This window comes from Diceros bicornis, chromosome 22, assembly GCF_020826845.1.
Source record: "Diceros bicornis minor isolate mBicDic1 chromosome 22, mDicBic1.mat.cur, whole genome shotgun sequence".
In the NCBI taxonomy this organism is placed as follows: Eukaryota; Metazoa; Chordata; class Mammalia; order Perissodactyla; family Rhinocerotidae; genus Diceros; species Diceros bicornis.
In genome coordinates this window covers 33,550,794-33,622,882 of record NC_080761.1, presented here as the reverse complement: position 1 = coordinate 33,622,882, position 72,089 = coordinate 33,550,794, and positions in this window count along the sequence as shown.

Genomic DNA, 72,089 nt, shown 5'->3' with positions numbered 1-72,089 from the left:
ATTGTTTAGTTAGAAATAACAGTAAGAGAATATATATTCTCTTTGTTATTAAGACAATATTTTCTGATATTAAGAGATTTATGAAAGAGTAGTCATTGGATAAAAAGTACATTTTAATTTACCCCTGGGCTTTTCTTTTTCTCTCAGTTCCCAAAATGAGTGAAATATCTCCCACCCACAAATGAGCATAGCTTGTGAAAAACAGTCACATAAATCTTCAACCTGATGTTATTAATAATCTGAGTTCTAAATTTTCTTAAAATTTCTGGGACTCAAGGAATTGAGAGGCCAATTATTATTCAAATGGTTCAATCTACTTTGACATATTTCTCCAACATGGGTCCTCACTCAACTTGTCTTTGTCAACTAAATAAAGGAATCTCACGCTATGTTATTGCTTTTTCCTATTCCCAGTGATGAAAGGGAGCTGGTTCCTTATTAAATCAGCATTTCTTCAGAGCCTACTCAGTGACGGGAGGCTGGCCATGGCTAAGCCTCATGCCCTCTGCATTACTGGACAGTCTCCTTCCTCTGCCTCTAGATTCCTAAACCTCACTCTGTGCTCCATACTACACCCTGAGTGGTTTTTCTAAAGTGCTGATCTGAAAATCGCTTTGATTTTTCTCATCTGTTAGTAGCTTCTCGTTATACTCAGAACCAAACTCTTTAACATAATTGCCATTGCTCTTCAGTTTCTAGAATCCTCTTTATTTTCCCTGCCTCCATTGTGTGATCCTCCTCACAGCAAACGTTCCCTTCCTCTCTCTTCCATGTTCTCTTTTGCTCCTGGGCCTTTGTGCGTGTTCTGCTGTTCCCTAACTCAGAAGACTTCTGCTTCCATTCTCTCATTTTTTACCTAATGAACTCCTATTCATTTTGGAGTCCCAGTTTATATTTTACTTTTCTAGAAGGAATTTCTGGAAGTTGCCCTCTAGGGAGATACTCCTGCTGTATATTCCTATAATGCCCTATAATTGCCCCTTCTTAAATATTTTTTATAGCAGTTGCCTCTTTGCTTGCCTTTCTTCCGCACTGCTTTCTATGAGGGCAGGATTCATATTTGCTCTGTTGCTTGTTGTGGAAGATTGCAAAACGTGCTACAAATTTCTTCCATGCTCACCCTTTCTCAAAATGGCGGTATACCTCCTAGCTTGGAGAAGCGAAATCTATTTCTCCACCCCATTGAATCTGGGCTGGACTTATGACTTGATTTAACTTATAAAGTGCTGCAGAGATTGTAGCCATAAATCTCATGAGATATTACAGCATCCAATCGTGACTCTTTCTACCCTGAGACCCCTATGTAAAGAAACCTGGCATAACTTCCTTGAGGATGAAAAAGTTATGGAGAGAGAGAGTCAGCCAATGCAAACTCCATATATATGTGGATGAGAATATGAATGAGACCCTCTAAGACTATCCAGCCACATTCTAGCTGCCAGATAATAGCAGCAGCCTGAGGGACCCCAGGCAAGACCAGTTCAAACTGCTGAACCATAGATAAGTAAACACAATTATTGCTGTTTTAAGCCTCTAAGTTGTGGGTTGCTCGTTTTGCAGCAATAGATAACTGATACAATTGTTGCATTCAGAGTGCCTGTCATGATTTCCTGGCATATGGCAGTATAAAAATTAATCAACTTTCTGTCTACCTCTGATGAACTTTCTATTTTCATTCTCTGAATAATCATAGCCTGCAATGCCAATGGCGTTGTACCTATTGAGATATATTCTTTCCAAAATCAGCTGTATTATTCCCAAATTTGTGAATGACAGTTTTACTTGTGAAAATATATAATTTCTCTAAATAAATAAAATTTAAAAATGTGGGCATGAAAGAACTAGTTATTTCAAAGAAAACTAAGTTGAATGATTTGGCAAGTAGAAAAAAAAGATAAAATGTTTAAAAAATTCTATAAGTTAGTTGTGGGCATGACAACTACAAAGGATTGGGGGAAAACCCCCCAAATTATGAATCTACATTCAGATTACTTTACAAGTGATGTGTTACTCCTCTTTAAACAGGAACTCTGAGAAGACACATTATGGGTGGTGTCTATGTAAGAACAACTCAGAAGCCTTATTCAAATGAACTCTTGGACTTTCATCAAAAGATTCTGAAGTAAATGTAGATGTATAGACTTTAAAATTTTTAAAACAAAATGTTTAAATTATGCTAGTATTATGCTTTTATGAGTTCTACTTTAGTACAATTTTCCAATTAATCAATTGATTACAATTACAATCACGTCATCTAAGATATTTGATTTACTCAATACATATTCATAAAATGAATGAATATAAGTAAAGAGAATCCAGAAGAAAAAGGTTAAATAACTTTCCTTGTTGGGACAAACTGCATAAAGGAAGGAACTTGAGCAGAAAATGCCATGGGATTCCCAAATACTGGTTAATAACTTTGGGTAACAGGGATAGAGAAGATGAAGAGAAATGGAGTAGCGAAGTGTTGCCAGGAAGATGTATTGGAGCTGTACTGAAGGATCTCTCAATAACAAACTAAGGAGTTTGATATTGATTCCATAAAAAACGAAAACATTTGCTGATTTTTGGAAAAAAGACTAAAATGACCCAACCGCATTTCAGGAAGATAATTCTAGCCATATTGTAAAGTACAAATAGGAGAACCAAGAGAGATCACTTGGGAAACTTTTGCCCTAATACAAATGAGAAGTGATGATGTCCTGGGGTCATCTACAAATTACTGTTTCCACGAGTGCGGCAGAATGACCCATGAAAGTGGAGGTACATCTTTCTAAAGCAGAGGACCTCACTCTCACCCCCAAAGTGCAGGAGGGAAAGGAGCTTCAATATTGGAGAGAAGTGTAACAGCTGCCTTTATCTTTGGGAAATTGATGTTAGTGACCAAGCGGAATCAGAGACTCACTACAAGTCAACACCAGAAGGGATTTGAGGGATCAAGCCCAGGATTCTCGTTTTACTTTTTTGGTAAGAGGTCTTTGTGCAAATGCCTAATTGATATTTTAGAATCTCCCAATGGAATACAAAATTAGGATCCTAAAGATATCACGCAATGGTCAGAAAATTTAGTAATATTGGTTAAATCTGAATCCTTGATAAACTACATAGAAACCAAAAGCTGTGATATATTACTGGATCAAAAGAAGAGTGATAGAACTGACTCATCTCTTCAACGAGTGTATATATATGTGTGTATATACAGATCTTTGTCTCGATCTAGATCTATATAGTCTCTTATTCCATACATAGTGCTGTGTTGGATGCTATGAGAGAGAGCAAGATGTAGAAAATACACCATCTTCCACTGTGAAAGAAAGATAAAAAATCATGCAATCAAATTAATAACAATTTTTAAATGAGCAATTTTGGTTTATTCACAAGAAGAAAATTATACAAGTTGAATCAAACATATTAGAATTTTCCTTGTATTAGTGACTAAAAAAGCAGAATATCTTTTCTCTCCTGATATGAGATGGGGATTTTAGGACTGTTAGCACCCTCAGAGACATTAATAATGGAGATTCTTAAATATAGCAAGAAGTCGGTGGGTTTTCTAATTATGGAGTTATTTAAGATGGATGTCAACAGCTTAGATTTTTCTTGAGCAGTAGTCTTCCCCAGATATCAAAATAATCTGAAAAGTCAATTGCCTGTATCTTGTGACAATAGGCTGGGTACTGTCATACAGACAAATGATTTGCACATTTGAGGATACCATTTTGAGTAGTGTACTTAATGTTCCACACTTCAGTGATTCCCGATACTGCGTTTTTATAGCATTTAGTGATTTTATTTTTTCTACCAATGTTATTTATGAACCAAAAACCTATCTTGGCAAGGCTAAGTCATTTTAAAAACCTCACTGGAAACGGTTCAGTGTTAATTTCGTTTAGGCGAGGATTCGTAAAAGATGATAAATGCATTGTGATATAATAACCGCATCCTTTCATCTATCATAGTGTTAAATCAAATTGCAAGTGTTGCATTAATGTGATAAAATGCTTTCTGCTTACTTTTTCTTTTAGTCAGTTAAGAACTCAGATCAAATGAGAAAATTGAGCCTGAGTAAACAAGATTGCAAAATGGTTTAATCTATAGACCAATAAATTAAAAGCAAAGAATTGATCATATATCTTTGAAGTCCCCAATTATGCAGAGAATCCTAATTCTACCTTGCATATAGGTCAACAGTGGGAGAATAATTGACTCTCAGGCTGAATTTAGTTGTGTTGAATTTCTCTGATAGTCTGGATTGTGTTGAAAAGTTGGTTGAGGTTTGAGTTCCTCCCTCCCACACCCCTCTCACTAAGAGGGGCAATTCTTTACTTCCAGCACAACTGTCTCCTACCCTTGTACATGGTCTGGTGTACAAATGGAATGGTTATTACTACCATGAAAACCTAAGCCATTCACTTGGGGAAGTAATGTTCAAGTACTGGCAATTAAAAGGATCGAGTAGAAATTCATCTGGAAATTTTCAGCCTTTGTGCTGAAGCTGTTTTATTAAACACTTGCCTCCCCACAGGGAACAGACGTGGCAGGTTTTATTACCTACTATGGCATCATATTCAGATACAATGTTCTGGTGCTTCACAGGAAATTAGTTAGGTCATAACCCACATGTGCAGATTCCGTGAGCAGCAACAACAACAAAGAAAGAAAACTCTTGGTTCTACAGTGAATTCGTCTTAAAATATTAATTATAATCTGCAATGCAGATATAAAAAAATGATAACTGACATTTAAAAAGCACAAGTTCTAGAGTCAAATTAACCTGTGTTCTAACTGTTGTCTTGAAGATATTAGCCATATACCCTTAGGCAAGTTATCAAATCACCCTGAGGTGTTTGTAAAACTCGAATAACAACCATTCCATAAGGCTTATATGAGGATTAACTGAGATAATCAATATATATAAAATTCCTAACATACAGCTCACCACAAAGGAGGGAAGATGCAAATGCTAATTCTCTTTGCCTCTCCCTTTTCCTTCAGAAGGAGTCACAAGACTCCTCAAAGCGGAAAGTAAATTTCCCACTGTAACGGAAGATTATGTATTATTCCAAGCTGGTAAATATCATTAAAGTTATTGCTTCACAGGTTCAATCGTTTTTGTTTTCTTCTTTTGGTCTGAAGTATATCCTGACAATTGAAAATCATCTTGTGTACTCTTTCATTAAGTGTAGTAAATCAGAGTTCACACACAGCTAGGACCTCACATAGAAAACATCCTCAAATTCTGTAAAGATTAACAGTGAGATCATCTTTAATGCTGTTCTGGTAATAGTGTTACAAAAGAGCTAGTAGAGATAAAAAATGAAATCTTTTACCACTCTCAATCTGTTTGAATAGCACTTATCTCCTTATCTTAGGAAATATGGTCTCTGCTTTTATACACAGTCTTAAAGGTTATGAATGAGGCAACCCGTTTCACAATTACTACTGTGGTTATAGAACTTTATTATATGCACTTTAATTCTCACCGCCCTTCAGGTGTGATATATTGAAAGAACTGAAAAGAGCTATCTCAAATTACAAAGTATCTACTCATGTCAAATAGGATGCCAAGGGTCTCACGTGCATTCTTGTATTTGATTCTCAGAAAACCTCAGATTTATCACTTTGACAAACTAGAGAAATTCCTGGCCTTGCCCCCATACATCAGTTCTTTTATAAACCTGAAGAGAACAAAGAGAATGGGGAGAGAAACTGAGAGCATTCACTAGGGAAAGAGGTGGGCCTAATTCTACCACACAACCCAGTCCCTTTTATTTAAGTACTGAGTTACTATCAAAGTTTAGCAAACACTTACCAGCATACACTATATTCTCTGTGCACTGTGCTAGGGGCTGGGGATTCACACACAAATGCATCCTAATTCCTGTCTTAGAGTTCTAGTGTCTAGGTTAGTGGATCTAACTATGATTTCTTTTTCCTTGAAAGCAGTGAATCATCTCATTATTAAAAGGTTTTGGAATCATTCTTATCCTACCTTATGATTCTTTCCTTAAATAATAAAATAGTATCTTTAGTTCTAAGGAAGGTTTGAAAGTGATGTACGCTATGAATGTGACTAGATGTATTAAACTGCTTAAAGTGTGAATTTAAAATATTCGAAGGTACTCCGAATTATTACATGTGAGTGAAAAATGATTATATTTCCTTGTGAACACTCAGTGGGAGCACAATTATAATAACTTCCCCTTTGCTGTTTACAATTTATCTACTTTTTAATATGCATGTGCATTTCATTGTTTGCTTATGAGTTTATTTATAATAAAACAAGGCTTTGGTTTTCTTGGAGCTTTTTCTCTGACATTTTCTTTTTTCTTAAAAAATAACTTTACAATTGTTCCCTGTGCCCTCTCCTTGTCTCCTTCACTTTCTCTTTCATTTTTCATCTCTCCTCTCTACCTTTTGTCCTTTCATACCGGACCCGGATGCTGACTAGCTCTGAGTCCTTGAGGAAAGGCCTAGAAACAAATGAACAAACTAAAACAGCTGCGACAACATTTCCTTTGCTCATATTGACTCTCTCTCTTTTAAATAATTCCTAATCCTGATTTAGTGATTTTATCTTAAACACTAGGTAGAAGGATACATTCTTAAAACAGTAACAGTTTCTGAAGTTACTCACCACTTTGATCATTCAGAGATGGGCAATCCTCATCTTCTCTCTTCTTTTTTTTCACTTAAATACTTGAGTTGCACAAAGGATTATAGGTATGAATTGATCATAATCCTAGTTCCTGAGACATTGTCATCATCTGTCCATGCAAGACAATTCTTGTCATTCCTGTTGTTTGTTTGCTTTTCCTCTTCCCTTATCTTCACTTATTCTCAATCTCAGTCCTCATAGGTACAGTATCCACTCTAATGTATTTAGTATATCTCCTCTCTGTTCAGGGATGATGACATGTTTATTGTTTTTAAAATAAGATGGAAACCATGAATTGAGCACTTACAGTGTGCTAGGATCTGACCTAAGAATTCGTCATAGTTGAAATCCATAACAGCACTAACAGGCAAATATTGTTATTATTATTTTTATCATCACCATCATTATTTCCATTTACCATTTTTGATATAGACACCAAGAAATTAAAAAACTTGACCAAGCTCAAAAGCTAATATATGGAAAATAGAGCATGTGAAATAGTTTGGTTGAGAGTCTGTTTAACCAGTTATGCTGTATTATCTAAGTGTTCTCTTCATATTTCATTACATGATAGCCCAAGGAATGGAACTGCTGGTTGGTACATACGTACTGTCATGGAGGTATTGCCAGATTGTTTCTAGAATGGCTGCACAAGTTTACATTCCCATTTGCAGTGCATGAGTCCTCACTATATTTATACCCAGAACTTAATATTTTTATACTTTGTATTTTTTGCCAAACTGATGTGTATAAAGTAGAAATAAATAGTTTTAATTTGCATTTATCTATTTTCTAGTGTGTTTGAGTATCTCTTCAAAATACATATTTGTCACTTTGGCTTCCCTTTCTGTGCAATTTTCTGTTAGTATTATTAAATATGTAAATAGATATATATCACTGCCAGGCATTTGGTATCTGTTGTCATTATTGTTATTATTATTGCTATATTTATCATATTTTCTATTTGATTTCCTATATTTTCCACAGGATTTAGAAAAGTCGCCAATCTCCCATACTTTTTAGACATTCCAAATATATTCTCTCAATCTTTCACCCATCCATTTATTGTTTTCTATGATGCCCATTGATTAAGAAATCCATAATTTTGATGCAGTAAATACATTTTTTTATTTTTAGTATTTATGATAGAGTCATATTTAAGAAAGCCTTCATACTTCACAGTTCCAATAATATTGTCATATATTATTTTCTATTATCATTGTAAGTTTTTCTTTCACATTTTAATATTTCATCCATTTGAAGTTGGATATATGGCATGAGTGGGATTTTTTTCTTCATATAGTAAAACAATTTTTATATATGGCATGAGTAGGATTTTTTCCTTCATATAGTAAAACAATTTTTCTGACGTTGTTTATTAAATAGCTCATCATTTTTGCATATATAGATTGTATGTTTCCAGGCCATCAGTTACGTTCCTCTCTTTGACAGTAACTGCAGGAGTACAATGCCATGTTAGTTACTATGGCCTTTTAATATGCTTTAGTATCTGGGAAGATCATTTTTCTCTATTTTTGTTCTTCTGTTTCATAACCATTTACCTACCCATAATCTTTCTTTATTTTTAAAAAAATTGATGGTGTTTATGAGGTTTCCTAAAAATTCCTGAGGTTTAGATTGGAATTGCATTAAATTTATATGTAAATTTAGGGAGAACTGAGCGACAATGCTAAATCATTTCATATATGAACACAGAATTTCTCTATATTTGGTGAGTATCTTTATGTCACTTAGACTTTTACACTTCCATATATGCAATTCTTATTCTTCATTAGGTTAATATCTTTAAAAAGATTTGTTGTAATTTCTCTTGGTACTGTAAATGGTATCTTACACTTTCTGGTTGTTAATTCTCATACAAAGAATGATATTGAGGTAAACAACCTCCTCTATTTAGCTATAATGACTAGGTGGTTATCTTGAATTGTCTATAGAAATAATTATATAGATTAATAAATGTTACAATTTTATTTCTTAGTTCCAAACTATATGATGCTTTTTTAAAATTTTTTCTTGACTTACACCCTAGGACCTCCAGTTCTGTACTCAACAGTAGTGATGACAGAGGACAATCCTTAAGCAGTTGTTGATTATCAAAAGAATCTCTCTAAAGTTTGGCCATTGAGTATGACATTTACTTAGCTTTTTTAGTAGTAATCTTTATCAAGTTAGAGAAGTTTAATTCTAACCCAATTTTCTAATTTTCTATTGAAATCTTGAATATACTTTAATTTCATAAAATCAATTTTTTTCTGCACAAATGAGATGATCAAGTGATATGTATCCTTTGACTCATTAATGTGAATATGCACATCTATAGATAATCTAAGGTTGAGTCATCCTTGCATTTCTAGGATAAAATATATCATTATAATGTAATTTTAAAGATACATTATTATATTCAATTAGTCGATTTTTCATTTAGAATTTTTATATCTCAGTTCGTAAATGAAATTGGTCTTTGATTTATTTCTCTACTTTATCTAGTTTTGGTGTCAATTTTATACGATATTCATTAAAAAATAAGTGCTTTTCCTCTTTCAAACTTCTGGAACAACTTAAGGTATTATCTTGAAGAGTTTGTTGGTATTTGTCAGTAAAATCATCTGGACAGAAATGTATCCATTTTGTCTACAGTTTCACATTTATTTGAGCTGATGGGGCTCAACCAGACTGACTAAGGGAAAGAAGAATACAAAAAGAGGTCAGAGAGGAAACAGAGGGAATCTTGAAGATCATGTGCGCGTTTTAAAAAATTATTACTTTAAGAACTTTCACTTATTTCTTCTTAACCTATTGTTCTTTTACCGTCTTTGTGCCTTATGTCTTTTTTCGCTTTAATTTTTCCTTTACCTGAAATAAAATATCTATCATAAATTTCATTTGATTAAAATATTTCCTGGTAATTTTAAAAGTGTCTTTTATTTTCAAATGTTCTATATCTTTTTTTTTTTACTTAAATGTGTATATTATAGACAATGTATTGTTCAATCATGATTTGGTCTTCAAAAGTTAATTGGAAAGTCTCTATCTTCTAATTAGTGAATTTAGTCTCTTAATATTTAATTATTATCATATGTTATTTCTGATATTCTACTTTGTATTTTCTATATTTATTATACTTTTTTCTTTTTACCATTTTACTTTCAATTGGATATCCTAAACTATCAAATTTGCTTTTAGAGCTTGAACTAAAACTTATGCTTGTTTTTCCATTTATACCCTAAATAATTGATAATAACATCTTCTAGTCATCTGTATAATTCTTGAAGACTGTGGGCTCTGCAGCCATAGTGCATTTTGAAAAGTACCTCGTATGCAGTAATCCCACAATAAATGTAAGCTATTATTATTATATTCCAAGCAAAGTAAGAATCTTAATATGCTCTTACCTCCCTGTCTAACTTCTCTTCCTCAAAATACCCGTCCTCGTGCAATATGCTCATACCATGTTTGTATAATTTGAGATGTTGATCCTTGATCTTTAGGGATATATTTTATTGTTAGTCTTGCTCATTTAGACAATAGCAAACTTACTAACACCTTTATTCACCTTACTTCCCATATCTCATTGTTACCTTTTGGATTTATTCTTCTTGATGCTGGCAGTATCTTCCAAGAGTTATTTCAAAAAGATCTCTGTTGTGTTTGCCTTCTAAAACATTTTATACCAGAGTACATCTATGTTTTGGCCTCAAATTTAATTATTTTTCAGCTGAAAATAAACCTCCAACTCAGTTCTTTACCTTCAACACAGAAAATATTGTTTTCTAGTCTTCTTGTATCCACTGTTGTTGTTGATATGCATGATGCCTAACTTTTATTATTTTTTAGATGATCTGCGTTTACTTTTTGAAAGCTATTATAACAAAATTTGGTTTGATATTTAAAATTTTAACCATAATATACCTAGAAATGTATTTTCTAAAAATTTCATTTATTTGATAGCCTATGAATGATAGCCATAATTTTATACATTTCTCTCATTCTAGAAAATTTTTATTCCTTAATTCTGTATTTCCTCATCTCTATTTCTCATTTTGAGACTAATAAGAAACAGTTATTTACATTTGTACTTTTCTTATCCATATATCTTATCTCTACCGGGGCATTTTGTACCGTGGGGACATTTGGAAATGTCTGAAGATTTTTTGTTGTCACAACTTGAGGGGAACATCTGGCGTCTAGTGTGTAGGGACCAGGGATGTTGCTAAACATCCTGTAGTGCACAAGAAAGCACTCCACAACTACAACAAAGATTTTCCGGCCAAATGCAAACAGCTCTGAGGTTGAGAAACTCTGATATATCTTAAATTTTCACTTATTATTACCATCTTTTGATTTCATTCTGTGAGACATCTACAATTTGATCTTCTAACTTAGTTTGTTTTTAGACTAAGTGCATCCTACTGCCCTATCCATCTATTTAAATCTGTTATTTCATCAATTACATTTTTCATATCCAGTTTTCTCTTTTATCTCCCTGAAAGCATTTATTGTGCCTTTAACAATTTTATTCTGCCCTACTAATTTGGGCCCTTCTAGTGTACATTTTTTTTTTCTTTTTTATTTAACCAAAGTACTCACACGCCTCAGATGCTTCACATTTCTTTCCTGTCATTCTATCTTTTATTCCCTTAAGAATATCAGATGCCTGGCCTAGCAGCGGTCAGGAAAGGCAGGAGAGGGACAAAATCTGGGGCCCCAGCTTTCATTTCTTCAAATGAGTGTGGGTGCTTTGGGGTTCCTCTAGCCGTCTGTTGTTGACACAGTTCTTCCTTGTGCCCCACCCAGACTCCAAAGCAAGTGTCTCTTACACTTTGGAAGCTCACAATATCTCCATCCCAGGCACTCATCTGGTGGCCAGCCAGTCTTTACTATAATTGCTCACTCATGGAGTCAAGGGCAAAATAGGGAAAATACGAGAGGGAACACTTAGGGTCTGGACAGCCCCATGACAGCCAGAGGGGGAGAAATGATCCACTAAGAGAGGAAAGAAAAAGACCTCTAGAAACTAGAAACCAGAGAGCTCTTCTCCAGTTCAGCTTATACTAGCCACCTAGCTCTGCTTCTTTCCCATTTTTATTTGCAATATGACGTATCTGGTACCTTAGATATAAGAGAGATAATAATTTTATTAAGCATAAAAGGAACTGGGTACTAGATAACAACTACTTTCAAAATGTTCAAAAAGTAGATCTAGTGGCTACTTTTGAGGCAGTATTTAAGTTTGACCCTCAGTACAACAGGCAGAGCTAATGGAAGAAAGAATCATAGTCAGCAAGGTTACACCACAATCTAAAAAAAGTTGACAATCAGTTACTAGGTCCTGTTAATTCTTACCTTTAAAATATATCTCCAATCTATTTACATATTTCCATTCCATTGTCATTAGCCTAATTTAGGTCACTCTCGTATTTTACCTGAAGCATGGGATAGCTTCCTAACTCATCTTTTTTCCTCTGGTCTTCCTGTCGTCTCTACCTACCCATTTGTTTTCCACATAGCCACCGGTGAGATATTTCTAATTTGCAAGTCTCATCATGTCACTTTCTCTTGTAAAACCTTTTAATAGCTTTTCTTCGTCCTGAAGTACAAACTCACTATTCCAGCATACAATGCCACTTGTTATAGCTCCTCCGTTCTCTGCCTCTCCTACCTCTCTTTGCCCTCTTCACCTTTGCCAATCTGGATTAATTAGGCTTCCTCAATTTGTCATTCTCTCTCTTTCTTCCCTAGATTTTCATATTTATGTTCTTTTCCTTAAACACTTTGCTCCTTACTCAGCTTCCCTGGCAATTTCTTACTCATCCCTCAAGTCTTACTTTAAATGCAAAAGCGCTTTATGATGAAATCAAGTATATTGCCCCTTTATAATATTCAGCACAATATGAAGCACCTTTCTATTTCTATTTATTTTTCTCTGTCCCCTTTTATAGTACAAACAGTCCCTGACTTAACAATAGTTCAACTTATCAATTTTTTGACGTTATGATATTGCAAAAGGGATAGGTATTCAGTAAAAACTGTACTTTGAATTTTTTTTCTTTTTTTTGTGAGGAAGATTAGCTCTGAGTTAACATCTGTTGCCAACCCTCCTCTTTTTTTGCTGAGGAAGATTGGCTCTGAGCTAACATCTGTGCCCATCTTCCTCTATTTTATATGTGGGATGCCTGCCACAGCATGGCTTGATAAGCAGTGTGTAAGTCCGTGCACAGGACCTGAACCTGCGAACCCCGAGCCGCCAAAGCGGAGTGTGCAAACTTAACCACTACGCCACGGGGCAGGGCCCGTACATCGAATTTTGATCTTTTTCCAGGCTAGCGCTACAATCATGCACCATGTAACAATGTTTCTGTCAACGACTGACCATGTATACGTTGGTGGTCCCATAAGATTAGTACCGTATAGCCTGGATGTGTAATAGGCTGTACCATCTAGGTTTGTGTAAGTACACTCAATGATGTTCACACAACAAGGAAATCATCTAACGATGCATATCTCAGAACATATACCCTTCATTAAGTGAGGCATGACTGTAAGTGATATGATACTCTCTCGTGTCGCTGGGCGGAAGCGGCAAGCCACAGCTCCCAGTCAGCTACACGATCACGAGGGTAAACAAGTGATATACTTACAACCATTCTGTACCCATGCAACCATTTTTTTTCACTTTCAGTACAGTATTCAATAAATTACATGAGGTATTCAATATTTTATTGTAAAATAGGCTTTGTGTTAGACGATTTTGCCCCAATTGTAGGCTAATGTCAGTGTTCTGGGCACCTTTAAGGTAGGCTAGGCTGAGGTATGATGTTCAGTAGGTTAGGTGTACTAAATGCATTTTGAACACATAATATTTTCTACTTACTATGGGTTTATCAGCACGTAACTCCATCATAAGTCGAGAAAGATCTGTATAAGATTTGTGAAGGCAGGGACTCAATCTTATTATATTTCAAACACCTAGCACAGGGACCACAACATGGCTAGGTTATATGAATGAGTGAAGAAATGAAACAAACAACAGGAAAACTGCTTAAGAGTACTATTGTCCAATAAACATGCTGTACTTACCTCCTTATTTGTCTTTATAAGCATGTGCTTCAGTGAATACATGAGAAAAAACTAATCCCAAGCCATTTCTTGGTGAAAACTACACATTAAATATTTGTTTCATATCAATAATGCATTATATTAATTTTCCTATTCACAGTTTATTTCTTCTTTCGAATACAGCACGTGTATGGTTTACTCAGCTGGAGCTTGTCTTTTATAGAGATGATGGTATATGGCTCATAAATGGCTGAGGATCTCTGGAGGCTACTCCTAAAGTAGTTTACTTCCTAAGCCCCTGTCACCATGCAGAGATAATTACTTGTATGATTTATGTGCTTGCAAAGAAACTGTTCAACATAACCTTTTCCAGTCACTTTTATTATGTAACTGTCATAGTACCTTGAGATTTGGGATCTTTCTCTGCCTTCATGGATCCTCCTTTGGTTTATTTACAGGCCTAATAATTGATTTGATTTTTTGTATATAGGTCAAAGGGTTACCTTTTTTCTTCCCTTCGTTCTGAACAATTGTATGGGTAATCTGAGTGGTTTGGTTTGGGTTTTTGAAAGGTAAACTGCCTAGGCTTCTTTTAAAATGCCTAGGCTGTTACATTCTTAAAATAGAGTTTAGACTTCCACCAAATTGTCAGTAGAAAAAGAAGCATTAAAAATCTTTTAATCTGGTGCTGAAAAAGTTTTACATAAAAATAGCTATTTATATGAACAAATGGTGTTTAAATAAAATATTGTATTTACATGTAATATTCAAAGATTAATACAAACTATTTTGCTATCTCAAGTAAGAAGTATTTAAAGTTATATAACAATTCACGCTCCTCAAAGGAAAAATCTTTGCTTTTATAGCCATTTTCCACCTAATAAAAGAAAATGTCCCTAACAAATATTGTTTGTAATGACACTGCATTTCAAAGGAAAAGTTGGAACAATAACAAGCCATTTGCAGTTCAGTTTTATATGCATTGTTACCTACTTTGCAGCCAAAAGAATAAAAAGACATTCTAAAACGCTATTAAAAATAACATTCTCTTTATGTTTTACATTATCTATGCTGAGACTTTTTTTCTTTATTTTATATATAGTTCTTTTTTTTCCTTCTAATTCCAGATGAAATTGTGTTGATGTGTTGAGTATAACATTATTTATGACAATCACTTTATATCAAGGCCATACATCATCATACTTTGCCCCATACTTTAATTTAGTAGATTGCTTTTAAAGAAAATTTTGCAAAAATTTGAAATTAAATCAATAAAAATTATATTTAAATGAAATATGTAGGATTTGTGTCCAAGTGTGACATTGGTTTCTTAATGAACCTATAAACCGGATATAAGGGATTGCAAGATTTTACACTACATTCAAAGACAATGAACAAAAATATTAAGCCCTACTGTACAGCTTGGTGCCTATAGTCAATACTACTGTATCGTATACTTAAAAATTTACTGGGATTGTAGGTCTTTTGTTAAGTGTTATTATCACAAAACATAATAAGAATAATAATAAATAAAGAGGGTGAGAGAAAACTTTTGGAGGTGATGGACATCTTCATGGCATAGATTATGGTGCTGGTTTCTGGTGATAGATATGTGGTGAATGTATATTTATCTCCAAACTCCTCAAGTTGTATACATTAAATATGTACAGCTTTTTGTATGCAAATCATACCTCAGTAAAGTGTTTAAAAAAATGTTAGGTCATCTCTACGTATGTTTAGATACCTATTATAGAAAATGATTCGGTATTCTAAATTGTTATATCTTGAGATAACGGTATTTGATGATAGCTTATATATATTTCATTTTTCCTTAGGTTTTTGCATTTAGATAAATAATTGCTTTGTTCCCTGATGATGTATGGACTCATGTAATAAGAGCTCTCATTCCTTGAGAGCCATGGGTAGGCCAGATGCTTTTTTCAGCATGATTTCTACATCTTACATTTTCCTTCTGATAATAGTAGCATACTAGTTTTACAAAGAAAGATACTGAAATTTTGGAGAGATTAAGTGACCATATCAGATTAATATGGCTAATAAGTAGTAGTGGTGTGGCAGGGACAACATTTTGATAATTGTTAGAATGATCCATCTCCTTCCATTGAGTGATCATTAGGTCTCTTAACCTGAAGGACAAAAATCAAGGATTTACTGTCAAAAGAAGAAAAGTTGTCCCTTATCACTAACTTAACAAAGGAGTCTGATCTTCACTACTAACTGGTTGTTTTAAGAAATGTATTTAATAATATTAAAGATAAGTAATCTCAAAGTAGATATTTTCTCAAGTAATTTCAAACATTCTTTTATACCTATCTAAATAATTTTATTGATTATCACTAAGCATTTCTATAGTTTAGAAAAGCAATGACACTTTTTAATTCCTGAATCAAAAGAAAGAATAAAATAAGTTTAACATGAAAGTTTAGAGGTAAATATACTATTGAGATATTTTATTGCTGGCTCTTGATAACATGTCTCATTTATGATCTTTCTGTCAATATTTGTTAAAATTATCATGGGTACCCATATATATGTGCATTTATGATTAGTTGCTTACACTTCTTTTTGGAAAGAAGTACAATTAAAAATTGTTAAAGAATTTGCCTGATTCTTTAAGTTCTAAGCCTTTGGAAAGAAAGCTAGAAGAAAAAAATTATCTGTTGATGCATTATAGCCAAATGTTCAAAACTTTCTGCGTGAAATTTGTAACCCCACCTCTACTACATTAGGAAAATTATCGTAATTTAGTAAATGATGCCAAACAGAAGCAAATTACTGAGAAGGCGTATAGTTCTAAATAGAGTACTTAATTTTGTATGCATACACATATGGCTGGCAGTTATTTTTGCTACCGGTAGGACAGAATTTTCCCTGCAATTGAGTACAGTAAGTGCTATTAACACTATTATAATACCAAGTTGAACCTTGGCAATCTTAAATTTACGATTCACAGTTTAACCTAGTTAATGTGAGACCACAAGTCTCCGGGCATGTTGGTAATTATCCTGAGACTCAACTTTCTATCTAGTGCTATTTGAGCGGGTTAGGCAAGAGCCAGGCATTTACCTAAAGGATGAGATGAGACAGCTACGTGACATAAGCACAGGCATCTCTATGAGTATTTATTGTTTTCTACTTATCCTTAGATGTGAGATATTCTCCTGTGAAGTACTAAAATCTTCTCTTTTTGTGTGAAAAAATGCCATGGAAAAATTTTAAAGCCAATCATTATTTGAGAATATTAAGATAAAGGAGAACATTCCTACATAAATGTTAATGTTTGTAAACTTAAGAATGTGTGAAAATTTGGAGACATTATCCTTTTAGAATATGAAAGAGTTTAGTTTTGGGCCGGCCCGGTGGCTTAGCGGTTAAGTGCGCGCGCTCTGCTGTGGGCGGCCCAGGTTCGGATCCCGGTCGCGCACCTACGCACTGCTTCTCCGGCCATGCTGAGGCCGCATCCCACATACAGCAACTAGAAGGATGTGCAACTATGACATACAACTATCTACTGGGGCTTTGGTGAAGAAAGAAAAAAGGAGGGGGATTGGCAATAGATGTTAGCTCAGAACTGGTCTTCCTCAGCAAAAAGAGGAGGATTAGCACGGATGTTAGCTCAGGGCTGATCTCCCTCACAAAATTAAAAAAAAAAAAAAAAAAAGAGTTTAGTTTTGATAAGATCATAAAAGTATGTGATAACTTGTGTAGGATGTCTGACCCTACATCTTACTAGCTCTAAGTGACCCTAGGCAAGTCACTTCAACTTTCCTTAACTCAGATCGTTGTTCCTTATACTTTAGTAAAAAAAAAACAGTCCTTGCCAATTTTACGTGTTTTGCAACTTTTAGTTATTTGTAATATTTTAATTTTTTCTAATTTCTTTTCTAAGAATCTCAAAGGTCTTATTCCTAACAAGATAAAAAAAAATCAGAATATGCTAAAGAGCGAGATTCCGCTCTTTACATTGAATTCTCCCAACACAAATGTATCTAATCATACTAAAATGCTAGTATAAAAGTCTGCCATCTGGAATCAAACTCTAATGTTATATTCCATATAAAGATAGAAAAATGGCCATATTCCACTCTGTAATGTGAATTAGTTGCAAGGTAATAAATACTTACTAATCAATGGCTTCACACTCACAAGGGAAAAAGGGGACGCGTGATATTTATGTGACAGTAGAAACTTGACCCTCTCCCCATTTGTTTCATTTTAATTTAACATTTTTATTTATAAGTGTACACCAATATCTCCTCCCTAAGATACAGCAAGTCCTTGCCAGCCGATAAGGTTTGTCTTTGATCCTGTGTAAATTTTACTTTACTTCTCCTCACGTACACATTAGAACTCAACATTAAATGTTGATTGGCCCAGCTGTCACCAGCAGGCCTGTCACTGAAGTTCATGGGGAGGGAGTAGAATGCAGTTGCATCTCTATATTATACACTCTCTTAGAAAGGACCCCAACATCTACCATAGCCCCTTTCTGTTCCTGTCCCCTCAATTCAGTTCAGCGCTAAATGAGGCCAGAGGAGAATGTCAGCTACGAATAGGCTAACCAGCCCCATCAAAGGTGACCAGAACTAGACCAGCAAGTCTCCCCACGGCATAATTTGGTGACTGAGAAAATTACGGATGGTGTTAGAAATGATTCAAGTAACAAGGCCATTTTCAAGTAATCCAATAGGTAAGATTTCAACCACTTATTTGTATATTTTATAAATTTGTATGATTAATAACATAATAGTAATATTTTAATTTTAAGAGTCTTTAAGACAACTGAAATACTATCTTATTCTTAAAGCATCTCTGCGAAGTAGATAGTGATATAAATATATGAACATTTAGGCTGCAAGAGATTTTGACTCGTTCTTGAAGTTAGAATTTAAGCATCGACAGTCTACCAACAACAAGATGATAATTTATGCCACTACTTATAAACAAAAATCTGCCACTAGAAACAAACAATTTTTTCCAAATGTCAACTTTTAGATTTTGACTCCTTAAGAAGACCTCCATATAGGTATTTGGTGTCCAAGATAAAAATATTTTGACAACTCCATTGTTGAAATAATTTACCAACCAATATTCGGAACTTGAAATAAATTCTTATAAGGCCAGAGTGATATTATTTCTCCCCTTGAAATACTGTACAAGAAAAATATAGCACCATGTCTTGTCATACCTGAATGAAAGAATCTCCCTGCCATTTCACTGTCTAGTAGTCCTGGGTTGGAAAAATATCTTGAAGGATAAGAACACATGTTTAAGAAGCAGGGCAATATATTTCTTAGGTAGACATAAAATTCCCTAAGGACTTATTCACGTCTGTAATGAAATGCTTTATACATTGTTGCTGTTTGGGTCGCTTGACCCTGTATTTATTCAACAAATATTTATGAATTGCCTACTATGTGACAGGCACTGAGAAGTAATGGTAATAGTACTAGACTACACAAGTACTGACTGCATCTCAGTGAAATCAAGGAAGTGAACTTGATGGAAATTGTAGTAGGTGTGGGGAGGTGTTCTCGAATTAGTGTCCAATCCTAGTATTTTTAAAGTTAGTGTTATGAATATTTTCACATCCACAATTTCTATTAGCGTGATAATATACAATTGATAATGGAAAAGAAACATAGAAAGAAAAGTTAAAGCTAACGTGGTTAAAAATGGTAGTGTTTGTATTTGGAATAGTAAATGTGTGACTCTAGCTATGTTGTTGAAAAAACACGATTTAGAAACATGATTTTTGTTCTCTCATGAAATAATTTAGTTGTAGATGAGAGTCCTCCAAAGTATCAAAATAGTTTCACAGTAAAATATGGCCATTCGAAGGCATCTCATCACCTGCTTTCAGTGACCACTTTGCGAAGAAAGAGGTCTGTGCCAAAGGTCCAGATATCTATATTCTCAATGATGCTTCCAACAGCAGCTACGAATCAGATCTGGGAACCATCACTGCCGCTGCTGCCGGGAGCTGTGACCTCTACTGCCTGCTTAGGATAAATGAATTGGCACATTTGATGCTCCTAGTTTTCCCTATCATTCTTTAGAATTCTTGATACATCAAAGTCCCATCTGAGTTCTGTGTGGCATGCCAAATTTGAAGAATATCCTCCTTGTATTTTATGATAGAAGAATGTCATATTGGTAACATATTTTTCTCTAATCTTTTGACTTTTTTTTTTTTTACTTGTTTGAATGCATTTATTATAGCTTCTTTGAATTCTTTGACAGCTAAATCCAAACTCTGGATCCACTCGGAACCACTTTCTATTGCATATTCTGAGTATGGGTTATACTTTCTTACTTTGCACATCTACTAATTTTTAGTTGAAAACTGGGCATTATAAATAATACATTTTGGAGATTTCTTGCCTGAAATCTGATCTGTAGCACCTTTTAATGGCAAGGCTGTGGAGTTTTGTTCTGGTATTTACTGCAACTATAGTTATGAGTCTGGACAGGGCCTTTAGGCCAGAAAGCCACAATTGAGATTAAAATTTCCTCTGGATTCTCTCTCCTTAGGACATTTTACAGTATCTTTAAGTAGTTAGGTTGCTTTAAAATTTTTTATTCAGTTTATAATTGTTATTTGCGGAAGGCACAACCACCTCACTCCTCTGCCATTGCAATAAATGTTCCCGCACCTTCATTTGTATTCATAGGTTTTTCTCTATTAAGACTCAGACATGAATGCATCGATGGGAGTGGAAATATAGGGGTCGACTACTAGTAAGTGCTATTTTCAGAATCTTGCCTCCATTCTGGAGGTTATCTGTATATTTGAACCAAACCTGTTCCACACTATTTTTTGGATGAATTATTTCCCAGAAGTCACTATTGTTCTTCTGCAATAAACTCCTGACAGGTTGGTTGGCTTCTTCCAGTCTCTTAGAAATAGCAAATCTTAGAGGGAAATAAACCAAGGATTAAACTGTAGTTACTCTACTTTCCTATCTACCTTCCCTTAAGTCTAGGTAAGGTAAGCTTTTTTAGATTTAATTGCTTGGCCAGTGGGATATATATTTTTTTTCTTTTTTTCTGAAAGACAGCTAAAAATTCCAGTTTGTTTTACTTTTGTCTGATACTCATACAAAAAGTAAGTTTTAAACTTATGTAGTTAGTCATTGAATTAGCGAGTGACAGATCTATTCTCTTTTAATAAATACCCTTTTGGCTAAAAACTTTATATTGGAAAATGAAAGATTAAAACATTTTTCTTTCTTTCTTTTTTAAATACGGGAAGATACACTGCTGCTTTGGTATTTCCAGAGAAAGAGAAGCACAAAAGATGCTCTTCTTGTGATTTTTCTGTTAGATCTCTATAGAGATTTTTAAAGGCAAATGTTAGGAATAAGAGCCCATGCAGAGGCAAGGTATCATAAAGGACATGGCTGACTCCAGGCGTACGGCAGCTGTGAAAACATCATTCCTGTTGCAGATAATGGTGTAGATCATTACACAGACATTTTAAACAGCACTGCGTATTATAATGAACATTGAATTTTCAAAAACAACAAATTAGTAGTAAGAGATCTTTTAAATCTCTGGATCCAGTAAACTTCATGATTCAGTAAATACCTCCATGTGGATTAAATGATTGACTAAAAATATAATTGTAAAATACAGATTTCATTACATAGTTATGTAAGACTTTTAATTTATTTTAACAACTACGATGCTTATGTTCATATATTTTGTGACAATATTTTAGAAGATTATGATCTCATATAAATACAAACTTTTCTTAAAACCTCGGTGTTCTACAAATTTTTAAAAATGTAATTTCAAGGAAAAAAAGTGAATTTCCTCCTTTAGCACCCCACCCTCGCTTCCAGAGATAATGGCCGCTGAGGTACCGTGAACTCTGCTCATCAAGATCAGATTGATGCTCAAGTCACAAAGCATCTTCTGCAGGCTTCTCACAGGGTTGTAGCTTAATACATATTTTGATCTCCTCCATCATTTACACCGCTGCAACTCTTACAACTACATTAGGAGAAGGTGAATTTGGACTTTATCTTCCCCTGAAGCAAACATAATAGCTTCTGAGATTTTAGAGGTAGGCTGAGGGTGGGAACTGAATAAAAAACCTCATCAATCAATCTTTTTAAAAATCAGTGCGTCCACTTCTAACTATAAGATATCCCATACTCTATGCATAATACTTCCCTAAAAATTAAAATTCACAAAGGAGATTCCATTCCCTAATAGCTAAACAGATAGTAAAAATCTTTATTAGATCCCACCTTGTAGACAAAATCTCAATGTATTTCTAACATTTTTGTATATCCTTGAATATTCTTTTCCTTTGTAAATGAACACACAGTCAAATTGTGTATTCAGTTGTGATTAAAGATTTGCTGCTTTCAGCATGTCAGAAGATTTCATCCTTGTTTCAAATCCTTTCTTTTTATGATTCTTCTACTTTTGATCGCTAGTAACAATAATTTTAAATTAACATTTTGACCCAGTATGTAAAAAAATAAAAAGCAATTGCCGTGAAATACTCAAAATTTTCAGATACTACCCGTTAAACAAAGATAATGACTCTGCCAGTGCCTTACTGTTGACTGGTGGGAAGCACTGTAATGCAATAGCTCATTTATCCTTCGGTTACTTCCTTTGTAAATGAAATCCTTGTAGGTTTGGGATGCTTAACAATCGAGGATCACCTGTGATATGTAATAGACATATGGATTTTTATAGGCTAAATCCAAATATTCCAAGTCCTCAAGAAAAATCGATAAAAGGGAATGTGCACTTTACCATTTCAATATGTTCCCTTGTTTTTTAACCAACTGATAATTTATTTACACAAGTATGTGGGGGGGTGCCCAAAAATCTCCAGCTCCAGGTGTAACCTTATATTGCCATGCTGCTCAAAAATAGCTGAAGTTCAGTTTCATTATTAGCAGAGAAGAATTTCTAAAGGACTGTCTCTGAGATCCTCCCTCAGGTTCACATCAGCCTGCATCCTACTCCATAGGCCACTGCTAGCCATGTGTTCATTATGAAACAATGTCTAAGTTTATAAGACTAAGCACCTATAGAAACCAAGTAGGTAAATGCTGTACTTTAGATTTACAGGACCGTTGGATTTAAATGCTTAATAAAAATTCTGAAAGTGAATAATTTGTTTTAACCACTAATTCCATTTATATTTTGTTTTAACCACTAATTCCATTTATATATCAATTTTTAAAAGAAAGGGAGTAGAATAATAGTCGTATATTTTATGCATATTTTGGGGGTGCTGATTATTTTATACCTGCAAGGTATAAAAAAAAAATCAGCATTATATGATGCAAATAAAACTACTAAAAAACTATTTCAGAAGAGGGTAGTGTATGGATAAAACATCTGATATAGTGGAAATGCCTGATGACTCGCCATCTCGATTTTATTTCTGTTAAACATATTAGTATCCTGAGTTTCTTGAAAATGTGTTATTTTATCTTTTCCCAAGTGCTAGGGAAGAACAGCAATTTTGTTTATTCCCAGGTGGCTTAAATTTGATTTGAACTCACAGCAGAGTTTACGCTGATGAATAGCTTTTCATTGAACATGAATAAATTGAGAAATTCGGATCAGTCAGCCACTTTTTCTTCATAATTTAAATTCTGAAGAAGAAGCATTTAGCAAAAACAGAACACAAAGGGTAGTGCAGTTGAAGAATTGCACCTGATGACTAGCAGAATTAATAAAACTATTAATGAACTAGACGCCAAAGCTGCTTTTCATAGAAGATCTATGAAAATTATTGTTTTAAGTAAATAAAGAAAGAAAGAAAGAAGCATTGGAATCAAAAAAGAGCATGTGTTTTGTTCAGTTAATATGCAGACTGATATGATGTTAGAGACAGGTGCAAGCTTTCAAGCATATTTTTGCTCACAGTGTAAGTGTTCTTTTTGCTTTTTAACTGGCTTGACTACTATCTCTAATAATTAAAATAAACTCAGACATTCTCTCTCCCTCCCTCTCTCTGTATATAAATGTGTATGTTTAAATGTCCTCTACTTTTTACAGTCTTCATCCTCTTAAAAGTTTCAGATTTTTACAAATATATAAGCATGACATTATATTTAGATAAGCATTATTATTTATGTTTTCATTTTATTTTAGAGAAAATATTTCTATAAGTGTTCCAAATCTTACAGAAAATCTGTAACTAGCATTTGAATTTATCTTCTATTTTTCTAATACATTTATTAATTATTCTGAGCCTTTATTATTGTGACACTAAATTTGACCATGGCATATTATTGATTGGAAAGCACTGAATCTTTTAAGATATTAATCTTTTAGTGTTTGGCAACTAAATAAAACATTTTACTAACCATACTTTTATAATAAGAATAGGAGATTTGTTATAAAACAAAGGTCCTTATTTACTTTCCATACAGGGCAAAGTATTTTTCTATATTTGATAGTTCATTTGCTATATTCCCAGTATTTGATTCTATTTTAATATAGAAATAATGACAAAGTATTACATTTAATGATTTTTAGTTGTGGTTTCACAATTACTATCATCTATGACATCGGACCCTCACTGAGGACAAAAGTTGATTTGAAAGTCTTGAAAATCACTCTCGGCAAATAAAAATAGAATCTTAAATGTGAAAGGTTTAACTCAATATTACTTTCAAGCAAATAGAAGACATAATAGCTCAGTCATAGGGTGGTAATCTTTTGAGCTGTGTAAATAAAGCCTCTAGATCAGGACTGTGGGCTCTTCCATTGAAGTTCCTGAACTGAATTTCTATTTCTTCAGGTACCAGACTGAGATTTCCTTTAGCTCTGCGATATTTGCTACGCTTCTAGATGCTCCCGTGATTCAGACCTTCAAAGATGGGATTTTGTTCCTTCTTTTTTTATCTTTAGTCAGTTTTGGCTAGTTCAGGTTAAACTGTAGATCAGTAGTCCAAATTCGTAATTCAGATGTATGTTATTAAGTATTTATTCTGTCCCGTCCAACCTAATCCCATGGTCCTTTCCAAGCTCAGTGTACTTTACCAGGTTTTCTGTCATCCTTTGTATTCCTGAAACCTTATATGTAATACGTAATATTATAATATGTAATATAGTTATATATGAACATATTATAATAAATATTTATATATAAAAGTATATATAAAACATTGTTTTGTGTACTTCTATTTGAAAATCATCTTTCAAATAAATCTATGCTTCCTTTACCTGTGAACTGCCCAGCTAACTGTATAGTTACTTCTAGATTTGTAAGGACAATACAAATCATATGTAGCATTTTCCTTTGTATTTTATGCAAGCCAGATGAAAAACCTCAAAACTGTAATATGAAGTAAGATGTATATTATGGTCCTAGAACACACTCAAATAGATGTTCCATTATAGTCTCTTGTAAAATGAGGTTTTTCAGTTAGCATCAAACAATCTCAGTGGAGCGACACTGAATGTAATGCATTGATGGCAAACTCAGTACAATGAGAGACAGAACAACCAATCTGGAAAACTCATGGCTAGAAGCTATAAGTTCAGTTGAGGAACCATAAAAGTGTATTGTCAAACTGATTGATTGGTTCAATAAATTGGCAGTCATTTCCATTTTTAAAGTGTTCAATCTCATGGGCCTCTTGAAGCCATTTAACTTAACCTAAGTGCTAAAATAGATTTGTGTCCTTGTAGAAATGAAAATGAAAAGGTGTGATTATAACTGTCCTCTGTCATAACTGTTTTCTGTGTTATAACCCCTCAAGGTTCTTAAATAATGGTCCAGTCATTTTTATGCACTGAAATCCAGATATCAATTGATCATTGCTTTTAAACTGTATTCCTCACTTGAAAGGATGATGATAACATTGTTCCATCCTGTGCTTCAGACAAAGCCATCTTTTAGAATTCTGTGTCTATGTGTGTGTGTTAAAAATAGTTCATTGCCATATGAGTTAAATATACATATATTTACTTTAGGCTAATATTATGAAAAGAATCTGCCAAAAATATGAAATAAGAAAAGACTATTCCAATTACAAAAATGGTAATACACACAATACCCTTCAAAGAAGAATGTCAATAGATTTTCTCTGTCTTATGGTTGAGCATCCCGATGACTTGGATATTTTGGCATTAGCTCACATCAAAATATCAATCTCTAGACATACTTGATTTTAGATGTATTTTTGAAGAACATTACCTTGAAGAATATTCTTCAAGAATATACTGTGTTTTGAGATGTTGACCTTGGTCAGCTCAAGTAAAAATTGTAGTTCTAACTTGCCCCACCATTTGAAATATACTGAATTGATTTTCAATCTTGTCTTTTGCTTTGTATATGAAAAATATACTATATATCTTGAATTTGGCAATGGAATATGAAATGAAAAATATGTTTCGATGTATAAAAATAAGAGCAACTTTAATGGAATTGTGACTGATTAAACCATATTTATTCTAGTCAGCTTAGAAACTCACTTTACAAAAGTGAATATATTCACATAAGAATACATTTAAATGCAAATATTTTTAAATTCTGTCATAGTTAAAGGATGTCTCTGGTTTATATGTATCTCAAAGGATCGCATAATATTTTCTAAGTAATATGTAATACATGTTGGAAGGTTGTATTTAAAATCAAGTTGAAATGAAGGGCAGATTTAGGGTCAAGAAAGAGGATAGCAACAGTAAAAATTGGGTGAGAAATTTATATATTTGATAGGTAAATTAGAGAGAAATGAAGTTTAAATTATTTTTTAATTAGAAAAGTCAGAATTTAAAAAAATTTCATTCAACTGAAAGCGGATTATTTTTTAAAAACATAATAAAAATAATCAAAATTAAATTTTTGTTCCTTTATTCATTTATATTCTCTCTCTCTCCTTTTGTCTAGATAGATAAATATTGATATATATTTGCCTTGTATATGCACTTTGGAGTTAACCTAGTTTTTGGCATTGAGTGATACATCTTGCTTCTATTTTTTCCTGAAATAATGGCTAATTAAGAAAAAAGAATACAAAAAACCCCCAAATCAAACAACTTCAATTTTTTCAATATGTATATAGCATATCTTAATAAAGTAAAAATATGTAGTATTGAGGGAGGATTAAAGGCTCCAGATTCCAGAGCCAGACTATTTAGGTTTGAATAACAACATTCTCACTCACTGAATATGTGACCTTGAGCAAATCATTTTGTCCATCTATGAAGCTTCAATAGAGAGATAATTATATGATTATTGTTATAGTACTTTCTTCAGGTGTTATTTTTAGAATTCAGTGAAATAATGTATATATTTGGCCTGATACGTAGGAAGGGTTCAATAAGCGGTAGCTATTAGCGAGACCTGGTTTTAAATCATGAACATGTATTAGGTAATCTTGGGAAAACAATTTTATCTTCTAAACCTCAATATCTTTATTTTGAGCTGATACAAATACCTATTTCAGGAGTGTTGTAAAAATTAAAAATGATAGGTAAGTAGCTGTTGTATATTACATATTCACATAATTTGACTTATTTTTTTCTTCTCCTCCTCCTCCTCCTTCGTCTTCTTTTTCTTTTCATTTTTCTTTTGGTTCTCCTCACAATTATTATAAATAAAAGAGAGTAGAAACTACCCACAGAACATTGCTGGGAGTGGTTCAGTAGGGAAAGAGCTATTTCTGGAAGTTAAAAATAAAGGAGTAAGACTGAATAGGAGGTGAAAAGGGCAGGTGAGTAGAATGATATCTTCTTAAAAATAGATGGGGAAAAGTTCAAAGGACAGTGCAGTTAAGAGTGACAGATATGGACGGAAAAAAATCCAAAATAGAGTTTCCAGCAAGCAAAGAAAATGGAATCAAGAGAGCTAACATATTGGAATTTGAAGCGGTAATGCTAGTTTTTAGAATATAAGCAGGAAATGATCTAATAACTTCGCAGTAGAATGGTCCCTTTAGTCATATCAATCAGCATAAAGGTTGAAGATTTATGAGGCTCACATGAGGACTGCTAAAGCATTCACAAATTTTTGAGCAGCAGGAAGGCAAATTAATAAGCAGTGAAATAGAATATTTTTTCTCCAATGACTTACGCCTTGATTGGCTAACCAGGAGAAATTAGTTATTTGCTTCATGCTTATTTGCATAAATAGACAGATAACAGTGAAAGCTTATTATACAATTTATGCAATTTTTAAAAAATCAAGGTCCTTATAAATATGGATTTTATAATATTAAGTCTTTATTTAGGTTGTGTTTTGGATTACCTTAAAGTTTTGATTAATAAGTTATTTAGTAAGATCAAAATCATTTCACTGCCCAGGTTTGTGACTTGCATAAAAATATGTTGAACTGGGATTTCAAATAAATAATTTTTAGAGTAGAACACATATTACTCTGTATTTATTGTTACAGTTAACAATTTCATAAATGCAGAGAGAATGGACCATATAAAATTGACTGCTCTTTTGGATTTTATTTGTGGGCAAAGGGGCCCCATGAATTTAGCATTACTTTTACTAAATATGTAAAGACTCCATGTTTCTAATAGAAAATGGACAATGTACAGCCATTAAGGCAGTAGCAATTCCAAGAGTCAATAGACTGTCTTCCCCATCTTGTTAGGAAAAGCTTTGCAATTTATGCTGATAACTCTTGTCTACTTCCTCCTTTCCCTCTTTATCTTTAGAGGTGTTTAGTAAGAGATTTCATCTAAAATCCATTCTGCTCAAATCTAAATTCTTGTTTAAACTGAACATTGGACAAAATAGATAGCACTTTGTGAATAACTCAATCATATGTACACTTGTCTTTCTCCCTCATTGGATTTTTTATTCCTAGCCCATGTCTTATGGCTTTCTTGTGCTGTATCAAGAGTATCTTTCAAAATGTTTGATGTATAGGAGATACTGAATAAATGCTTTTTGAATGGCTTAATAGATGGATAGAAGTGTGAATGGATGAATAAAAAGCAGAAAAAAGGAGACTATCAATAAAATGCGTAATTTTTAGCCAGAATGATCAGGAAAAACATAGCAGATATAAATTACCAATATCAGGAATGAAGGACATCACTACAGATCCTACAAACATGAAACGGATATTAAGTGGTATTATGAGTAACTTTAAGCCAATAAATTCCACAATTTATCTGAATCATGCCAATTCCTTGAAAGGTAAAAGCTACCCAAAGCTTACTCAAGAAGCAATTGATAACCTGAATAGTCCCAGAACTATTAAAGAAAATTCCAGGCCCAAATGGCTTCACTGATTATTTCAACCAAATATTTAAGATAAGATATGATACCAATTTGTTTTTACTAACTCTTCAAACTCATGCTATGATGTGAACTTTGTCCTGATAACAAAATGAGAGAAAGAAATTTCAAGAAAACTATTACCCAATATTCCTAATGAACATAAATGCAACAAGTCTTAACAGAATTTTAGCAAACCAAACCAATAGTGTATGGAAAGAATAATACTTTATGACCAATTGGGATTTATCTCAAGAATGCACAGCTGGTTAAATATTTAAAATCAATCATTGTAATTTGTCATATCAACAAACAAATAAAATCTATATAATCATCTCAGTAGATGCAGAAAAAATTTTTGACAAAATTCAGTATCTAGTTCTAATAAAAACTCTCAGCACATTAGGAAGAGAAGAGAACTTCCTGAAACTGATAAAAGTCATGTACAAAAACCTATAGCTATCATCATATTTAGAGGTGAAAGACTGTATACTTTCAGCCTAAGACTGGAATCAAAGCAAAGATGTCTTTTCTTATGACTCTTATTCATCATTGTAATTGAAGTCCTAGCCAGTGCAATAAGGCAAGAAAATAAATAAATAAACAAACAGAAAACAAATTGGAAAAGGAGAAATAAGACTATTTCTATTCACAGATGACATGATTTTCTATTTAGAAAATCCCAAAAAATATATCAAAAAGAGGTACCAGATCTAATAAGTGGGTTTAGCAATGTCACAGGATACAAAGTCAGTATACAAAAATTAATTTTATCTCTATATACTAGCAATTAACCATTGGAAATTAAAATTTTAAAATAGTACCATTTATGTTAGTGATTGAAACACACCAAAAATATATGAAATCTTTGGGTATAAATCCAATAAAATATACCCAAGATCAAGATTCTAAAATTTTTTCTTGAAATCAAAATACACTTAAATAAATGGAGGAACATACTATGTTCATGGCTTGAAATAACCAGTATAGTTGAGATGTCACTTCTCTCTAAATTTATCTATAATTCAATGTAATTCCAATGATAATTTTAGTAGTTTATTTTTTTAATCAACAAATGAATTCTAAAATTTATTATGGAAATACAAATATATTAAAATATACTTAACAATTTTGGGGAAAAAAGAGCAAAGTTAGAGGAATTATGCTACTTGTTTTCAAGACTTACTATAAAGCAACACAAACCATAGCAGTGTGGTATTAGTAAGAGGATAGATATACAGGACAATTGAATACATTAGGCTATCTAGAAATAGACACACAGATATATTGATTTATTTTGACAAGGGTGGAAAGTTATTTTTCCCTTAACAAATGTTGCCAAACAGTTGAATATCTATATGTCAAAAAAGAAAAACACACACACACAATTCATACCTAATAACAGATACAAAAATCAATTCAGAATTGGTCATAAACCTAAATGTAAAGCCTAAAATTATAAAACTTTTGGAAGAAAACATTGGAGAAAACCTTAGTGTCCCTAGGTTAAGCAAATATTTCTTAGATACAACACCAAAAGCCTGACACATCAAAGAAAAAAAGTGATAAATTGGACTTCATCAAAATAAAGAACTTTTTTTTTTTTTTGGTGAGGAAGTTTGGCCCTGAGCTAACATCTGTTGTTACCAGTCTTCTTCTTTTTGCTGAAGAAGATTGGCTCTGAGCTAACAGCTGTGCCCATCTTCCTCTGTTTTGTATGTGGGACAACACCACACTGTGGCTTGATAAGTGGTGTGTTGGTCTGCGCCTGGAATTTGAATCTGTGAACACTGGGGCCACTGAAGAGGAGCGCGAACTTAACTGTTATACCACTGGGCTGGCCCCAAAATAAAGAATTTTTGCTATTAAACACTGTTAAGAAAATGAAAAGACAAAACTAGGAGAACATATTTGGAAATCACATATCTGATAAGTGATTTGTAACCAAAATATATGAAGAACTCTCAAAACTTAAAACAAACGATCAATTAAAAATGGGCAAAATGTTGGAACAGACATTAAAGTTATACAGATGACACATAAGCATATAAAAAAAAGCTCAAAATCATTTGGCATTAGGCAAATGCAAATTAAAACTACAAAGAGATAGCTACACATAATTATTAGAATGGCTAAATTTTTTTAAATACTAGTACTAATCACTAAATGCTGCCAATAGGAATTCTCATACTTTGCTGGTGGAAATACAAAACTTTAATAGCCATGTTGGGAAACAGTTTGGCAGTTTATTACAAAGTTGAACATAAATTTACCATACTATCCAGGAATCCCAGTCTGAGGTATTTTCTCAAGTGAAGTAAAAACATGTTCACAAAAATCTGTATGCAAATGTTTATAACAGCATTAGTCATAATTGCCCCAAATTGGAAACAACCCAAACATCCTTCATCTGGTGACTGGATAAATAAACTGTGGTATATTTATAGAATGGAATACTACCAAGTGATACAACAGCAGAGAGGGATTTCAAACACATTATGCTAAGTGAAAGAAGGCTATATATTCTAAGATTCTCAAAGAGGTAAAACCATAGTGAAAGAAAACAGGTCAGTGGTTGCTTGGACCTATGAAAGGGATTGACTACAAGGGCTTCAAAGGCAAAATTTGGGGGTGTTGGTACTGTTTATATCTTGATTGTGGTGGTCATTACACAGCTGTATGAATTTATCAAAACTTGCAGTACTTTACACTAAAAATGATGAACTTTATGTAATTAAACTTTAATTTAAAAAAAAAATAAAGTTAACCAGTCTAGAAATTATATACATATGCACAAATATTACATTTATTTTACACCCACCATCCACCTTAGATAATGTAGTATTGATGAATGAGTGACATTAAGATTAAGCTTTTACACTGATCACTTTCTATGTTCAAAAGCAAATTTAAAACTTGTAATAGAATTTAGGGATATAATAAAATATTTATTGGACTTTGTGAATGTGTCGACTGACTTTTCTTTTAAACAAATTATCCCACCACCCACAGTCAATGTTCTGAGCAAACTCAAATTGTGTTTTCTAGTGAATACCTTGTATTCCATTATATTGATTTATTGAGATTTATTTAACCATTTTCCTATTGGTAAACATTTATGTTATTTTTCAGTTCCTCAGTATTTTAAATATCTTTGAACATAAATATTCTGAATTTCTCTATTTCTAAATGCTATATTTCTAAAATTCATTGTACAGGTTCAGAGTTTATAAGGTGGATTCCTTTTCCCAGATAAATTTTAATTTTAAGAACAATGGATATGATCTTGTGCTAGACTATTTACAATAAGATCTCATTTAAATTGTCCATGATTGTGCAAATAGTATATAGTGAGCTAGAATTATAATCCATTCAGTCTAGTTCCAGAGCCTGAGTCTATATCAATATATGCCATAGTCTTGAACTCAAACAACCATGAAGACCAGAAAGGCCATATGACTAAGTGGTGCACACTAGGTAGAGGACAGAGGTGAACTGGGGGGAATCGCCTTGCCTAAACATGCCATCTGTTATTCATCTAAAGCCAATTATTGTCATAGAAGAACACAGACCTGTCTAGAAAAAGCTGGAAACCAGAGTTTGTTAATGTTTTAAAGGTTGACAACCTTTAAAAAGTTGACAACTTTTTAAAACTTTGTATACACCAAACAAGAAATATCTGTCTTTGGGTATTTCTGTTGGTAAATCTGGTCCAGAGTCCACCAATTTATGCCCTCAGTGACAAAGTTTGCTATCTTGAATTGTTGATGTTATATTTTTAATAAAAATATTGGAGGAAAAAGTGGCAAGTGAAACTTGTGTTGCAATGTGACTGCCCTAGAATGTATAGCTTCCTGGCAATATATTAATATCTAATTTCATTTTGGTGTTCCTGAATAATAATATGAATATTGCTCCTTACTTGTACTTGCTCCGTGGTCATAACATGGGGATAGCTGAGTCATTTGAATGTGAATCACATATTCTCATTCCCTTCTACTATGAATGAAATGTTTTTCTGAGCCAACTGCAGGAAGCACACTGAAATGCCATTAATTTATTGTGAAACCATATTTCATCCTCACATACCACAGTCTCTGTTACTGTTCAGCTTTAGTGGTATACAGAAGGGTTAAACATAGTCCTGATTTTCGCAAGTCTATATTCAATAAAGAATATGCATATTTTAACATATGTCTAATGTAGCGTGCTCAACCTTGGCTGCACATTGGAAATACCTGGGGAGATTTAAAATGTACTAAGACCTGATTCCAACCCCAGAGGTTGTGATTGAATTGGCCTGCGTGTGGCCTGGGCATCAGAGTTGTTAAAAGCTCCCCAGGCAATTCTGGTGTGCAGCCATGGTTGAGACGACTGGTCTAATGTATGTTTCACAGTACAGTATTTGATATGTAATAACAATTCAATAACTGGTGCCTATTTATTATAATTTGTAATTATTATTAACAATAGTATTTTGATCTCTCCATTTAATCTATATCCTGTGTTATTCTTTTTCCTCCAACTTTCTCAAGAAGTGGTACGTAGAATAATATGATGCCATTTTTCATAAAATCAAGAGCTGCCTAGTTAGATTGAAGAGGTGAAGTTCTATTTCCATCATCTCACTCATTTTCTAGACAATAATTTCCTTGAAGAAAGGAACTGTGTCTCTGTGTCACCAACACTTAGCATCATGCCAGACACACATTATGTGCTTTAAAAACTATTCGTTGAACAAATGAGTGGATCCATTCATTTTTCATAAATGAGAAACGTAAACTAGATTAAGAATAGACAGAAGCAACCCGAGAATGTGGCATTCTTTCCCCTCAAGCTACTGAGAACTAGAGGAACAGGAGCAGGAGTATAAGCAACACCACCATCTGTTTCCTTGACTTCTTTTCCACATTGTACGATTGTCTCATATTCATGCACATCCCTTTCTCTTCATAGTTGAAAATAAAGAAAGGTGGTGGGAGTGGGGTAAAATAACTTAGGTTCTAGGAACTCCTGTCTCTCTCTTGACTTTCAGGTATCTCTGAAGAAACAAAATTTGGGTCAAAGCCTTTGACCACACACTTTAATATTTATAATGGGCTCAGGACTTACTCACACTATACTCAAATATACAAAGTAAATGTAGCTTTTACATCTCTATTCATCTTCCTCCCGAACCTTCCTTATGGCTGAGAAAAATTAATGTCAAGCTAATGGAGTCAAACTCTGTCTTATTTTATAAACTGAAGTATTTCATTATGTAACTCAGTCTCTTAGGACTAAATGTTTATTTGTTAGATTTTCTCCTCCACGCATGTTCCTCTTTGAGGTGGCTTTTGAATGTGTAGGCAGAGTGCTTTCCACTGGCTGGACAACATGGCGGAGGGAGAGAAAAGGGTTCACCTCTACTTGGAATGCTCTGGATTCTTCCTAGTGTATGCTGTTAGTAGGTCTAGTTTGCACCTGTATTTGTGACTGTGACGATATTTATGGTCCCATTTTGGCACTCGGTAGAATATTTTCTCGGCTGTGGTTCCAGTAGTTTGTTTTCAGACTCAAAGTTACCACCCACATCTTCGAACCCCAGGTCTCTCCTCATCAACTAGCTCTGTCAGCAGCACCTTCATACTAGCAAATGCTCTTGGGCTTCCCCAAATGTGCTGGATACTTGTCAAGATTTCCTGGCCCTTTCAAGGCATTGCCCCAAGATGGGGATGGTGTGGGCTGGTAGCTAGGACTTTAGAATCTCAAATTGTCACTCTTCCTGATTTTCTCCTCTTCTTCCCACAATACAACAAAGCACTTGCCTTCTCCTTCTCTGAGGTCATAATGCCAACCTCTTCCATGAATGGCCACCTTCAGAGTAAATATCATTATCTTAAATGATTTTATATATTTCTTTATTTATTTGTTAGTTGTCTCTTTCCCCCAAAAACTGTAAGTTAAATGATGACAGAGATTTTATTAGTTTTATTAACTATTATATCCTCATTGCATAGGATGGTGATTTTTTGCAAGAAACAGTATCATTAAACTATTCATTGAGTGTATGTATGTATATATGTACAGATGGATGAGTGGATGATGGTATGTCTGCATGTGTGTATAGATGGATGTGTAGGTGTATATATGGATACATTCATTAATTAACTTTTCAACTTTGGACTGAGAGGACACTAAGAAAACATGATATAAGGAGAAAATGAAATGGTATAGATTTCATACACCAAAAATATCATCTCCGCATGCTATTATTTGCTAATATATTCAAATAAAACAGTAGAAGATTTGATATTTAAAGTTTGGAATATCAATTGCATATATATTTGTACTATGTATTTATAAACATGTGTGTATATATAATTATATAATTGGGGAAATATAACCACAACATTATAATATTTGTATCTGGTGGGATTTTGAATAATTTTTATTTTGCCATTATGTTTAAATCTATTTTACAGATTTTTCTACCATGATCATATTTTAAGTATAACAAAAAAGCAAAGCATATTATTTCTTAAATATAGATATGCACATTTACTGTAATTTATCTGAAATGTTATGAGATTTCATCAAGAAATTGAAGTGGTCCTAAATGAATTCCTCTGGAAGCTAACACGTTAATCACTGACAATATCTTAATATAACAGTTTTCGAAATATGACCTAAATCCTTTAGAATTTCTTCTCATAGTCTAAACTCTGTAGGTGTATTTTTTTTGAAGATGATATATGTATAGGAAAGAAAATAAATATTGTTAAAATGAGTATATTTATTTTTACATTTTCTCTTGATAAAGGAGGATATTTCTATTTTTCTGTTTTCTATATCTGGACTAGCTAGTCTTATTATGTATTTTTCTTGTTTGTTTAGTTATAGCACAGTGCTATAGTTTAAGACATGGAATTTCTTTTTTTTTTTTTTTGCTAATGAAAGGAAAAATATCATGATTATCCCATAATGTATCAACCACATGCCAAATTTCATTCTGAGGTGAATTTTTGTGAGCACTTTACAATCTATTAGAGAAAGAGATTTATAATGGGAATGCTGACAGACTGTTCCTATGCCATACAGAGGCCTCCTTAGCCGATTCATTAGTATCCAACCAAGTCAGGCCCATGTCTTTTTACAAATCAAATTCTTCCTCTCCAGTGGAGACAGGTCAAAATATTGAAGAAGCCCTGTGCTTGCCCGTAAAAACAAAATAGATGGTGCTGACATCTCCATTGGTTTAATGAGAGTGTGGCAGCAGAGTGCTGCTGGATAGAGTGCTTTGTCAAAGTGGACTCAGGTCTATTTTTAGACAATGTGGGTTGCCTTTTATATTCATCCTACCTAACAGCAGGGGGAATGCAGCAAGTTCCAGAGTACTGAAATAGAAAAAGAAGGAATGACAGCAGCTTAAATTTGATCAGCACCTAAGTCCACCTGAATGTCACCAATTCTTTGCCTTCGCTTAGAAATTTCTTTTTTTCTTTTTCTTTACAGTTCGGTGACTGTCATTATCCTTTGTTTAATATAACAGCAACCTCAGAGTTGTACCCCATTAAAATGACCTGTTTTGCAACTTTATTGCTTTTTTCCCCTACAATTCGAGTAGCTTGTAGAGAATGTACATTGGTCTGACATTTTTCATATACCTATTCTGATTGAATTGGATATGTTGTCTTGAGGAGGTTTTTAAATTGTTAAAAATTATGCTGCAATTTACTCATACACTAATTTGTATTTAAAGGTAAGAACAATCTAGAATGTGTACAATCGATATCGCTAGATTAGTCTGGCCTTTAATGAAGCATATGTTAATTTTTGAATCTGTGGATATATGTGGCGTTTTTATGAGCGTTCATTGCAGATCTTTCCTTGTGTGTTAAGGGGGAAAACTAGATTCCAGGTTAGGACATCACTATGCTTAAAAATATACACATTAGAGTGCACAGGTCCAAACCCAGTTTACCACTTACTAAATGTGTGATCCTTTCCAAGTGATTTGACTTGTCTTTGCCTGGTTTTCCTAATTGGTAAAATGGCACCAATAATAAATTGATACACAAAAGGCACAAAGTAGTGCTTTTCTCATCATAAACACTCAATAAATGCTAACTTTTTAATTCAAAAATGAATTTCGTTACACCTCTAAGTATATAAATTAACTTGCAGTATGAATTTAATGAAATACTTCGCAAATAAAATTTACTTTCCTATTTTCAATAAACTAGCAGTAGTTTATTGTTTTTACTATTTTAATAAACAGAAGAATGTAGCACACAAATAGGACACAATTTTGTAATTATAATGATTTTATTCAAAGTATAGATGTAAACATTTTGAGCAAGAATCCAATGTTGTATTCCAGGTACAGATAATCCTTTGTGAGATTTCAACTAAGTAACTGGATTTACAATGTACTTTCTTAATCTGGAATTAAGTTTTAACACTTATGTGTAATGATCGGCAATGAAAGCTCATAAAAATGGCACATCTATCCACAGATTCAAATATTAACATACGCACCATTAAAAACAAGACTAATGTAGCAATATTGATTGTGTGCATTTTAAATTGTAGTTTTTGTCCTATGTAAAAGGTGATCTATCTTCTCTAATGCCTCTTTACTGAGTAAGAAATATAAAACCATGATGTGATTGTATTAGGTAATAACTGCTACGTCAAAAAAGCCCCAAAATGTAGTAGCTTAAAACAACAATAAATATTACCCTCACAGTTTCTGTGGGTCAAGATTTGGGCGTGGTTCTGTGGGTGGTTCTGACTCAAAGCCAGATGTCATCAGCAGGCTTGTCAGAGGGTGTAGGGTTCTATTCCAAGGAGTCTTGTTGACAAGACTGGGACATTTGTGCTTGTTGTTGAGGGGAGGCCTCTCTTCCTCCCCATGTGTCTCTCCTCCTACTTTTTTGTGTGCTCATGACATGGCTGCTGGCTTCCCCTAGAGTAAGTGATCCAGAAGAGATCCAGTGTGTGTGTACGTGTGTGTGTGTGTGTGAATGAATATATATGTTCATTCTTATTTTCAAGTCTTATAGTAACACTCCTGCTGCATTCTATTCATTTGAATTAAAAGACTAAATTCAGCCCACATTTCATGGGCGGTACATGGAGGATTAGTCTTCACCTTTTGAAGGGAGGAGTATCAAAGAAAGTGTGGACATAGTTTAAAATGACCACATTGACCTAATTGGGTTAAATATTGCAAAGAGATTCTTAAATAAAGTTTGTTAAGGGGCCGGCCCGGTGGCGCAAGCGGTTAAGTGCGCGCGTTCCGCTGCGGCGGCCTGGGGTTCGCTGGTTCGGATCCCAGGCGCGCACCAACCTACTGCTTGGCAAACCATGCTGTGGCGGCGTCCCATATAAAGTGGAGGAAGATGGGCACAGATGTTAGCCCAGGGCCGTCTTCCTCAGCAAAAAAAAGAGGAGGATTGGCGGATGTTAGCACAGGGCTGATCTCCTCACAAAAAAAAAATAAATAAAAATGAAAAAAAAAAATAAAGTTTGTTAAAAAGAAAATTTGTGAAAATATTTGGAACACTTTGTAAACAAGATACATTAGCTATACAGAGAGAGTGTAGAAGAAACAATGTCTCAATGTTTTAAATAGCCTTAGAATTCAACAACATAACACTTTTAGGTATTACCACACTATATACAAGTTTTGACAAAACAGTACCTAAAAGAAAAATATATATATGATACAGCAACATTCCTCTTTTATACTTTCCTGGGATAAATAGGAAAATTTGAAATATTTTAACAACAAAAATGATCACATTACAAGAATTGAGTGTAGTGATTATGCAAATGCTAATCTTTCTATGTAACTCATTTTCAACTAAAGATTAGTTTAGCATTTATCAGACTCATTTCTGAAATTTAAGTATTCTCTGTGTAAATATTTAAAAATAGGTATATATTAGTTAACTTTATTGTTACTATTTATTATGGTGAATGTATTTTTCTACTTTACATATCATTTATATTTATTATAGTAGGTTTATGATAGTTATTTTTCATACAATATGCTCATGTTAGTATTGTATGCTCATATATGTGTTGTACTTTATATATTAGTTCATGTTATTTTAAGTGATCTATCTTATTTATACACTTACATATTTATATACTTATATATAGCATACATGTATACATTTTTATATATTTCATTCTTGTGTTGTAGTAATTTGTCTGCCTTGATGTTTCTTAAACCAGATGTGAGTTAGGGACACCCTGACCCTCAGAGTTAAACACTGGCCACAACTCTAATTTTTCAGGTATGGGAGTCCAGATACTCCATGTTCACTGCACTTTCTGTAATTCCCAACAACTTTCTTTCTTCATGCTTCCTTAGTTTCTCTTACAGCTACCAATGCTGTTTCAGTTCTCCTCTGTGTCAAGTGGACATTCACCTCAACCCCGTTGGTGACCCACCCCTCTCCCACCCAAATCTTCCTGTACCATCCATGTTCCAGTTTATCGACTTTACCAACCCTGGTAGACAGCTTCAATGAAGACCTTCACTGTCCGTGTACTAGAGACTTCAAATTCTTTGCCATGTGGACTTCTCCTTGGGCTGCCTAAGTGTCTCCAGGTCATGGCAGCTGACTACATCTAGAGCAATTAATAAGACAGAGAGAATGCCAAAGACAGAAACCACAGGCTTTTATTGCCTAATCTTGTAAGTGACATATTATCATTTCTGCTGCACTCTATTGGTCACATGGACCAATGTGGGAGGGGCTTTCACAAGGGCATGAACAAAAGGAGGAGGGGATCATTGGGGGCCATCTTAGAGGTTGCCTACACAGTCTGACCTCTGGCCCCCAGGGAAATTGCTCACATGTACAGAATATACTCAGTATATTCTCCTCTCTAGGTTACAAGAGGTGGAAGCACGACCTATGACAAATCTCTTGCCACGGTGTGGGTTTCCATTTACCCTATTTCTTACTCATTTGCCACCCCGCCCCCCACAACATACACACACTTTCTCTCTAAATCAACCAACAAATTGCTTTACTTATTTTAAGCATAGCAGAGCCATCCATGCTATGGAGCAGCTAAGATCTTAATGTCTACTACAAGTAGACTTACCAAAATTTTTCTCAACACAGTTAACTATCTTCTTAAGAGGGATTCCACATCTAGCTATAAAAAGAATTTGTTCCCATCTCAATACATTTGACTCCTCTCATTCCCATGTTTAACTTAATGCTCATCATATGACAAGTAAGAGTTCGCTATATTAAAATAAATATTTCCAAAAGAGTAGTATATACTTAAGTATATATACTTTTTAAAGATTTTTTATTACATCCTGTCCAAGAATCAATTAGGGCAAATTGAGTCAGCATAAAAAATGATGCGAAGCTAGGAAAACTATTAACCATAATATTGCTTAATGATACATTGGGATGGAGTGCGGTGTAAACAACGTTTTGTAGCAGAAATCCCATAATTTCTGAAAAGTCTCATGGAATTTCCATCCTCTGTGTACAGAATTTTTCTTTACTTCAATAATCTATAAAAAAAGACAACAAATTACAAATGCCTTAAGAATAAGCATTACTAGTTTTAACTGTTGACCACTAATATAAATGTTCTCAGTGATGATTGTTACCTCAATATTTGTTCTTTATTTCCTTCAGTTTTTTGTCACTGTAGTTATTTTAAATGGATAACAGAGTAGTGTGTAGTTGATGAGATGCCAGCCCAACATACAGAAGAATCTTTCTTCACTATCTCTTACTTTTAAATATGGTCTAGATTGTTTCAATGTATTTTTTATTTTCAGGTTATAATTACCTGTATTTTCATTTTATAAGAACTATGCAATGTCCTCCACAAGGTGTGAATGAGAAGATTGATGATCAGATATACTTTACTGCATTCTAAAGTCAATTTAGCAAAATTGTGAAGTAGTGTATCTTCCATGCCTTCCAACCATTGTTGTGTTCTTCTCTGCCATTCTGCACTTGAACTCCTCCCAGCATAAATATTTATAAGTTATATATCAGATATTTAATGATGAAAGATATTGAAGTATGAATAAAATGCCTAATAAATTACATCCTTCTCCATATAGAGTTATAAAAGAATGAGAGGTGTCTATTATATAATGGTAACCTAAGTATTTGGGAGTCAGTCCTGAATGTGGGGGCAGGAAAGCCTTCCAAGGGTCTCTGAAACATAGTATGTTTTAAAGACTGAAAATAATACCTAATATTTATTGAGCATTTAACAATACAGGCTTTGAGCTAAATGTTTAAATATTCTATCTTATTTTATCTCTCAAACAAGCTTTTAAGTAAATACTGCCACTGTTCCTATTCTGTAAGAAAGGAACCTGATGCACAAGCAAGTTATGCTAGGCCATCTAGCTCCGAAGGGACAGAACTTGGAGATGAGCCCAGTTATCTTTTCTTTCAGAGCTTTGACTCATTAAATACTATTAACTACTAGCACCAGATGACCAAAATGAAAACACAGCAATTGTTTTTCCTAGAGATTTGCTTTATTCCCACTCTCTCTTTTCCTCCCAAACAGCACAGCAAGTCTTCCATGACCTCCTCTGCAGCCCAGCCTCCAACAAATGCAATTCTTATTCTTGTTTTGTGCTGCTTGACATTACTATCACCTCTTATTTCCTTTTTCTTTTGCATTTGATGCTAGCCTATAGAGCTTTAAGGGATCTATTCTTTCCTTTCATTTCTGTATGTTCTGTCTTCTCAGTTTCCACTTTTGTAAGAAGTACTGACCTACTTTGTACAATTCTTTATAAAGGAAGGTCTGGGAGGCCTGTTTCCCAGACCTCTTGAATTTCCATTTCCAGCTCTTCTGTCTCTCTTAAAGTATGATTTGGCTCCAAAGAGATGATATGTCTACTCTCAGTAGTTTCAGTTTATTTTTATCTTATTTTTTTGTTTGTCTTTGGTATAATACCTTTTCTTGTTCAGATGTATTATTACTTGTACTATTTCTGTCAATTCAGAAAAGATTTACTACATGGGTTTTTATTTATAACCATTCAATGTTTTCTCCTATTTTGCGTTTAGCAAATGTGTACACACAGAAGACAGATCTTTTCAGCCAAATGTAGTACAGTTCTGCAAGCATTTGAGTGATGCTTATGTGTTGTGCATTGTTTGGTGAGGTCAGGTAGATATTGGTACTTGACCTCAAGAAACCCACAGTTAAGTGAGAAAAATACATTTCCAATGAACTATAGACAAAGCATGATGTTATCATTACTATAAAGAGAGGGTAAATCTGACCTATGCTAATAGAGACAGATTGAAGAAGAAATGGGCTTTGTGCTAAGGACCAGCAAGGTTTTTGATGGTAGAAACAAAAAGGAAGGATTTTATTTCATGTAGAAGAAACATCTTTGAAACTAATTGTAGACACAGTGTTAGGACACTCAAATGTTTGAATGGATGTTGCATAGGTTGGCTCAACTGAAACGTAAGTTGTATGGCCCAGTAGAGGAGGAAGAGCTGAAAAGGTAGACTTGGGTCAGTTTGTATAAGACTATAAGTGATAGGCTAAGAAGATTAAAATTTATACAAGAGGAATGGGGAACCATTGAAAGTGTTTGAAGTCTACAAATATCCTTATCAAAACCCAGAACCAAATCAAAATTTTGGTACACCAATTTTAAATTAATTTTAAGTGCACTGATTTTAAATTAATTTTCAGCAATATTGTCTATAAGTAAATATAGCAGAAAAGTCATAAAGAGAAAGGAGAGGAGAAGTTTTTCTAAAACTTTTTGGTTACTTCAACAAAAAATAGCCGAAATCATGACTTGTAATAACAAATAATATTTTGGTTTAGCTATTTTCCTGTGATGGTGGCCTTTTAGCCTAGTGAGAATAATTATTGATAATTATTTATTAACAGTACCAAAATCCAGTCAATTTAGCTGATTCAAAGTAGAATACTGGGGTGGGGGTGCACAAGTGACATTATACATGGAAAATAACTTAGTTTGCTGCTGAAAAGATAGTAATTGTGATGTACCAACTTGTGTACAGACCAAGAAACTGTTGGAAATGTGTTTCTGGGGCAAATTTGGAACCAGAGGTACAGACTTAGGTGTCATCAGCATTTATTTGGTAGCTGAATCCTTGCGAATGGGTAAGATGGTAGATAATGGAGGAGGAATCCACAAAAGACAAGTTAAAGGAAGAATTAGATAAGTAAGAGGAAAATCATGAAAGAAAAGGTGAAACAAAAGTCAAGGACACAGTAATTTGAGGTGTAGAGAGTGGTCAACCACGTTGATTGTTTTACAGATATCAGTAGGAACAGTCATGAAAGTAGAATATTAAATTTGGAAATTAAGAGGTCCCTGGAGACCTTAAGAAGGGCACTAAACACATTTTTATGATTAAAGAAAGGATTCTTGAAGTGCCCTTGAATAATCTGTACATGCTATTAGTAAGCATAGACTTTGTGAAGTCTGTTAAATATAATTAGGTCCTTTTGCACGACTACAACAAAAATAAGGCATAAACAAAGATGAATATCACCAAAATAGTAGGCTTTTAAATTCATGCACAAACAAGAAAGAGAAAGGTCCAATCACTCCCTGTCTCAATTCATATCAAGAGAGTTGAAATAGATTGTCTTCCACACGTGAGTGAAATCCTATAGTATTTGGCTTTCTCCATCTGACTTATTTCACTTAGCATAATGCCTTCAAGGTCCACCCATGTTATCACAAATGGCAAGATTTCATCTTTTTTATGGCTGAGTACTATTACAGTGTATAATGATATACACCTGAAACTTATATAATGTTATAAACCAGTGTTACTGCAATAAAAAAAATAAAAAGAAATAGATTGTTTACTATATTAGAAAGTGTTTTCTCTATCTTTGTTGATACTAGCTATTATTTTATCTTCATGTAGCTCTTAACTTTGTGGGTCCCTAAAGCCAATGCATACACTCTAAACTACTACAGATATCCTATGTTGATATCCTATGTTGGCCACAGTGCACTCCATTTTAGCTTTATATTTAAATATATAACATTAAATGGAGAGTCCGGCTTTAATTTTCAAGTAATCAATAGAGTAGCATGATATTTTCCAAGTAAATTAGTAAGTACTATTAGGTGTTTCAAAAAATTAAAGTTTGCCAAGAGCTAAGGCAGCTGTAAAACAGTTGGAGAAGATTGTAAAGCTTGGGCTAGTTCTTAAAGGGGGAGGGAATCTCTAATGAAGGCATTGCAGGGAGAACAAAGGCATGGAGGTGAACATGTGCTCAGTACGTTTAAAGACCGTGTTGGTTTGCTAGGACTGCCATAACAAAGTGCCACAAACTGGGTGGCTTAAGCAACAGAAATTTATTGTCTTACAGTTCTGGAGGCTAGAAGTCCAAGATCAAGATGTTAGCAACATTTATTCCTTCCAAGGGCTGTGAGGGAGAAATCTGTACCACACCTCTTTCCTAGCTTCTGAAGGTTTGCTGGAATCTTTGGCGTTCCTTGGCTTTCTGCTGTGCCATTCCTGATCTCTGCCTTCATCTTCATGTGGTGTTCTCTCTGTGTATATATCTGTGTCCAAATTTCTCCTTTTTATAAGGATTCCAATTATATTGGATTAGGGACCCATCCAACTCCAATAGGATCTAATCTTAACTAGTTACTTCTGCAATCACCCCATTTCCAAAAATGTTACTTTCTGAAGTATTGGGGGTTAAGACTTCAACATATGAATTTTGAGGAGACACAATTCCACCCACAACAGGGCTCAATGAATAAATCATTTTGACTAAGGCAAAGGACTCATGTAGAGGAAAAGTGGTTTAGCACATTAGAGTGAAAGTTGGAAGCAGAAAGGGGAGAATCTGGAGTTTTAAGAGATCAGATTTGATCCTGAAGACAGCTAACACCAGTGCTTTTACAAACGTATTGTAGCCACCACAGCCTTTCTCCAAACGTGATGTCAAACAGAAGCACAATATATAAAATGGATAAAAAGCAGCGCCTCTCTGGTTGTAGTCGGATGTGAGATCTCTCACTCTCCACCCTCCACTCCCATCCCTGTGAGAATTACAGGGATTCTTAGGGCTTCCTGGAGCAGAGTTTGAAAACTTCAACTTCAAAAGATTAATCTAGAAAAAACAGGTTAGAAAAGAGGAATAGGAGACCAAAATTGATTATTGCACTAGTGTAGAAATAAGAAAATGAGGCCAGATTGGGGAGGCCCCAACGAGAAAGAGGAAGTTAATGACTCTACCAATGCAAGTTGTACAGTTTCTACAATATTTAAATGATAGTAGGATGGTAGAAAGAAGAGAGAATGAGGATAACATGATTAATATCGTTAATTAATAAATAATTACAATGTATTAAGTTTCCACTCCATGTCAAGCTGTGCCCTACTTGCCCAAGTTCATTAAACGAATATAATGGGATTTGAAAATAAAGCTGGGATGGAAATCTTGATTTCAAAACCTTGTTCTTTATTAGAGATCTCCCCTGCTCTCAAAGATCACTCTAATATTTTGAATGTAGGTGGCTAGACTAAAGAATATTAATACCATTTGTAGAATTGTAAACTGTTTGTATTTAAAGTAAAGGTAAATTTTCTTTTACCACATTAATTTGAGATAATGGTAAGACAACTAAGAAGAAATATCTTGGGGGCCATTACAGACGTGAGAATTGAATTCAAGACGGAAGTCTTATGTGCTAGCACTTCTGACACCACTCATGTCAGAGGTCCCACTACCACCCGAGGTTCAGTGCTTTGCAGAAGGGATTCACAGGGCTCAGCATATAGTTGTACTCATGGCTGATAATTATTGCATAACACAGCAAGGATACACAGCTGAATGAGTGAGTGAGAAAGCTGTATCAGATGGCTCCTGGAGGAATCCATGTGCACTCTTCCTGTATTCTCTCTGAAGGTGTCACGTCAACTGTGCTTTCCCCCAAACATGAAACACAGTAACGCGTGCACAGTCTTTCTTCCCGAGAAAGTCCACTTGGAACTTAGAGTTTAAGGGATTTGGGGGGGTAGTTACATGGGCAATCTCTGCCTAGCCACAATTATCAAAATTTTAGAATCCCAGAAAGAAAGCAGATGTTCATCATAAGTCACATTGTTTGTATAGCCTAGTTAGGCTGGTATGATGAAACAACCTTATCAGTTAGTGGTAGAGGGAATAACTTAAAAGCCAAGTTCCCTGATGCCAGCCAATACCCATCTCACCTAGACTGCCATGTTAACTCTTTCCTGCACGTCTTGTAAAAAAGGGTCTGATGTTACTCATGAAAGCTAAGTGACATACAAGATATAAAATGATAGAAATAGAAGAGTAAGAATTAATTCTTGGGTTATGACTAAGCTTATGAGCTCAACTATCTATACTAATTGTTGATAAATTGATTCTAAAGTTTGAAGTGATAAGGAGAGTTTAGATATAGAAAGTAGTATTATTTCAGAAATCAAATTTGTCAATGATCAAGCCTCTGAAAATGAGGGAAAGACTGTAAGTTATAAAAAATTAAAAAATGAGTCTGAATTTGTTATGGGATATCAAATAATGGCAAATTGAAACAGGTACAATATGTGAATGCTACATCTTTGTAAAACAAGTAGAGAAAGAGGTCAGGAAAATTGAATTCAATTTTACTCAACTTTCCATAACAGTTTGATATACACCCACCTTTTGCTTCCTACTCTCTCTCTCTCTTTTGTTTTGTGTGTGAGGAAGATTAGCCCTGAGCTAACATCCAGTGCCAATCCTCCTCTTTTTGCTGAGGAAGATTAGCCCTGGGCTAACATCCATGCCCATCTTCCTCTACTTTATACAGGCCACTGCCACAGCATGGCTTGACAAGTGGTGCATCAGTCCACACCTGGGATTGGAACCTGCGAACCCCAGGCCCCCAAAGCAGAGTATGTGAACTTAAGTGCTGCTCAACCAGGCCTGCGCTTCTACTCTAATTCTTGAGTTGTTAGATTGACATATGGACCCCTAATTTTGAATGCATGTCAAAGGCTAAAGAAAATATGACTTCTCTATATTGCTTTAAAAACTAAATTTGAAAATTCAATTTATAGTCTCTTCACAAATTGTGTTTCATAGGTTCAAAAATGATAATGTATTTTACTCTTGTAGTAACATTGTATATGTGTTTTTATTGTTTTTAGTCACAGAGTATTTTATCCTAAGTTTCAAGAATTTTGCATGCTAAGATCTATTTCTATGTCTATATCCAATTAATATCTTTATCGATACCAACATCAGATTTTCCTGTTGCTAATTGATAGTTTTGCTAGAGATAAAAACAATGATTAACTAATTTCCCTTTGATCCACCACATTCCTCCTCACAACCACTTTAATAATACAACATGCATGTATAAGGTGGTATGAGGCAATGATGTGCATTGAGAGAATAGCTAGGGAATATGGCGATAGTATACTAGTGTCCTAACAAAGGTAATTGATTATATTACCTTTGACAGATTACCAGCTATAGAATTACACGAACCCTAGTTTCCTTCAAATCAATTCCACCTTGGAAAATCTTTAGCATATGTATGAAATGGGACCCTAAATACAGTCCTGAAGCTAAACTAACACACACCACCCTCATTCTCAGTGATGACTACTTGGTTACTACTTTTATTTGTCTTTCCTTTTCTGCCATGAGCTACGTGGCTTCACAGCCTCTTGCTAGGGTCCTTTATCGTTTTTGAAGATGATCTTTTCCAGACCAGTGCGCTCTGTGGACACCATTGCCTTCAGATTGTTCCACCTCTGTTTAATACTCCCACAAATATATTTGTTTCTGCTATGACACCAAACATAAATTCCAGAAAACTCTGTACTCTGAAAAATTGTGTTCTAAATAATAAAGTTTATTGGAAAAACATGCTTGACAGCAGAGCACTCAAAGCCCATGCAACTGTCTCATCACAGCCTTAACAAAAGCAACAATTCTAACAAAAATAGTACCATACTTTAAAAGGCATGCAAACTTCCTAATCAATAAAAATTATGGTATATAGAAAATAATTTTCCTAAAAAGGAGAGAAAAGATGTATATGGCTTGATAAGAAAGAGTTCTAAGAAAAGGCTAAGACCTCTAAACTATGGATTAAAGGAATATATGTCCAAAATTTTGGAAAACTGCACAAACAAGCACTTCCAATTCAGAGCATGTGGCCCATCTGCACCAAAAGCAAAAAAAAATCAGGTGAATGAGCATGGTGTGCTATACTGCATTCTTCCACAGCTTGCTGCATTTAGCTGTGTAGTGTACTTTGCTTTCAGAAGCAATATTTGGTGGCACAAAATATTAATGTGTTTGGAAAATTGTATAATAAAATAATTCTATTGACTAAAAATATATAAACTAATTCTTCTTATAGAATTATGCCTTAAAACAATAACTTCTCCTAACTTGTGTTACACGTTATATTAAAAATTCTGTTTACAGTATATCAAATGATATAACAAATCATGGCTGAATTCTGTGCTCTGTTTTACTTGGATTCAAGTTTTTAGGGTCCTCTTGTCTTAAGACTAAAGCACGAGTTACAAAGTCTGAGCAAGAAGCCTATTTAAGGGTTGTCTTCAAAGTAACCTCTTCCTTGGCAACCAATTCTTGTTCTGTGACCAAGTTTTACTCTTCAATGCTCTCTTCCATCAAAAATAGGCTCCTTGTTTCCTCAAATGAGTAAAGAGATTTCAAGTAAGTCTAATCAGCCCTCCAAATGCCTGGGTGCGTCTGAATTTATGGTAGTTACATAACACAGACCTTCATTCAAGGGTTTCAACCTCCCCCTTCAAATTTAGATAGCTCTAGCCTCACGTTGTTTGGCAAGTTGTTAGCAAGAACACATGTTTTCTAGTAACATGGATATTGTTCAAGTCCACAAACATTCACCAGGTACCTGCTATGGCCTTGGTACTATAGACACAACATTGTATACACAGTAGGTAATTTTCCAGCCAGCCCACCTGTTTAAAGCATAGTGTAACTAAAGCACAGCACTGGCAGTAATACAGAACCTAACACCATGAATATCAGTTTTTGAGGGAAGACACATTCACTATTCCAACTTAGAGCAACATGGACTCATTTTTCTCCGTTCCTATTCTCCAAAATAATGGTGACCTTTTCTTGATCTGCCCACAATTTTCTCTAATCTTCTTAACTTCCAGATGAGTAGTTTTTGGATTCTTTTTCACAAGTCACTTTTGACAGTGGTCATATAACAAGATGGTGCATGAGTGACAAGAACAGAGATGACAGAGAACAATTGAGAGAGAAGTTTTGGAGACTCGATGTAGGGTCAACTTCCAAAACAACCCTTCACTGGTTTTCCTGTACCAAAAGGAAAGACAAATAAAATCAAATGCTGTTTTTTGTAATTTGAGACTTCATGGAGATGACTTCAGGCCAATATACAAAAGAACTAACATGACAGTCTAGAAAATTTGAAATGTTTCTTCACCTCAAAAACTCACACACACTAGCACACCATTCAATAATGACCTAGGTAATTTTTATAATTAAAGTCTAAAGGTGGCCACAGCCCAGAGGCAAATTTAAAGTACAGGAAGGAGTGCATGTGTAGCTTCAATTCACTGTGTACCCTGTCTCAATATCCCTTTGCTCCAGGGAACTTCTACTCTCAGCATTAATGTCATGGCACATGCCTCTGCTATTGCCTTAAATGTCCACCTTTTACTATGCTTTGCCTAGACCAGGTGTTTGAATTTAGTTCTACTACTGGGACTCAGGCCATATGCAGACAAACCACATCAGCAAATGTCTAACTTAAGCAGACATATTTGTTAACAAGAGAGCTGCTTCAAGGCAGCCCTGCCAGCTTGATAGCTGCTGCAGTTCTTTGTAAACTGCTGTTTTCAGGCTGCGTCTGGCAAACTCCTCTCCACTAGTAGGTTCCACTTTACAACTGCTCTACAGTTCCTGTGGCCAGCCAACTGCCAGGTGATGGGTAGGTGGGTGATGGAGGAGTGTCAGAGTGATTTAGATCTTGACTGTGGCTAGTGAGGCTTAAGGCTATTTCTGTCTCCTTTTTATAGGGAAAATACCTGGCTACAGTCCAATCCTACTCTAGTTGCAGTCTATATCTATGGTTTGTATGCATACCATACAAATTTAAGGATAATCTAGAGAACTGAAGTTCCTCACCAATATTTAATTGAACCCAAAGGGTTCGCTATGTTAACCAAGTTTTAATTGATACTCTGATGTTCATCATGCAAACATAATTTCCATCTGAGCATGATATCCACCAAAATGATATTTTTTGGCTGTTCTTCATAACCTTCCAGTCTTTTTCAAGCATCCCATTGTCCTCAGCCAAAATTAAATAAATCCATACTTTCCTTTTTGGTCACCCTTTGATATCTGGAAATTTCTAGATCTACTTGAAATAAAATCATTTTGATCGGAAACATTATTTTGATTGACTCACAATGTAGTATTGAAAATAGTATAACTGAGTAATCGTAAAATAAGCCTAAGCACAGAACAGCCTGGGGCTACTGTAAACACCTGATGTTACTGAAGCTTAAGGACTAATGCAGGAAGACCACGATGAGCAGGTCTAGCATCAAAGCAAAATAGAGGATTGGAAAAGTTAGTACCCTTTTCTTGGGAACAGAAATATCTCTTTGCCAGAGACAGATCCAGGTTTTCTGGGCCCTGAAACTTCTTATACAGGTCTTGTAGCTCTGTAAGAAACAGCATACAAAATGATGAATGCAAATTTGACCCCAGTGTGTAGGAGGAGTCCTTCTTTTTTTGGAGGGGAAGAGCTTGATAGCAAGCCCTTATGTTTGTTTCGTTAACGTCTCTCTGCTCTCTACTCATCCTTGCCCATATCTCTCAATTCCAGATTTCCCTATCCTCCTTTAGAACCATCTTGGAAGGGATCACTCTAAGATTTCCTTTTCTCTAGTGTGCAAAATTATTTAACACCCTTGTTTCAAATTCTCCCATTGAAACTAGTCCTTCTCTTTCATAAGACAAAGAGTTTTCAAAAAACAAAGCCCCATTTACTTTTACAATAATTTTCCATTCCCATCCCCATAGTTAAATCATAAAATATAGATGCACTCATTTTTTATTAAATGACATTTAAAAAATTAATGTGGACTTATTAGCACAGTGCCTAGCATATAGTACAAAAATGATAAACAATAAAATGATGGTGGTGATCATGTTGTTAGCAGTTATAGCAGTAGCAGTAGTAGTTATTATTTAATATCAATAGTAATAATTATCATTACATTTACAGAACAGAATTGAATTTAATTTTTTCTCCTACACCTCTATTCCAGACCATAGGTATATCTACTCTCTTGAAGTTTTCATTGTTGACAATAGTGGGGAAACAGGCAATAATACGAACTTTTGTAACTCTATACCTTTTTCACTATTTCAACCCTGATTACCTTAAGGTACACAAACCACGAAGTAACAAACATAGAGACTTCAGGAATACACCCAGTCTGAGATTTATCTTGAGATTTTGTTATGTGAGTTGGTGGCAGGAAGGTCATGGCATGAGGGTCAAAGTCAGCATGAGGCCTGTTTGGGGAGTTGGTAGTAGAGAATGCCATACTTCACCCTCAATCTTTGTGGCTGGAGAGAAAAAAGTAAATCTTGGAGTTCCCTCTGCAGTCAGTGAACACCTAGGTTGAGTCTACTTTAATACTGAAGGAGACTCATTACTCAAGTTATAGAGTTATTGCTAAATGAAGGATGTGAGGCTTGAAGTATACTTTGCACTATTGTAGACATACGGATAAGTGAAAATAGATTATTACAGGCAGAAAAAACAGCAGCAGGGCAGGAATTAAAGATCCATTAGAGGGCTGACCCAGTGGCTTAGCGGTTAAGTGGGCACGCTCTGCTGCTGGCGGCCCGGGTTCGGATCCCGGGCGCGCACCGACGCACTGCTTCTCCAGCCATGCTGGGGCCGCGTCCCACATACAGCAACTAGAAGGATGTGCAGCTGTGACATACAACTATCTACTGGGGCTTTGGGGGAAAAAATAAATAAATAAAATGTTTAAAAAAAAAAAAAGATCCATTAGAGCTAACTCTAACTGATGGAATAAATTGGATATTTTTGAATAGTCTCCAAGTTTCCTCCTTAAGTCTCTTTCGTTGTTGATTTTATGTTGTTATTGTTGTTGTTAGCACTACAATCGACAGTCCAGTCTGGGTGCCCTTATCAATCACAACATTTTGGGCCATGCCACCTTCTTATTGAATAATATTTGCCTATTTTAATTTTAGCCTAAGCAAAATGTAATTAGGAAATAAACCTGCTTCCAAATTAAAATATATCCTAAAGCCAACTCTAAATGATTTTGGAATCAATCAATATTTAGGATTATCGACACCACTACTTCCTTCCAATTACATGGCTAAACAAAGATCTTTTAAGACAGAATCTCTATGAATTTTGCATATTTAATCATTCATGTGGGAGCTGGGTTGAATTACCATTGACAATCAAAACTTATATATAATACTGTACAAGATAATAATTTAATAAGATTAATCAAGAATATTGCAAATAATAAAGGCATATTTTAAAACATATCTGACCTCTTAGAATGATCTATTTTGGTATAAACCACAGCACTATTCTACAACCCTACTTTGTCAATAAAAAATAATCAATATATCTTATCAAATGAAAATAAACGTTTACCAATGGTAGTGTATTTTGCCTCTGTCTCTATCTGAGCTCTCTCCATTTTTCCTTTTCTCTTAGAACCTATAGGAACTGTTACTTTGGAAGGGGGCATGAGGAAAGTGGCTGGAGAGGGGGGAGGGTTTAACATTTGGTCTGGAATTATTTTTTAAGATAAGTGAGCCAGCTGAAACCATCCACTTATGGCTTAATCATTTGCTCTTTGAATGGAATTTCTTGAAGATGAAATTTTATATTTGGTTATAGCTTCTTCTTAAATTTTATGTTTTTAAGCAAACTATTTTTGAAATACGTATAATCATTGATGGTTATTTAAAACTGTAGAAACTTTTCTGAAAACCTAACATGTTTAATATTTGTCTTTATGATGTCTAGGAACACCATAAAGAAATAATTTTGTATTCTAATAGATATACTTCAAATTGCATTGTCATTATGATCCATGACAGTTTAGTTTAGTAGCATAATACTAATCACAACCACAGACTTTGTATTCAGAGACCTAGATTGGAATATCATTAGTTCTGTGATTTTGGCTAATTATTTGACCCCTCTGATCCTCAGTTTCCTCATCAATAAAGTCGGGATAATAATATTACTTAAATCACAGCAGTGGTTGTTAAGATTAAAAATAGATAATACTTTGAACAAGCACTTGACTTTCAGTAACCATTCAACTAAACTGAGATACCGTTATTATTGCTTTTGTTATTCCTGCTGCTGTTGTGTTATCATTATGACTACTAGGAAAATTATACATAATAATGCACATAAGTCAATTAGCACAAAGCCTGGCATACTGAAAACACTCAATAATTATTTGTTGTTATTGTTGTGAAGTGTAAAATGTTTAGCACTGAATGTGGTAGATATTCAATAATTGTCAATTTCCTTTTGTTTTTCCATGCAACATACACATATTTCTGGGAAGACTGTGTGCCTTAGTGCAGAGTGCCATTGTCTTTCATGCTAAACGTGAGTTTCTATCACTGCTTAATTCCAATCAATGTGTTTTGTACAATCATAGTAATAAACACTTGAAGGAAACTTTGTTAAAGACTTTGAAATGGGCCCCAAACTGTGTCTTCAATGGAACATGAGGAGTTTCTAAGCATGTCCTCCCAGGTTGTCTGATTCTAATGTGTCTCTGCACTTTTCATTATCTTGGAGATGTTTTATAACTCTGTATGTTGTAGATAACTGATGGCAATGCAAGTGATTATTTTCCATTGACTTGAAAATAAATTTTGTTCTAACAAAGTACAATTGGTTTCCCTCCCTCCCTGTGGAATACATCAGTTTTGCATCTATTAGTAAATTCATTTTATTATTACTTAGTGTGTGTGCGCACGTGGGCATGTGTGTGGTTTTTTGAATTCTCCTTAGAACCAGTTATAATATCTTACTGGTTCCCTCATTAATTAAGGAGTTAAATAAAATCTTTGACACATGTTCATTTTATAACTGGTATGAGAGTTATGATTATATGATTATATTCTCTTGTAAAAATTATGCTTTTACACACTCAATACATTTTAGCCACTCTTACTACCAGAACTGCTCTAAACATTTTTTCATGCATTAACCTTATAAGTCAGATAAGCTATACTCCGGATACATGATATCCTTTTAAAAGACTTGTAACAGATGTGTTCAATCCAGTGTACCGTAGAAGGCCAAGACTATAAACATGGTTAAAATAATAAGTTTAGAATCTCTAGTTGTTTGACTGTGGGCAAATCACTTATATTTCCTCTTCCAGGAAATGGAGATAATAACCTCCGCCTTGCAGGATTGTTGTTGAGATTGATTGCAATAGTAGAGAAATGTAGTTAGCTCAGTACCAAGTACTTCCACCAACAGTAGTTATCATTATTATGGAAATTCAGTGTCTGACTAGACAGTCCATTTCAGTGCTCAACAGTTCTCAGACTTAGCAGGTGTTTCTTACATAGAACTCTAATCTTGCCTGTTGTAACTTTCGTTTTTTGGTTTGCTTGTCAGTTTTGTTTGGTTTTATTTTGTTTTACTATTTTCCACATGACCATGGTTCAAATTTTTGAAAACAAATGCTATTTCAATTCTGAGTATTTTCTTCAAGCTAAATATGCCTTCTTCCTTAATCTGCTTTTAATATCACATATTTCCCAGATTCTTTACCTTCCTCGTTATCCTGTAGTTTGTAAATGTTATTCTCAAAATATTGTACCTGGAACTCAACACCAAATCCTAGTTGTGATCTGCACTAAAATGTAGTGCTGAACCACCATTGATCAAGGCACATATTTCCAGGAATTCAACCCAAGAATACTTTAGGTTTATTATTTGTGATATTATATTTTTAGTTCATTTTGAGCTCATAGCCAACTAGCATCTTCAAGTATTTTTCCTACTTACTCTCTTTTTTTTTTACTTGCACATTTTGCATTTGAATCAAAAGTTAGAAATGTATATGTATCACTTCTGATTATAGTGATAGTCAATGATATTGGGTAACACATTTAACACACAAAACAACCATTTAAAGTAGGTACTTTTATGGAATTAGATCAAGTATATGAAGCATATATTATTTCCTTTTGGCAAGTGGGGGTACTCAATAAATGTTAGAAGTTTCCTTCAGCCATTGAGCACTTAACCACTAATTTAATGCTTCCCTAGTCATTGCCATTGGAAATCTCACAGGTAGGTGACCTGCACTGCACTCTAATCTCCATCTGGCTAGCCGCAATTGACCTATTGCCCCTATAGAAAGAAAGTGGCATCCATTCATTAGACACTTGCTAATATTTTTTTTCCAGTGGGAAAAGTATCAAGTCATAGTTCTTGCTGTGTAGATAGTTTACTTTCAGCTTGGATGCTAAAGGTCAATTTCCATTTAATCAATGTAGAGCTTTAGAGTCCTGCTTCACAATGCTACTATTTCTCCCATTTAAACTTTAAAAGCACTTTTAGTAATAACAAACCCTTTTTGTTTACCCTAAAACCAATTAGAAGATCCTCCAGAATAATGAGGCATATAAGTCTGGAAAAATATCAAGAAGGCATAAATGTCTTTCTCTGTGGACAAGGTAAATAAAAAGAGCTAGTTTCTTTAGGCAGAAATTTCTGGATCATTTCTTATCTTCTGTAGTGAATTGTGTCTTCTAAAAAGATTTATCTAAGTCCTAACCTATAGTACCTGTGAATGTGACCTCGTATGGAAATAAAGTCTTTTCAGATATAATTAAGTTAAGGATCTCAAATGAAATCACCCTGGATTTAGAGCAGGCTCCAAATCCAATGGCCAGTGTCTGTATAAGAGAAAGGAGGGAGATTTGATGGCACGGAAGAGAAGGCCATGTGAAGATGGAGGAAGATTGGAGTTATACTGCTACAAACCAAGGAACTCCAAGAGCCACCAGATGCTGGAAGAAGCAAGGAAGAATTCTCCCCTAGAGGCTTCAGAGGGATTGTGGCCCTGCCAACCCTTGATTTTGGACTTCTAGCCTCCAGAACTGTGAGAGAATAAATTATTGTTGTTATAAGCCACCAAATTTGTGGTAATATGTTGTGGCAACTCTACGAAACTAATACATTTTCCATAGACACTCTTAGTTAACCTGTATGATAAGGCAACAGCATCAACTTCTGTCTAACTTCTTAGGTTCTATATTTAAATTGTAAAAATGGGCCACTCTACTGTTTTGGAGGCAATTTACCCTTTGGCCCAACCATACTGAAAATGTCATTTCCCTTTACATATCATTCTTTCATTTCACAAAAGTTTATTGAGCACCTCAAATATATTATGCTACTGTGGTGAACAAAACAGAAAACACACACACACACACACACACACACACACACACATCTCTGCTCTAATGGAGTTTATGTTCTAGGGGAGAGAGTAGATAGAAAATAAATAGTAAATTACGGAGTATAGTTATCAGAGTAAGGAAAGCAGGATTGTGTGGAGGGATGTGATTATAAATAAAATAGCATAGACTAGAATGAGGACATTTGGAAGAAGTCAAGAAGGAGGTGAGTGACTACAACATGATTATACCTGAGGGGAAATCATTCTGGGCAGAGGGAACAGCCAGTGCAAAGGCTCTGAGTTGGGATTATGCTTAATATATCTGGGAAACAGAATGATGAGGCCAGAGCTAATGGTGTTGGAAATGAAGAACCATAAGGATTCACTGAGTGAAATGTATAGCCATTGGAGGGTTTTTAAGAGAACAGTGACATGACTTTGCTTAACTGACTCATGCCTAAAACAGGTGTTTTTAATCATTTTTGTGCCATCAATTCCTTTAGTCAAGCATATGGACTCTTCAGAAGAATGTTTTCATGTGCATAACATTAAATGTATAGATAATACAAGGTAAACCACATCACAAATCTGTGATAGAGTAGAATATGTGATTCACTAAAAATCTAGCAGTGTGTGTATTAAATACTGTAATATTGAAATAGCTATGGAGGTAAATAGTATTTCAAGTTATCTGTGGCAACTTAAATGTGATATGAAAATAGTCATGCATTGCTTAACAACAGGAATAGGTTTACAGGGATACGTTTTGAGAAACACGTTAGGCAATTTTGTCATTGTGCAAACACCACAGAGTGTTCTTACACAAACCTAGATGGTATAGCCTACTGCACACCTAGGCAGTATGGTGTTAATCTTAGGGGACCATCATCATGTATGTAGTCCAGCATTGACCAAAAACGTTGTTATGTGGTATATGACTGTATCTGTAATTTCTTTTGGTGACCAAAACATAGATACTGTTAATACTACTGTGGCTGATACTGTTAATACTACTGTGGCTTGTTGCCTATATTCAATGAAATGACTCCCTGAATTCTGTCCAAATTAATAAACACTGGTTTATATGTATGTTGTAGCTAATCAAGAATAGAAGCAGAAATGCTAATAATTAATCCATATATCATAAGATTTAACTTAGACTGGCATTTTGCCACTGAGAAATAATGAGATTTTTATGATCATGTGGCCATTTCAATATGTAATTGCAAACCTCCTGTGGTCTTAGTGTTCAAATGTAGGAAAGAGAAAAAGGAATTGTATTTTAGTTTATATTGAACTTTAATCCCTCGTGCTGTCTGATACAATTATAGATACAAATATGAAGAAAGTGAAATTTTGTTCCCTAATAAGCCATAATATAAACATATCCATTTGTATATCGCTCATCTCTAACTTTTTCACCATGTTAGGTCTTTTTTTCACTATTAGGTCATGCATTGGATGTTTCCATAAACAACTGATTATTCCATACTGTAGGTGCCATATGCTAAAGATGACTCCATTTTTACCTAGGAGCATATTTATTTGGTATACATATATCCCTTTAATTGGGAAATAAAGAAAATATGTGTGTATGTATGCATATATATATACACATACATATATATATAATGCACATATTTTATTTCCCAATTTGTGATATGTATTTGTTCTCCTGTATTTAATAGGAATCTAGATAGAAAGAGTAACTCAATTTAAATATTGTTAATAACCCTACTTGTATTATGCTATTACAGTTATAATCCAAGCCTAAAATAGTTTAGTTTTCAAAAGGGAATACACCTACACAAATTTACTCTGAATCTTTCTCCTTAGATGGAAAGGAAAAAAACTCATAACATTTTAACAAATACCATTTGATTTTAAATGCCTTACCCACATGTAGGTCTTAAAACACATCACAGCTGAAAGTGAAGATAATTCTGAACCTTAAAACAAAGAAAGTTTTAAATTAATTCAATGTTTCTTGGCCAAAACATGAAGAAACAAAAGAATCTACTTTTGAAATTTCACAGTGTTAACTAATAATCCAAAAATCATTTTAATCACCTAATTATGTATAAGCAACATAATTTTATAGACCTCATTCAAATGATTCACTCTTTCAGAATGTGCTAGAACACACTTGCCCTTATACTTCACATTATCACCCTATGTAATTCAGTGAAAATACATCACAACCAAGCATGTTCACAAAAAGGCTCTGTGTTAAATGTGTGACATTAAACATATGGGAATTATATTCACTTGATTGTGATTTTCATACTTGCACTGTTTGTGTGTGCCTAATCTACATTTTAAAATATCTAGATACACCAAAGGGAAGGCAGCGTGTGGCTTTTCTTTTTCATCCACATATTTTTGCTGCTTCTATAACAGGCGTCGACCTAAGTCTTGTCCTTGCCAAAGGCTGTGAAAGATAGTACTTTGAAGTTTTGTTTTGTTTTTTTTTTAAATCCAATAAGGCATGGTCTGAGAAAGAAGCTGAAGACCCTCTCCCTTTAAAAAAGTAATAAACTTTCAAACAGGGTTAAGACAGAGTAATAATAGCAGACCACCATAATTCCTTAGAAAATTCTATAATAACATTCTGTATCTTTCCATATTTCTACTGATATTCTAAGTAGAACTTGAGATTTAAAAGTTGGGAATATAACATATGAATCAGATTAACATTTAAGAACATGCATTATTAAAGAGGTGTTGTTAAATGTCATATTGTAGGAGCTACATTAGCATTGTTTTAAAGGTTAGCTATATTACATGTGTCTTTAGAATCTCAAGGAATCTATAAAATTTAACTATATATGCATATGTGTATATTTCATATCTGCAAACATATATGTTTTGTATATATAAGCATATACATACATATGCACACACAGACACACATACACATATATTATATATATATATACACATACATATATTTATATTTGCTTGTTGGCATGAAATGCATATATACAGAGAGAGCAAGAGAGACACTGAGACTATCATTTTGCAATAACAGACAGGTATTGGTCCTGCCTAGCTAGTAAGCGGATAGAGTGAATGCAGTGATTTTGTAAATTGCCTTTATAGTCTAAGAATCAAAAAAATATAGGAAAGCTTTTCTCCTGCTTTGGCCAAAAGTGGTCCTTTGCTGGATCCATATCCTATTTCCGCTGACCCCTTGAATAGGTGGCTCAGCTGTTCTTTGCTTTCATGTCTTATCTCATTTTATCCTAACAATTCTATAAAGGCACATATTATTCTCTCCAGGTTATGGGTGATGAAGCCAAGGGATTGAATGACTTCTGTAATGGCACATTGCTGTTCTTTCCACCTTTAGAGTGCTTTGATTTCCACAGCATTTTCAGTGTTTATCAATGGAAAGGACGATTGAGGACTATTTACATAAGAATCAAATCACTTTGGATTACTTGTTAAAAAAGTAGATTTCTGGTACTATCCACGTCCTGTCAAATCAGAATCTATAAGAGTAGACACTGGAATTTGCATTTTGTACAAACAACCTAGGTGATTATTTTGTTTATTAAAAGGCAAGGGTTATGGCGAACAGTAAATGAGCGCCAGATCCTAGATAGCTGAGTCATCGCCTACAGCATTGCTTCTCAAAATGTGGTCTGTGCACCAGCAGCATTGGCATAACCCAGGAACTTCTTAGAAATGCAGACATGCAGGCCCCAAAGCTAAACTTGAACATGATCTTCAGGTGATTTGTATGCATATTAAAGTGTGAGAAGCGCTGCCTTAAGACTTTTTCATTATTCACCCCGTTTGATGTTTCCCAAACTTTCCTTATAATAATCATCACCTGGGGGCGCTTGTCAACCATATCTGTCCCCAGACTTCTCCCTAGAGATATTTCTCTGTATCTGGGGAGGTGTCTGGATCCTTATGTTTAGAAAGCACCCCAGGTGATCATTATCATTGGATAAGTTTGAAAAACACCACATCCATTATCCCTCATAGCAAGTCTCTGGTGTATGTCCTTTGGTTGTTGGAGTCCAGAGTTGGAGTTTGAGTTATTGATCAGGAGCTGTAGCAAATTATCTGTATCTGTGCAGGGACAGTGTGATGTAGGGATGATGATCATATACACGACGCAGGAGCAGGGTGGCCTGGGTGTGGACCTTGCAAAGTTACTTTACTTCTCCGTTTCTCAGTTTCCTCTTTTGTAAAATGAGGACAATAATTGTATATACCTCATAGGGTTGCTGTGAAGAATCAATGAGTTTTCATGAAAAGCTCTGCAAACAGTTCCTGTTTACCTGTTATTACTAATATGTTACCTCCCTCACAAATCCACTTTATAATTGGGCCCTTGATCTTGCATTTGTATCCTCTCCAAACACTGCCGAGTGTCTCTTTGCCATCTCCCCTTCCTGAGAGCAAAATTAGATTCTGGAATTTAGATTCCTGAGCTCTGAATTCCTTTTCCTCTATTCTCCCTCCTCTCCTACGTAGGCAAAAAGTGTGTGCTTGAAATTTTTGATGTGAAAATTCTCCTTAGGGCCACCTGCTAGCCTGTACCCCAGAATCAATCGCAGCTGTTCCAACCCTATCCCAGGCCAGATGGGGGTTGCTGTCTGCGTCTTATGACTAAAGAAACCTCAAAAAAAAAAAGGTGACATATGCAAAGAGGCAGTGGAAGGAACTGCCGAATATTGAACCACACTTGATGTAAATGCTTTCATTTACATCAATGTCCCTGCAAAGACATTTTAAAGATAGGTTAACAGACAGAAATCACGTATTTTCACCAAGGCCACACAGAATAGGGACTGCGATTGCAAAGCTGGGTCTGTTGGTCTCTGCAGCTAGTGCTTTTTCCATTAGAGTTATATATTCTCTGTATTTCAGAAGAATTGAGAATATATAGAGAATGAAGTACAGTGCAAGATAAAACATTTTAGGAAAAAGGAGAAAGGAGATAAATTAAAGAAGTTGTTAATATAATAGCTGACAACTTTGGATGCCTAAGTGGGTCAGGCTTTGAGTTTTACATGTATTAACTCATCCAATCTCTGAAGTATTATTCATTATTATTGTAGTCCTCATTCTACAAATAAAGAAATTGAGGACCAGGAATGTTAATAGCCCAGGGGGACAAAATAAGTTCGAGAGCTGGCACTGGAAGGTAGAGAGCCCAATTCCAAGTCTGAGCTCTTAACCACTGAGCTCCACAGCCTCCCCAGTCCTGAGCTCCCAAGTGCATTCTTAGCTCCAATCATCTGGGCAGCTGGAGGGAAAAGGGAATCCATTAGAAATTCAACTCTTGATTTTTTGCCAAGAGTAGATGTAATATTTTTCCTGGGGTTCCATTTAAGCAAGGACTTTGTATGTGTTATGACTCATTTCCACCAGATTTAATTCTGCTTTCTACCACTACCACTCATCTGGATTAGACCTTCAAGATCCTGGAAAGGAGTGCTGGTGTACAGCTGTGGTACTGACACTCACAGGCATATATTTTGTTAAGCAGTGAAGTAGATTTCTAATATTTAGACATTGTAGAAGACTTCAGTTTCTGCAGGTTTAGTTTGAAGAAATGAGAATTGAGACCAAAGAAACTTTGAGTGTGTCACAGAAAGTGTCTCTCTACAACTCCAAATGACTGTTGGCAAGGGCAGAGTTAACCCTTCCAGTGTTTGGGCAAGATAAATCGCCACTTTTGGCCAACATCCCTTACACCTTCTTTCCAGCTTTTAAAATAAGCCATATGGCTTAGAAGGGGACTGGCTTTAAGATACCAGAGAACTGATCTATACGGGTCACACATTGGTGGGGAATTATTTTATTTTAAGAGAAGGTGTGCACATTGGGCCATCCTTGGGAATCCAGAAAGAAGCAAGGGGGAAGATATTTGAGAATAATTGTTCTGGTTCTTGCTAGTAACTGAATTATCTTCTGGCTCATGAGAATATTGAAACCCAGCCCATTTGCATTTTGTTTAATTTTAGCTTTCCTATTCCCTTACTGTGACTTTTAGAATTTGGACTCAACAAAATTAACTTTATCTGAGAAGTCTGCCTCCGCCACAACATGGGTAGAGTTAATCATACTCTATTATGCATCTAGGATTCATCATGGTTGTAAAACAGTCAGTTGTGTATCTTTTCCTCTTTCATTCTAAATTTGATATTCCTGGAAAGCAGTGACCTTGATTTACTCGTTTAAAAAACGTCCCCAGTGCCAAGTATAGGGTTTAACCCAAAAGTGATAAATAATTGTTGGTTGCACAGGTACATTATCGAATAAACATGTACAAATAATATGCCCATTGTTTTTGGCAAGGTAAACACACAGTATCTGTCACTAATGAGCCTCATATTAACTCCATGCGTAAGATAATAAAAAATTAGGCTGTTGTGCCAAGTACATGCTCCAAGTCAACCCAGGAGCTCAGCTGTGACCTGTTGTTTTCTTGGCTATTCTGCTTCTGGCTGCCTGAAGCAAGTTAAGCCCTCACAGCTGGTCATTCTGAAAAGGGAACCGGCTTGTCAGTTGCAGAAACACCAAACAACACTTAGGACAAAAGAGGAAATCTGGCGTGTTCCTCCCCTTCAGGGGTATCTGTGTATTCATCACCCTATCCACCTTGTTGTTTACTCACAATTGTTTTAAACCACTCCAGTCAATCAGGCCTGTACATCAAAATTACATAGCGGAAAGCACATCTGCTGGATTTAGAGCTGGAATGCAAAACTGATAGAGGAAAACATAGTGTGTCTGATCTGAGTATACCATTGTCTGTACATACATGATCTTTCTGAATTCAATGCTTCCATTTTATAAATGAAGAAATAAGCTCAGAAAGGCTGAATGACTTGTCCGCGATCACACGGTAGGAAGTAGCAGAGGTAGAGATTTACTTTCAAATCTTTTTGATTCTAAAATCTAAAATCTTTCATCTGCAGAATGAATTGATCTTTCTACTACAACAAATTTAGAATGAAAAGTAGAAACCGTGCAAACTGCTACTCATTCAACTGTCAAATTACACCTGAGAAAGGAGTGATTAAAGAGGACAAAAACTCTGAAGAATCACTGAAGTGAATAATAATTGTTACAATAATAAAGTGGAACCTCCTACTGGTATGGGAAACCAAATTGGAAGTGAACAGATTGTAATCACCATTTTTATTTGCGTAGAATTGTTCACAAAATGCCATGGCGTTTATTATCTTATTTCACCCTCACAAAAATCTTAAAACATTGGTTCTCTCCATTTTACAGATAAATTAAAGGAGATACAGGAACTCAAAGAGTATGTGTAAGGCCACATCAGAAGTAAATAGCATTATGGGCCGGCCCCGTGGCTTAGCGGTTAAGTGCGCGCGCTCCGCTGCTGGCCGCCTGGGTTTGGATCCCTGGCGCGCACCGATGCACCGCTTCTCCGGCCATGCTGAGGCCGCGTCCCACATACATCAACTGGAAGGATGTGCAGCTGTGACATACAACTATCTACTGGGGCTTTGGGGGGAAAAAAATAAATAAATAAAATCTTTAAAAAAAAAAAAAAGAAGTAAATAGTATTAGAATACAGGAGTTTCCCATGTGTTGAGTCCAGAATGACACATTGTGGCCAAATTGAAAATCCTTGTATGTCAAATACAAAATGAATAGAAGTCCAGTTCATGAAGGTCTGTTTAAAAGATTTCACTAAAGTTCTGGTTAAGCTTTAGCTGGATTAAGTTAAATTACAAAATTATGTTGTCATAATAAATTCGACTTAGTAATTAAAAGAGAGGAGATAGTCAATACTTTCTAATTACTTTTCTTGAAATTAGCCAGAAATTATTTCTATATCAAGTGACTTTTCCACGTTAATTTTTGCCAACATTTTCGTGATTGTACTGGCCAATACTCATTCCATAGGCTTTCGTTTGGCAAGATATAGCCTCTAATTGACCTTGATTAATGTTGGCAAATTGAGACAAAATTGCTCATCTCTGCTCCCCCTTTCTAAAAAGTCTCAAGCAAGCAATCTTTCTCATGTTTTTTCTTAGTTTCTCCTCTCATGTTCTTTTAAGCTTCTTTTCTTTCTCTCTCAGATTTACTCCCCCATTTATTAGTTTTTTAATTTTTTTTCCACAGGGAAAGGGAGGCAACTGTATTATAATAGAAAGCACATGTGTTTTAGAGTCAGATAGAACCAGATATAAAAGCACTGTGACACCCCTTCATAGTCATGCAATGTTAAACAAAGGACCAAACCTCTTTGAGATAATTTTCTCATCCTACACAATGACAACAATAATAACCTCACAGGGTGGTTGTGAGAAGTAAAATTCCTAGTTCTGTGCAGTTAGAGCACAGAGCCTGGAATATAAAGGTACTTAATAATCGCACATAATGCTGCAGGTAAAAGAGAGTTGTTTATGCTTGCTTTTCAACTTTGGGTCAGTAATTAGTAGATTTGTGACAGGGTGTTCTGACCATCCTACTGGGAAATTTAATCTATCCTTAAAGACAAACAGACAATAAACAATATCACCTACATTATTCCTTACCCAATGCACCAAATATGTTGACATCATCTTTGAGAAAAGAAACTTTTCTTTTCTTCTATTTTTTTCCTTTTGCATAAGTTTTTGGCATACATCAGGAAAGCAGCTGCAAGAATGCTAGGATTTTGACAGTTTGGAGCTGCTTGTCCTTGTCTTTTTATTCTTGTCACAATCATTCTCGAAAATAGTCTCCTTGCAACAATGAAAAAAAAATATATAACCAGGTAGTTCATTTTCCAACTCCTAGTTTTCCCCATGAGTTTCAGAAAATTGGACGCTAGAGGCCTGGCTTTATCAACTACTAGTAACATTGCCATGGAAATACTATTAGACACCCCATCACTCAACCTTTCATCAGGTACCAATAACAGCAGTGAACACATCCACTTAAATATGACTTGGCTCAAAGAAGATGATCATAATAATAGGTAGTTAGTACCTCAATAGAAAAATCTGAACTAAAGTTGCTTAAGTAAAAGCAGATTATTTATAATTTCCCTGGTTTATGTTTTTCAAATTTGGCCAAGAATTTCTTCAAAAGGAATTCATTTAGAATAGTAGGTACCTGATAGGATATTTATTGAATGCAGTGGATCTGGTAAATACAGTAACACGTATGACCTTATTTTATTTCTTATACTTAAAAGCTTGACAAATTTTATTAGGAAAAATTATTTTGTCCCCTAAAATATCATTAGCCAGCCAACTTAACATCAACTATATCCAAAGTTACCATGAAATCAGCTCATCAGCCTTCTCACCAGCCCTCTTTCTCCATCCCAGTGAGAATACAATAGTCTTCTCTCAGTAATATAACTTTCCAGAGGCAAGAAATCAAAATGCAATAACAGAAAGAATTTGCTTATAGATAATATCTTTTTAGCCTCCTGTTGAATTTCTTAAAGGATCAGCTTTGCTAATTCCTTAAAAAATATGGCAACATATTTATGTTCTCCTTTTATTTATTTATTGTTATACTGGTTGGTTTCTGATACCTCAGTATCTACTGTAGTGCTTTAGCTCATCTTTAAATCATGAAAATGCAAATGCTGTACTAATCCTAGTGGTACTGGAGGTGCTGAGGTTGTTAAGCTAGTGAATCTGGAAGAGACTCTCCCTCCAGTATGTTGACTATATTAGTCAGGATTGACTGAGTTTGTTACTGAGCTACAGTAACAAAATCCCAAACTCTTATGGTTTAAACAACAAGGTTTATTCCTTGCTCATGATACTTGTCCATTTCAAGTTGTTTCACTACAAGAACTAGGCTGATTGAACACCCACGGATGTCACTTTTCCTCACAATGTTTTCTCCTGAGAGAGTCACATATGCTCTCTCAACCACAAGGGAGCCAGAAAGTATAATCCTGCCATTTGCCCCAAAGTGGGGACAACCTTCCATAGTTGAATGATCAGGCCAATAACTACTGCACTAGGAAAGCTATTAATAGTGCCAGATATAAAGGGTAACGTTCATGAGTAGGTTGAACTAAGGAAGTTGAAAATACATTTAGGCAATTGAGAAAATGTCTTCAGATATAATCCAGGATGGACAATGAATTTAATCATATTGCAGTTGACATTTCAGTCCCAATATCTATCTTTTCCCAGGACCGAATGCAACAAATGATTACTGGGCACATACTACATATAAGTCATTTACCAGATAATGTGTAGATAAATAAATTAAAAATCCATGAATCTGGATTTTACTTATGTTTATTGAACATTTATTTTATTAGGAATGGTGCCAGGTACTATTACTTACATTATCTTGTGTATCCTCACAACAAATAAAATAAAGTTAGTGTTATCATTCTTCTTGGACAGATAAGGACACTGGTTAAGAAAGGAGTATAAACTTGCCCAGGTTTACACAGCTCGTTAAGTGGCAGAGTTAATGAATACACCTTCGTCATTCTAATGGCAAGTCCAGTGCTCCTTCTAGAACATATCTGTTGACAACAAGAAATGGTTGATGTGAAAATTAGAACTAAAACCAAACAGTTGCCCACCCATGCAGAAGGATCTTTATCACTAATATATTTCACACTCTGCTTTGACAGTTTCTCACTTTTGTTGTCTTCTCTTCTTCACATCCTCCAACTGTGGGCCTTCGTCAGCCTTCTTTTGTTACAGCACTAGACTTTTTCCATAGAGAATGTCATCCATGTGTATAAATTTGGCTCTCACATCTAAAATATATATATATTTTTATATTTTCTCTGGTTTATATTTTTCAAACTTGGTCAAGAACTTCTGTCATATATATCTTGACAGTATTTCCTTTTCCATTTGCATCTGCCAAGTCTACTTTTAGTTCCATTATCCCATTTATCTTAAAGTTTTAAAGGTAAATTTGTATGTTCTTTACTAAAATCCACCTTTCCCTAATTTATATTTTAGATAATCCTCAGAATATTTCCTAGGTCCTCAGGCTCAATGCCTTAGTATCATCTTTGATTTCTTTCTCACTCTCACTTCAATCAGTTTGAAGTTTATCCTTCCCAGCCACTCTTGCAATTTTCCTGCCTCTGTCAACCTCAGTACTAAAATTCTGTCCCTTGTGACATCAATTCCAAACTTTTGTTGTAGCTTCCATTCTCCTTTCCCTTTCTGCATGTCATTGCCAACAGTTGTGTTTGACTATATAGATATTTCATAACTAATAGCTGACAATCAAATTCCTCTATATTCTGGCCTAACGCTCCCCTTCCTGCTTTTTTCTACTAAGTCTTAAAACAAAATGAAACAACAAAAACAATTTTCATTCTATTCCAAACGGTCAATGCCTCCTTTCTAAATACACTTCAGACTTTCTTACCACTGCCCCTCGGATCAGGTTATTTTTATCATCTGGATTGTCCTCTCAGATTCTAAACGCCTGTTGAAACTTCACCTATTGTGTCAGGCTGAGACAAATTTCACTGTTGTGTTTTTATTTGTTTGTTTGTTTTTTAACATTCTGCAATGCATTTACAGCTCAGTAAATTATTTTTTTCTTTATGTTACTGTACTTCTCACTGCATTCACTATAATCAGCAAGCACACCATATTCTGCCTAGAACCCACAATTTCTATACCTTATAGACTGGCTTCTCACGAATAATTGGTAGGCTATAAACATCAGTGTAGTGAATAAATTATTAAATTGATAACTTTTGTGAGGCCAACTGAACAGTATTGATGAAAAAAATTTTAAATGTAGATTATTTTAGACATCGACATTTCTCTTCCAGGAGACAGAGCATTGTTTTATGTTACTGAAAAATAGGAACCAACCTAATTTAGTGCATGCAGTAGTGGTAGAGGAGAAGCTTTGTTAGAACATTTGTGGTCTCTTCATAAATTTGAAGTCAAAAATTTATTGGAAACACTGTATAATTATGTTTAATGCCATGGAATAATGTGCAAAAATGAGGTCAGGGGAAGGGGGCCAGGTTACAAAAAGATGTACTTTTTTTTTTTAAGAATATGTGGTAGACTAAGATTCCAGTTTTTTCTCTGGGCACACACCCACTTGTAGTTATTTGTGGCTATGAGACCTGCTTTGGCCAAAAAAATGTGAGTGGACTTGATGTGTGTAATTTCTAGGTAAAAGTATTTAAGATGGGTGTAAGAGTCTCTTTGCTCCCTTCTTCTGCTGTCGGGAGTCCTGAAGACTTGTGCTTACATGGTGGCACCATAAAATTGTGGCGCATCCATCAGATTAGGGCCCTGAGTGACTACACTTTGCTTTCTGTTATACCGTTTTTGTTATGAAAATTTTGGCAGATATTTCCAGAACTTCTCATATAAGATAATAATTATGCAAGTAACATGTTCATAATTCAGATATATTTTCATATGAACAACCTAAAGTTTTAGAAAATAGAAAACTGGCCAATTGCAAGTTGGCAGAGGGTATGAAAGATGAGCAAATTACCAATTGCCAGAGTTACAGAACTGCAAAACTTTGAGGCATCATCTAGGTCAACTGCTTCATCTTACAGATGAAGAAATAGACAGTTATATAAAGTGTAGGTAAAAGTAGAGAAGCAAGACTCCTGTTTTCTTGCCTCCTAATCCTGTGTACTGCTTGACATGTAACACTTCCACTGAAGAGATGACATTCCTCTCTCAGTTTAGCTTTTGTCTAGCTGTCTAGCTAGTCTAATTAAAAATTGTGTTGCAACCATCATCAAAACAGTAGAGTAAAATAGACTAGGTAATTAGCAGCATACTTCAATAATATTAGATATTAACTTTTACTTCATGATTAATTATAATGTGGTTTTCAAAATATGGGCCATTGACTAATATTAATCTATCAAGACTATTTGAGTGCCTAATATGTAGAATACTTTGCTAAGCATTAGGAAAACACACACACACACACACACACACAAAAAGCCCATCCTCAAGGAATCCTCAGTCCAATGGAGAATAGAAGAAACTTCCATAGCTGAGTGCTATAGGTAGGGCTATTACAGAGTTATATTCCAGGCAATTTGGAACACAGAGGAGAAGCTGGTTCAGGAAAGATATTTCAAAGGAGGCACTAATTGAACTGGTATTGGAAGCATGAGTTAGAGGAGTTTTCCAGATATACAAGGGGATGGAAATGTATTCTAAAGGCCTTGAAAAGTTGGAATGCATGATGCGGCTGCCAAGAAATGAATATGACAGGAGCATGTTGCAGGAAATGAGGCAAGAGATTAAAGCAGGAACAAGGCCTAGTCTATGCTAAGGTCCAGTGTAAACATTTTATTTCTTAAAATCTTTGAATGGTCCCACCTACATGTTGGAATTAAAAATATTTTTGAACAAATAATTTTGAACATTTTATTGTATTGACTTTGATTTAAAAAATAATGACTTTTGGATAAATAGACAAACTGGCAGATGAGTACCAAAAATTTTGTTATAAAATAATTACTTTTAAATGGCATACATGAAAGAGAGTAGATCTTAAGCACTCTCACCACACATACAAAAAAATGGTAACTTTGTGAGGTAATGGATGTGTTCACTAGCTTGATTCTAGTGATCATTTCATAATGTATATGTATATTAAATCATCATGCTCACACCTGAAATTTACACAATGTTGCAAACCAATGTTACTGAAATAAACAAAAAATTAAAAAAAAATCATCATGCTGTACATCTTAAAATGTGTTGTTGTACAGCCTAAATGTATGCTTAAAAGTAAATAAATAAATAAATGAGATACATGAGACCAAAGACATTAATAAAAATTACATTTATAAAATGACATATATATGTGTACACAACTACTATGGCAAACTCTTCTTATAGTTATTTTAATAATTCTGGCTATAATGAGTTGCATGAATGGCATTGCATAGGTTTATAATTGTCACATACTAGATAAAATTTGTGACATCTATTATCATAGATCTCCATTGTGTGTGTGTGTGTGTGTAGGGAGCTGAAGTAGATATTTTTAAAGTATTTATTTAGCCATTAAATTCTATAATTCCATTTTTAATTTATCTAAATTCTTGAGGACACCAAGCAAGACCATGGTAAATTACCATGTGGCAGAAGAATGGACCAATCCTGTCTCTTGGCTCCAAGTAGGAATCAGCTTCCCTAGGCTTCCAGAGCACCACTTGGAAGGAGGAAGAAAAGATCCATTAGAACTCATTGTGGCAGAGGAATCAGGGACAGACAATGAACCCTTGGACCTTCCCCTTGAATGTCTCAGAATGATGCAAAAGACAAAAACCCAACCACATAACCACAAAGGGCTTTAAAGAAATTATACTGTGTAATTCCCTTTCTCTAACAAGGCACGTGAGTAGTTTCCATTTTGCTCCAGATATTTGGGGTGAATTTTTGCTGCTATTTTTTGCTAATTAAACCATAGTGCAATGATGTTTCTGTTCATATATTTATTTTTTAACTTTTCTCACTATTATGCTCTTAAAATATTTATGCTTATAATGCAACTTAAGTAAGCATCATAATACAATGGTAATAATCCTGACAATCTGTATTCCATGTCCTGGTTTTATAGAAGAAAATAGTCACAATCAGGAAATGTATAGATATTTATGAAGCAGCAATTCTAGCTTTACTTAAAATATAAAGGACAAGCTATAAAAAGTAACTAAAAGCATGTGCAGATATTAGTGCTGGGTAAGTGAAAATTGTTTGAAAACCACTCTAAGATATGTGCTTCTCATTCAGCCTTTCTCTTCCTCAGCTATAATAGGTCTCCTTATTCCCTCAGCACTTTGTAATCCCTTTCTCATGGCGTTTACATTATTGAATTCTAATTTGTGGTTTAATTGGCTTCTAGAGATCAGGTCCTACTCTTATTCTTCTTGAATCTGACACGAAGTGAGTGTTTTAAAAAAAGACTGTGGAAGGAATGCGTGAAGAAAGGAATGTGTTATTATTATTACAATGGATGTGAACTGTTTGGAGTGAATTATCAGGAAAAAATAATGATTTACTTTATGAGTTGTTTCTCCTTTACAAGAGTTTGACTAGAATTAAATATATTTACTCTCTGGTGTTTTGTAAGTATAATTTTGACGACTCTTTTTTACAAAATAGAAATTTTTCCTTTATACGCATTTTGAAACACTTATGGAATAAACAGGACATATGCCAAAGTAAATTAATTGGTAACTATTAATAGATATTATTACTACTAATACCACCTATATATCTCATGGAAAATATGAGAACATCTGAAATTCTGAGGAGAAAATTGTACATAAGTTCTGGATTTTATCGGTATTTTATTAATGTTTTATTGTTTGAATATTTTATTATTGTAAGTAATTATGACAATAAACCAGCAAAGAATGGTGGCTATTGTGACCTGTTTCGTCTATCTGATTTAATAAGTGTTATAGTAATATTGATATTAGTTCTGGGGATTTTTTATTAATAATAAACTTAGTGTTCTTTTTATATCGACACCCTTCTAGCAATAATCTGAAGCTTTCTGTATCTGGTTTTTGTTTACAATTGTTTTTGTTTTCTACTCACAAGGAATG